The sequence below is a fragment of the Centropristis striata genome, chromosome 8 (genome assembly GCF_030273125.1).
Source record: "Centropristis striata isolate RG_2023a ecotype Rhode Island chromosome 8, C.striata_1.0, whole genome shotgun sequence".
NCBI lineage: Eukaryota > Metazoa > Chordata > Actinopteri > Perciformes > Serranidae > Centropristis > Centropristis striata.
The window spans coordinates 40,839,488-40,911,576 of record NC_081524.1 but is presented as its reverse complement, the minus strand read 5'-3'; the positions used below and the strand labels follow the sequence as shown (position 1 = coordinate 40,911,576).

General features: G+C 38.7%; 4 protein-coding genes across 7 annotated transcripts; 2 read left to right on the top strand and 2 right to left on the bottom strand.

Moving 5' to 3' along the window:
* The first annotated feature begins 8,926 nt into the window (after positions 1–8,926).
* On the top strand, positions 8,927–11,265 carry LOC131976324 (peptide YY-like). Its single transcript, XM_059339304.1, has 5 exons — positions 8,927–9,040; positions 10,344–10,424; positions 10,575–10,765; positions 10,868–10,957; positions 11,199–11,265. The coding sequence occupies exons 3-5, from the start codon at positions 10,602–10,604 to the stop codon at positions 11,221–11,223; spliced, it is 279 nt and encodes a 92-aa protein (XP_059195287.1). The 5' UTR covers positions 8,927–9,040; positions 10,344–10,424; positions 10,575–10,601; the 3' UTR covers positions 11,224–11,265.
* Positions 11,266–12,473: 1,208 nt separating this feature from the next.
* On the top strand, positions 12,474–25,128 carry pals2a (protein associated with LIN7 2, MAGUK p55 family member a). Of its 4 annotated transcripts, none has more exons than XM_059339303.1 (13): positions 12,474–12,495; positions 15,599–15,684; positions 17,126–17,244; positions 18,775–18,927; positions 19,580–19,729; positions 19,944–20,171; positions 22,287–22,418; positions 22,637–22,739; positions 22,859–22,924; positions 23,023–23,184; positions 23,268–23,470; positions 23,553–23,681; positions 24,097–25,128. In XM_059339303.1, exons 3-13 carry the CDS (start codon positions 17,128–17,130, stop codon positions 24,271–24,273), a joined length of 1,620 nt encoding a protein of 539 aa, XP_059195286.1. In that variant the 5' UTR covers positions 12,474–12,495; positions 15,599–15,684; positions 17,126–17,127; the 3' UTR covers positions 24,274–25,128. The 4 variants fall into 4 exon arrangements, with proteins under 4 accessions (XP_059195286.1, XP_059195283.1, XP_059195284.1 ...); XM_059339300.1 differs by lacking the exon at positions 12,474–12,495 and adding an exon at positions 12,814–12,927; XM_059339301.1 differs by lacking the exon at positions 12,474–12,495 and adding an exon at positions 12,947–13,512.
* A 993-nt stretch (positions 25,129–26,121) lies between these two features.
* On the bottom strand, positions 26,122–31,923 carry gsdmeb (gasdermin Eb). Its single transcript, XM_059339556.1, has 10 exons — positions 31,208–31,923; positions 30,630–30,852; positions 30,351–30,543; positions 29,469–29,643; positions 28,858–28,978; positions 28,662–28,766; positions 28,286–28,413; positions 28,023–28,188; positions 27,098–27,171; positions 26,122–27,007 (listed from the first exon to the last, which is right to left on the bottom strand). The coding sequence occupies exons 2-10, from the start codon at positions 30,832–30,834 to the stop codon at positions 26,786–26,788; spliced, it is 1,389 nt and encodes a 462-aa protein (XP_059195539.1). The 5' UTR covers positions 30,835–30,852; positions 31,208–31,923; the 3' UTR covers positions 26,122–26,785.
* A 1,264-nt stretch (positions 31,924–33,187) lies between these two features.
* On the bottom strand, positions 33,188–70,980 carry osbpl3b (oxysterol binding protein-like 3b). Its single transcript, XM_059339865.1, has 23 exons — positions 70,791–70,980; positions 54,158–54,289; positions 50,154–50,270; positions 49,553–49,606; positions 49,082–49,195; positions 47,449–47,610; positions 47,154–47,277; positions 46,198–46,301; positions 45,369–45,461; positions 45,139–45,298; positions 44,257–44,387; positions 41,921–42,019; positions 40,878–41,015; positions 40,127–40,220; positions 39,761–39,990; positions 38,280–38,417; positions 37,917–37,980; positions 37,726–37,804; positions 36,829–36,973; positions 35,766–35,910; positions 35,537–35,663; positions 34,365–34,487; positions 33,188–34,046 (listed from the first exon to the last, which is right to left on the bottom strand). The coding sequence occupies exons 2-23, from the start codon at positions 54,242–54,244 to the stop codon at positions 33,950–33,952; spliced, it is 2,625 nt and encodes an 874-aa protein (XP_059195848.1). The 5' UTR covers positions 54,245–54,289; positions 70,791–70,980; the 3' UTR covers positions 33,188–33,949.
* Between the last annotated feature and the right edge of the window lie 1,109 nt (positions 70,981–72,089).

Here is a 72,089-nt window from a genome sequence, read left to right as displayed (position 1 = left end):
CATGAATAAAATATATAAAAAAGGAAGTGCAATACAAACCTTCACCAACAGGGGGCAAAATTCACTCTGCAATGTCTCTGTGCAGCAATGATGTAGAAAACTCCACTCAAAGTCTTCCTGTGGAATAATGCAGGTGCAATGCAGAATTTGTCCAGCAGAGGGCAGAACTCACCTTAGAAAAATCCCTATTTAAGACATTAAAATCTCTAAACTCAATAAAACAAATAATGAAATATAAAGGAGATATAAAATCAAATACATTATCAAATACAGTGAATAATAATAAATGTAATTAATATAAATAAAAATAATATCAAATAAATATAATAAATTATTAAATGAAGGAAAATAAATAAATAAATCTAGTACAACAAAATACTAGGCTGGGCCTCCCTCAGGTGAGGGTGTCTAGTGATATATGGCCACATGACTGAGGATGTGTCTTACAATTTGGACTTAGTCTACATAGAAACTTTATGAAAAATGAGATGAGATTTCATCCCAATACAGGAAAAATAAAGGAAAATACAAAACAGAATATCTCTCAAACAGGTGAAATTCCAAAACAATATGACTACATCAATACAAGAAAATAACATCCAATATGAGGAAAATGATGGAAAACAGAAAGAAAAACAAAAGAAGAAACCAACCAAACTATCCCATAAACAGGTGAAATACTAAAACAATAATACTACATCTAATACAAAGAAATAACATCCAATATAAGTAAATGATGGAAAACAGAAAAAACAAAAGAAGAAACCAACCAAAATATCCCATAAACAGGGGAAATAATAAAACAAAATGACTACATCAAATGCAAGGAAATAACATCCAATATAAGGGAAAAGATGGAAAACAGAAAAATAAAAGAAGAAACCAACCAAAATATCCCATAAACGGGTGAAATAATAAAACAATATTACTACAGCCAATACAAGGAAATTAATGGAAAACAGGAAATTCTGATCAGAACACAACAATGATAAATCTTGTAAACAACCCGTGGTGTGTATTCAGAAGGAGAAGTACAGGTCAGGGAGTATCGAATAACGGGCGCTGGCCAGTGCCTTGCCTTTGACTCCTTATCAACCGCCCAGTCGTCGGCCGACGCAGGGGGAGTCACCGAGATAATGCTCACTGAACCTAACCCTATTTTCAACCCTTTTCAAATGCAACTGAATAGAAAATACTGTATATATAAATACTTTAATATGTGAGGAATGCAACCTGATTATTAATTCTCGGTTCTGGATTTTTCCAATGTAATTAATCAATACAATAGGATGTTATTACTATTCAAATTTATAAGAAATGTATTTTGAATGTTTCATTTACTAATAATTTACTCCCACCTCCTCCTGTCCCTCCTCGCTCTCGCCCTTCCCCTTCCTCTTCTTTCTCTCTTCTCTCTCCTGCCTCCTCTCTTCTCTCCCCTCTCCTGCCCCCCCCCCCCCCTCTTCCTCACCCCCTCCTCCTCTATTTTCTTCTCCTCCTCCCTCTTACCCTCCTCCACCTCTTCCCTCTTGCCTGTCCTCCTCACCCCCTCCTCTACCCCTCCAGATGACACTATTGGATCCAAGGCCTCAAAGGATCCCCAGAGCCAGCAGCATCAGACTGACACCTATAACCAGGAGAAAAACTGTTACTTTGGAAACACCAAACATCACTCCTCCTCGTCATCAAAACTCCTGTGTCTCACATGAGGCGCTGGACATCCAGGAGCTGTCCCAGGGCACAACACCAGAAGGAGACACTGTGTCCAGAGCTGCAGCCTCCATCCCCAGACTGACTCCTCTCCACCACCGTGCTCCCCTGACAGCTACCCCCATCTAGCCCCCATCTAGCCCCCATCTTCACCCCAGCAAAACCAGCTGCCCAGGGACAGCAACTTACCTCTCCACAGCCTGATCCAGGTGAGGAGGTGATTACCACACCTGCATCACCACTCACCTCACCCACCAATGCCTTAATTAGGAGACCAACCAGGCATATCAACAGTCTCAGGAAGCTGAGAGACTGGTCCCTGTGTATCAGAAAAAAGTTTGTTATTGTGGGTGACTCAAACCTAGCCAGACTGCCCCCCTTCAAAAATCAAGATCTACAAATAGATAGCTACCCTGGTGCTAAGATTCACCACATTGAAGCTATCCTGCATGGTATTACCAACACCACACAAGTCCAAACTTTGGTCCTGTCAGTGGGTTTAAATAACAGGGCTCAGAAGACCACCACGACCCCCATCAGGCAGCTACAGAGCCTCATTAAGGTGGCCAGCCACAAGTTTCCAGAAACCAAAAAAAAACCCTGAACGCTCTGAACACTTACGTCACATCAATGGACTGCTGCATCCCCCAGCTTCCCAGCAAGGACTTCAGCACAACTGCCATGCCTGACAGGATCCATTGGTCTCATCACACTGCATGTAAGATGTTAGAACACTAGTCCAAATTTTTTAACTAGGAGACCCCGAGAGCCATTTTGTACAGGAGGGGTTCAAGAACGTCATGATTTTGTCAGAAAAAAATAAATTGACCAAATCCCAATTAGAATTATTAAACAGAGGACTAAATTTCATCCCTACTAGAGGCAGTAACAAAAACATTAAACAACAATCTCGATTCGACTTACAAAAATATCACAGGCTATTAAAACTGTGGGCTTATTATGGTGACGATGACGTCACAGAAAAGCTTCCATTTACCCCGTCTTCTGATTGGACACCACCAGAAAACAATCTGCCCGCCCACATTCTTAAATGAATTAATTAAATCTGACCTAAATTATTTTAACAATCAATTTGAAACCTTAAAAATAAACCCCAATTTAACCACAGAAGAAAATTTGGCTCTAAAACTATAATTGAAAATAAAGAAATCATAATAAAGCCAGCAGAAAAGGGCAGTGTGGTGGTCATCCTGGACCTGGACCAATATAAATTAGAAGGATATAGACAATTAAATAACCCTATATACTATACCAAATTACCCAAACCAATTTACCCACAAACATTCATTCCAATTACCCAAATTTTTCTAAAAAATTATGAGAAAGAACTTATCAATGCAAAACAGAGAAACTATTTAATTGGCGATTCACAACCAAGACCCAGAAGATTCTATTTATTACCTAAAATACATAAAAATCCGGCTGATTGGAGCTTTCCCTTTAAGATTCCCCCAGGGCGTTCCATTGTGTCTGACTGCAGCAGTGAATCCTATAGATCAGCAGAATTTATTGATTATTACATAAACCCCCTAGCCAAAACACATAAAAGCTATATAAAGGACATTTATGATTTCATTGAGAAAATCAAGGATCTTAACATCCCCACAGCATCTCTGTTTTTCACTATTGATGTAGACAGCCTATACACTAATATTGACACCCAAGAAGGAATCCAGGCAATTAGAGAAGCCTTTTCTAAATTTAAAGACAAAATAGGACCAGACAAAGAATTGCTCCAATTATTAGAAATTAATTTGACCAAAAATGATTTTGAATTCGACAACAAATACTTTTTACAAATTAAAGGAACAGCTATGCGCAAAAAATTTGCACCTGCATATGCAGACATCTTCATGGCCTCCTGGGAAACTGCTGTTTTGGAAAAGTGCACACTAAAACCCCTCTATTATTTTAGATATTTAGATGACATTTGGGGCATTTGGACCCACACAGAGGAGGAATTTAATCAATTTTTCCACACACTAAATAAACACAACCCCTCAATTAAATTAAAACACATCATTGATAACAATTCAGTTAATTTTTTAGATACGACAACATATAAAGGTCCAAAATTTACACAACACAACCAATTAGACATCAACGTTTATTTCAAAGAAACAGACACACATGCACTTCTACACAAAAGCAGTTTCCACCCTAAACATACCTTTGCAGGCCTAATCAAGTCACAACTTCTCAGATTTCATAGAATCTGTACTCAGACAATAGACTTTGGAGCTGCCACAAAAACGCTGTTCTCCTCTTTGTCCAGCAGAGGGTACACTAGGATCTTTTTGAGGAGTTGCTTCAAAACTTTTCTGCAGGTCAAACCAGTCCAAGTGGCCACTGCACTGCCCTTTGTGACCACTTTCTCTCCCTCCTCTGTAAAATTAGTCAAAAACATCAAAACAAATTTAAATGAGATTATGAAATCAAACCATATTAATACAGACATCAAAATAATTGCGGCTTTCAGAAAAAATTATCTGGTCAGAGCAAAAATTCCAAAACAAATTGACAAGACAGACAAAATTAACCAGGAATATTTTAAACAGGTCCAATGGATTTATGACATAATAATGAAGTGTTCATCACAGCCAAGGGTAATATTAAATCTGCTAACTGTGTATATATTATTGTCTGCAAAGTTTGTGATTTAAAGTATGTTGGTGAAACCAGTCTGGCATTACAGATAGACACCTGGTGGCACACTTCATCCTTCATGGCTGGGACTCAGTACAAGCTTCGGTTTTACAATGTAACCCCCACTGGTCTACAGCACAGAGAAGAAGAGCAGAGAGAGACTGGATTATAACATTAAAAACCATGTTCCCACAAGGACTAAATGACATATTCTATTTTCGGACTTAAAACCAACTTTATGAACCCAAAATCCAAAATCATAACCAAATTCCAATCTTGCCCTAATACCACAATTCGAAACAGAAAAATCCAAATTATATCTTTAATCTAACCTCAACCCATATAATAACTTTACATCCTATTTTAATCCCCCAGCTAAATTTGAACCCTATTTACCATTCCAGTCTCAATTAATTTCCTCCCCCTTCTTCTCTCTCTCCCTCTCTCTTATATGTGTGTATATGTCTCTCTCTCTCTCTCTCTCTCTCTCTCTCTCTCTCTCTCTCTCTTTCTCCTTCTCTCTCTCTCTCTCTCTCTCTCTCTCTCTCTCTCTCTCTCTTTCTCCTTCTCTCTCTCTCTCTCTCTCTCTCCTCTCTCTCTCTCTCTCTCCCTCTCTCTCTCTTTCTCCCTCTCTCTCTCTCTCTCTCTTTCTCCCTCTCTCTCTCTCCCTCTCCCTCTCTCTCTCTCTCTCTCTCTTTCTCCCTCTCTCTCTCTCTCTCTATCTCTCCCTCTCTCTCTCTCTCTCTCTCTCTCTATCCCCACCCCAACCTCTTCCCTAAACGTAACTGTCTCTCGCTCTTTCTTACTTTCTCTCTCCTCTCCTTTATGTTTTTTCTCTGATTTCCCTCGCTCCTCCTGGAGGTTGTTGTGGTACCTAATAAACTTTTAAGTGGTTTCATTTATAAAAATGGGTAATAATTTTAAATGTATCATGTTTTTTTCATGAGTATTTTATATCTCCACATCGGTTGGTCGGATTAGCACAAAACTTGGTATACTTATTGTCAATACCCTCCTGAGGACAACCCTTGAAGGTTTTATTGATCGGCCCCTAGGTGGCGCTCTGGTGGCAGTCTAATTTCGTATTTGGCACCGTGGCCACACTATAACACTTAAGGTAATCAAATTCATAGGGGTGGTATAGACTGGCCCCTGTAACGCACACACCCTGACGGCAGCATGCCCCGACACGCATGTACTGCGAGGGCCCGTTCAGTACTGCTTGCAGTCCTAGTTATTATTATTCTTTTATTATTTTTATATATTTTTCTACTCCTGAACTTCCAAAATGGGAAAAAAGAAGAAAAGAAATTATGCCATATGCATTAACACGGCCAAAAATTATCCAATAATTAAAAAGCAAAAAATATCCCTTTGCACAAAGGTTAAATCCTTTCATCAAATTTTAACACTTTCCCCTGAATTAAACCCGTATAGTCCTTATATTCTATGTATAATATGAGGCTAAGTTTTAACTTCGTATGTACTTTTCCTGCAAAGACTGTGCTGTCCCTCTAGAAAAGAGTTCTCATATGACTGTCACAGGAAACAACAGTACCAATTTACTGTCAAATTTCACTTGAGTGCTCTTCAAAGAAAATAGTTTCCATCAAAGTAATCTTACCATTTAAGGGCTGAAAGCTTTTTGTGCCCTCTAACACCTGGAATTGAAAATGTATGGGTTTGAGCGATTTACTGCTCCTTCTGGTTTGATTTGGAGTAATTTGAAGCTGTGCTTCCTGGTTTGCCCAAAATGGTTTGTTATTGTCTTAATACAACTGTCAGTCAGTAGTCTTTAAAGAGGAGTTATAGTGCCACGGCTTTGGATTTATGTAGACGTGATGCTGTCTTAAGGGAGTGCAGAACCAAAGGATTTATATCTACATTAGATCCTTTGATTCATTTATAACAGTTTTACACCAAGATACTACAGAGAAAAGTCCCTTTTATAACTTTAATGTCTTAGTTTTCTTACAGAATAATATCTTTCAGATCTTTTATGCATAATTAAACTGATGAATGTTTTTGTTTCTTTATGCAGACCCACCTCTGCATTTCTCGATAAACTCAAACATCATCTCTCCAAACATATTTCATCTTAATGTGCAAACAACAGACCGTCATCAGCCCTTTGAAGTTACACATCACCAGTTTTATTGAGACTTATCATGCTGGCTGTGACTCTTAAGTGGACACTCTAAATTAATAGAGGTTATCTCTGCTTTTGCCACTAGGAATATACTTGGCCATTAAAGTTTCTTTTGAACAGAAGTGAAATTTCCTGTCATCAGAGGCACCTTTCTACCCTTCAAACATTTAAAGCCCGCCCTAGTGTATTTAATGTAGCAACAAGGATGATTGGGGCGTTCTCGGGGCCTCTATGGTACGCGCTCTACACCTGGTAGAGCGCGTACCATAGAGGCATTGTCCTCGTAAGCGGGCGGCCCGGGTTCGAATCCGACTCGGAGCCCTTCCCCACATGTCTCCCCCTTCACTCTGTCCTTTCAATAAAGCCCAAAAATGGCCAAAAAAATTTCTTTAAAAAAAAGAAAAAAAGAAACAAGGATGATTATGGATAAAATAATTACATTTCAAATGTATATATTATTTATCACAATGACAAATGCCACAGTCAGGTGCAAACATTTTTAAAAACTGCCCAAGAATCAATCAAACTTTAATAGCACCTTTAATACAGACTAGTGCAGTTCAAAGTGCTTAACTGATGACTATGAAACCAATAATAGGACAAAACAAGTGTAGACCGTAAAAACAAACAGACTAGACAAAAACAACGCATGCAAGATGATAAAAATGATGAAAATGTAATAAAATAGATTAAAACACTATAATAAAACAGTGGATAAAAACTAGATGAAAAAGGATCAGATTAAGAGACAATAGAAAGAAAAAAATATTCAAAATAAAAATAATCATAAAATATGTTTTAAAAAGGAATAATTTTCTGTAATAAAATTTGACAACATAAATTCAATAAAGTATGTATTAAATAATGGAAATGATTTCTATAAACAATTCTTAATCAAAAGCCTGGCTGAATAGGTAGATTTTGAGTGTCGTTTGAAAATTTCAACACTTCCAGGAGCTCTCAATCAAATCAAATCAAAATTACTTTATTCATCCCAGAGGGTAAATTCAGTTAGTCTGGTAGAATCTCTGTTAGAATGAGACAGCCTGATGGCTGTAGGAGAGAATAATAAAAATAATAATAATAATAATAATAATAGGAGAGAAGGATCTTTTGAATCTCTCCGTCCTGCAGCAGAGAGAGAGGAGCCGTCCACTGCTGTTGTTTTGCTCCATAAAGGTTTTATTAGCAGATGATCTGGTATTTAAAGATGGATCCAACATGTTGACAGGTCATCTCTCCACCACCTCCTCCAGTGGCTCCAACCTGGCTCCAACCACAGAACCAGCTCTGTAGACCAGAACCAGCTCTTTAGACCAGAACCAGCTCTATAGACCAGAACCAGCTCTATAGACCAGAACCAGCTCTGTAGACCAGAACCAGCTCTTTAGACCAGAACCAGCTCTTAAGACCAGAACCAGCTCTGTAGACCAGAACCAGCTCTATAGACCAGAACCAGCTCTTTAGACCAGAACCAGCTCTTAAGACCAGAACCAGCTCTGTAGACCAGAACCAGCTCTATAGACCAGAACCAGCTCTTTAGACCAGAACCAGCTCTTTAGACCAGAACCAGCTCTTAAGACCAGAACCAGCTCTGTAGACCAGAACCAGCTCTATAGACCAGAACCAGCTCTTTAGACCAGAACCAGCTCTTAAGACCAGAACCAGCTCTGTAGACCAGAACCAGCTCTATAGACCAGAACCAGCTCTTTAGACCAGAACCAGCTCTTTAGACCAGAACCAGCTCTGTAGACCAGAACCAGCTCTTTAGACCAGAACCAGCTCTGTAGACCAGAACCAGCTCTTTAGACCAGTCTGTGATGCTGCCTCCCCAGCAGACTGCAGCATAAAACAACACACTACCACCACAGACTGATAAGCTTGTTTTTGAGTATGTTGGGCTGGATGGTGTTGAATGCGCTTGAAAAATCAAAGAACATGATTCTCACATAAGCACTAGTTTCGTCCAGATGAGCATGTAGAGGACAGCATCGTTCACTCCAGTGTGTTGTTTGTATGCAAACTGCAAACTGCCTCCAGCAGCCAAGAACAGCTTAAAGCTGCCCCATCAAAGGTTTTAGTCATGCTCTTTGCAATAACTCAGACTCGTGTCAGAGGACCAGAGGGGCTGTACTGGTACACTGTAGAATTGCTTAAAAAAAGACAAAACTAAATAATGTTAAAATCAATACGAAAACTGACAAGCAATAATGCAGGGACTTTAAAACAGGCGTGATGTGTCCTCTCCCTCTGGACCTGCTCCACACTCGGGCTGCAGAGTTCTGAATCAGATGGAGCTGATTTATTATGGGTAGACCGGATAGCAGAGCATTCAGTTGTCCAGTCTGCTTGATAGAAAAGAGTGTGTGAGTCTCTGTGTCAGAGAGAAAAATGGTTGCACTTACAGCTTACACGGACTCTTGATGTGGTAAAAAGCTGACTTGGTGAGATATCCCACATGAGATCAGATCTGAGTTAGACCCTTCACCAAGGTTCCTTGCTTGTTGGCTTGAGGTGAGTGTAATGAATTTTAAACCCGAATTATTTGAATAATTTCCAATTAATTGTTAGAATCTGTCTGTAGTTACTGTAGCAAAATATCGCCATACTAGACTGTATCGATTTTTTTCCCTCCACCTCGAGATAAAAGCGCCTGCTAAATGAACCTGTAGCATTTTAAGTATCCTGCAAATTCACCTCATTTAGAAGCAGTAAGATGTTTGTTGTCGGCTGTAACAAGGTTAATGAGGTGAATGATCAATCCGTTACTCTGGGTTTGCTTATGTTAGAATTTACAAAGCCAGAAAATATATTTGCTAAGCAGTCCAAATTGCTTTATTATATATATTTCTGGGATAAAATTTTGTTACACACGTTAGTTTTGCACCACCTGTGCGATCCAACAGTCCCCCTTTAATTTTGTGGTTTCATAATTATTTCATGACTAATGCTTTTCTTAGTTGTTTTTCAATTTATAAACGGTGCAACTGCACTAAGTAGCCAATATATCATTAAATGCATTGAAGAGGGAGTAGATGTAATCTGTTTTCTGCTATTATGTGATAAGAAGTTTGAGGCCACTTGAGGAGTAAGAAAGTGTTCTGTAGAAGTTGGCAGAGTACAATAAAATAGATTTTAAAAACCTTAATATCCACAGATGTGACAGATCAGCAATAACTTTCTATGAACTGAAATTGTAAGTGGAAGATGGAGATGAGTCCTGCACACAAAGACACAAAGAGAGTCAAACATGACCAGGTCTGACATGGAACCCTCAGACGACGAGGAAAAGGAAAAGAGGCTGGCAATGGGATCTCTAGGCAGATATTAAGAAACTGGGGTACACCTGGTATTAGAAAAGAAAGATAATGAACAAGAACTCTAGAGGTTCCTTTTCAAAAGCCTATATTAATATATATATTAAGTAAGAATGTGAGTTTATGCATTATTAAACTCACTGTTTGCTGAAAAGGAGGTGATCATGTTATACAACAACAATTTTAATAATTAAATCCTCAAAGCACATATGTTGACTCCTGCAGTACATTTCTAATGCAGTTAATTCAATGTTTTAAAAGAATAACATGATATATGCACACCTTCTGGTCAAACAATTCACATTTTAATGAATCTAATGCCGTGCCCCCTTACATGTTTTGGTGTTTTCACACTAATGTAGCTAAGTATCTCCATTTGTTTCACTACTTTGACATTTTGGAATTACTAAACTAATGAGGCGGTGGATATTTCTCAGGAGTACCCTAAAAGTGAATGAAATGACCCTCCCTCCCCATCTCATGCACTGTATATAACACAGGCAATGTTGGGAATCTGACAGAGGAGCCTCGAACACAGAGAAGACCGACAACAAGATCATTTTCAAGGGTCGCATTATCATGTAAGCTATTTCTTTTTTTCAATTTCTCACTTTTTAATTGAATGTCTAAGTAATGTTGGACCTGGCAGCATATTGTGAAGTATCAATCCAATATGGAGCTTCTATGTCTGATTTTGGCATTGTGACATTATCAAACGTTTCATTTTGCAGTCTGACCGTCCTCCAGGACTCGCTGTGATGTCGCTGAGTATTCTGGCTCTTTGCCTGCTGGCTTGTATTCACTCTGGCATCAACGCGTATCCAGCCAAGCCTGCCAGTCCTCGGGAAGGAGCTCCACCTGAGGAGCTCGCCAGATATTATTCTGCACTAAGACACTACATCAATCTTATTACAAGACAGAGGTTAGTTTTTCAATTTCTATAACATACTGTGTAGGTTCAAATATTTTTGTAAGTACATGTAAAGAAGTATTGATGTATTGCTTGACCCTTTTTCATGCATAGGTATGGGAAAAGAGACACCCCAGATACTGTGTTTTCAGGTGTGTTTATGAGGGAGAGCACAGAAAGCATTCCAGGATTAAATTATGTCAGGTAAATCATTTCAAACACTGCTTTCTATATATTTTGTGGATTTAAAAAATATAATTTCTATATATAATGGATTGTATGATATGTAATTGAATACAACAGCTATGAAATACATGTATTCTTGTGAAGCCAATAACTCGGTTCACACTTTGTCAAAGAAGTGTTGACTTTTAGGGTCGCAGCTAATGTTGGAATTGGATTGGATTCAATTTTATTAAGAGATGTTTTCTTCCTTGTGCTGTAGGTATGATGGGCTGCCACTGTGGTGATGCTGCTGCAGAAAGACTTTACCATAAAGCTGCTACCGTAATCTTACTAACATTAAATTAACTTGTGCTGCATGCAATAAATAGTGTAATGCAAATTCTTTGGTCTGTGATATTTCAAGTGCTACACTAGAATACACCCAGTTGCACCACCTCATGTTCAGCATGTATTGTGTGTGTCATTGACTGGTGGAGTAACAGTGCTCTCTACTGGTGGTTTTTTTTTAAATTTATAACATTTTGAGAATCTTTCAAGTGGACTTCTAAAACATGTCTGCTGCTAATGTTCTATTTTGGGGAGCATGAACTAGAAATTAACTAAATTGAACTGATTATTTAACTTCTTATTTTAGGCCCACTGAGAACTCCACCGCTTCTGAAAACAGATTAATCGAATCAAGTGACCTGGATACATCAAAAGCAAATCATGTAACACAGACTTTGGTTAACTCAGTTTTGTCCAATTTGTCCAAGCTACTGGCTCTCTAAAGAAACATTATGCAGCTAAATTGCCAGGTTTTGGTGAACAGGATATTGCTTGCTGCTTCATGCTCATGGGTCTTACAAATGGCATAATTTGTAGCCAGATGTGGGAAACGTCTATCACAGGTGTTATTAATGAGATCAAGATCAGCTACAGTATATTCCTCATGGGGGAAGTGTTACTCAAAGCTGAAATGTTGGCTAATAGTTGACACTGGTATGATTACATGATGTTTTGCTAGAGCAAAAAAGAAATATGTTATCAATATCAATAATTCGATATTTATTATTATTCTGTACCCATCTTTGGCACTACAATCAAAATATTCAGCTCAATTAGACCATAGGCACTACTACTTTCTTCATTTATACCTTTTCAAAATATTCTGAATTTACAGGAATGTTTTTTACATTGGTATTATTCAACTTTTCAATGACATACTAACAAGACCCATTCCCACTTTTCCAACTATTCTTACTAATTCAACTTTTTCTGATGCATTAAAGCCAGCATTACAGTGTGGTGTCCGCTTTTCAAGAACAACTTAAAATCATTTATCTTTTTACATTATTGGTATTTTTCAACGTTTTAATGACAATTGTATTAATTCCACCAATTTCAACTTCTTCCAACATTCAAGCCAGCATTCAAACTCAAATTTCTTCTGAAATTGCAGTTACTGCTACACTACTCTACTGACAAACGATGGATTCAGCACAGCCACTTTTGTTTTGCACGTTTTTAAATTACAGCTTTTGAGACCTGGACGCTGGATAAAGTAACCGAATAAGGTCAACAGGTTATTGTATGTTTTAATATCTTGGCCAAATAATTGTTTTGAACTGTGAACTCACAAAATTAAAGTGTGTACAGGCTACTTTCAAACCCAGTCAGACAGTATTTTACATTTCTGATTAGGGGTTCCTTGCATTTGTCACATTACACGTTTTCTCAACTACCAGTATTGAATGTAGGGGAAAGTTTACAGTAAATCATATGGGTGGTTTCAACAGGCAGATATAACCTGGACGGCATTGGCTGTCATTAGCACATCAGTGTGTGTGTGTGTGTGGACAGGCAGCTGACGGGCTCAGACACACACACACACACACACACACTCTGCTAATCACTAACCAGTTACTGTTGTTCAGTTGGTCTGCGGATACCGAAACTGAGATGGAGGGAAGCATGAGAGCGTGACTGGGAGGTACTGGTTAAACTGGGTAATGTATCATTCATTCATTGTCCCAGTTACTTTAATAACGGCCTCAGCATGGGACACTCACGGTCAGCTAACGTTAGCGAGCTAGTTTAGCCACATGCTAATACGGTTAGCTAATAGCTAATCACTAGAGCTGCAGCTTAATGTATTAAACCAGTACAGTTAATGTATTAAACCAGAACAACTCCGCAGGGAACCGACCAGATACATTAGCTGGGTTCATTAGCTGAGTGTGTGTGGTAACATGAAGGAATCCTCCAGTCTGGAGAATATTTAACGTGTAAGGGCATGCTAATGTTTGCTAGCAACCATTAGCATCGCAACGCTGCCTACTGATTAGCTACAGCTAGCAATGCTAGCAATCATTAGCATCGCAACGCTGCCTGATTAGCTACAGCTAGCAATGCTAGCAATCATTAGCATCGCAACGCTGCCTGATTAGCTACAGCTAGCAATGCTAGCAATCATTAGCATCGCAACGCTGCCTGATTAGCTACAGCTAGCAATGCTAGCACCAGCTTGGGACGGGACTAGTGGAGAGAACACCATGAAGGACCTGACAGCAGCTTCAGGATAATATCTTCTAGTGAGATCTATAATATCTTATACTATAATATCTTCTAGTGAGATCTATAATATCTTCTAGTGAGATCTATAATATCTTATACTATAATATCTTCTAGTGAGATCTATAATATCTTCTAGTGAGATCTATAATATCTTATACTATAATATCTTCTAGTGAGATCTATAATATCTTCTAGTGAGATCTATAATATCTTATACTATAATATCTTCTAGTGAGATCTATAATATCTTATACTATAATATCTATCAATATAAGATCTATAATATCTTATACTATAATATCTTCTAGTGAGATCTATAATATCTTATACTATAATATCTTCTAGTGAGATCGTGTCGTGGTGCAGGGTTAGGGTTAGTATTAGGGGCAGTATTAATGTGTGCCGCAGCTAATTAGCTGCTAAAGGCTAGTTTAGCTCCGTTACATGGTCACACGTGCCAGTGCATGTGGAGCTGACAGCAGGTTAAAGGCTGCAGCTACACATTGTTTGGTTGTTAGACTGACTTACTGTTTATTATATTAACTCATCTACCACTGAACACACCGCGCTCAGTCCCAGCTGCTGTTCCTCGTGTTTCTGATGGATAACTAACATATAGGCGGTGTTGCGTTCAATGACTGGAGCAGCAGTGTGCTTTGATAAGGCTAACATAGAGGCGGTGTTGCGTTCAATGACTGGAGCAGCTTTCTGCCTTTCAGCCCGGATCACTAACATAGAGGCGGTGTTGCGTTCAATGACTGGAGCAGCTTTCTGCCTTTCAGCCCGGATCACTAACATAGAGGCGGTGTTGCGTTCAATGACTGGAGCAGCTTTCTGCCTTTCAGCCCAGTACTGAAGCTGGCTCCTAGCGTGTGAATGGACTCAAACTGGGTGACTGTTATGTAATATAGCATGCAATACTTTACGAATGTATCGGCTTCAATTCCTAGAAATGTGAACTCTCTGGTACCACAGTCCAAGCATTATGACTGCATTATAACGGCATTAAAAGGCTCCTTTCCTTTCAACTATATCATCACCCTGTTAAAATAATCGCCTAACTCATTTTTTCAAGTTTTGCAGGAAACACAAAAAACTCCACCAAAAGTGTAACATATGACATTTATTGATCATTTCACTCTAAAAGGATGTAACAAAGGATGGCTACTGGCATAGTAATAACACTGTGTGTAAATTATGTAACTTAAGAGAAATAAATGACTTAGGCAATTATTACTATATATTTGCATAAACTCCCAAACACTATCAGTACCTTAGATTTTTGAATGTTCACCAAGATAAACACACAGGTGGACAATTTATCGTTGAAAAATCCCCTTTTCAAATGTTAACTAGGGTTGTGTTATTGGTAAGATATCTGATTATTAATATGTTTTATGATACATGGGTTCAATTGATTGTGATATATTACAATTAAAAAAGATATCTTAGAGAAACTGTCCTAATATACACACCCATTGTGACACTAAAGTTAAATGATAATTTCTTACATCGCTAATATCGATATTACTGTCTAGCTACAATGTAAATCTAAACATTCCCTAAAATATATGTTCAGAATTTATTGAACATATGTCAGACATTTTTTATTGGGTTATTATTAGTGTCGGTAAATGGTGCTACTCAAAAGAATTACTTAGTAGCAGTAATACATGGATAAGTTAGTTTAACATCTATAAAGAGCTTATGAAAACAGCTTTAACAATCTTCATAGTAATCACATAAAATGAAAGTCTTCTTTTAGTTACTTTTGATCTTTTTAAACCCACAGAACACAATTAATACTTCCCAGACAGCCTCACTCTTTCTGTGCTGGGCTTTATCTTACTTGGTAGGAGTAATGAGGGTTTTTTTAAACAGACATTGGTCATGTGATTAACTTGGCCAATCACAATGGCTACATTAACAATACTATTAAATGAACTGGAGAAGTCTGAGCAATGAAGGAAACCCTTGGCTGGGAGAGGAACTAACTTACCAACATGAGCTGCTTTTATCGAAACCCAGGGAGTTATTGTGTCTAGGACAATTTTACTTAATAACAAGAATAATTAGATTTTTTTCCTACATTTACTCTTTCAGTTCAGAGAGTCCAGATGAGTGCTTTGTAGAAAAACGTGGGGCTGCGTGTCCGAGTGCTGCACTGATGCTTTGAGCACAATTTGTAGGTGAGTTTGTGCCTTTCTTGTTTCTTTTTTACCCTGGATGATAATCTGCCTTATTTGCTGTGTGGAGGGAGTACACTATTGAATTTATGATGTTTATACAGTTAAATATGGCCTATGCTCTGCTAGTCCATATTTATGTTTGTGCACATACCCCCTAAGTCATTGGCCGGGCTGTTTATGCCTCCCTCTGTTTGGAGATCATGTTTGTACTGAGCCCCTAAGGGCCTCCCTGTGTGTGACTGGCACAACTTTTAGCCAGAAGGACACGTCTTGTGTCATTCAATGGCCTCTTTGTCATGCCCTTAATTCATTAGAGCTCTCTGTGCTGACATGCACACAGAACACAAATGTTATTTTTGTGTCTCATGCATCCATACTGTTTCTGCATGTTGTAAACATAAGCTTGATTCATTTCATGACATGGCTTGTAGAGTATGGTGACCTTAGCCTACACAGCACTAAACTGACCTGAGTGGGTTTCCTGCCTTCCCCAGTCCTCCAGTTGCTCTGGTTTTTGTAAGCGGGCAGTTGGGCGGCTTTTGAGAGAATATCACTGTCCTGAGCTGAGGAATATTAAACATGACTGTGGCAAATGCAAAGTCTGGCAAAGGTAAGCTGTCAAAGACAAAGTCCTCATTAATCTTTTGCACAAGAACTGATGTAATGTTTTGTGCAAAATTTGACATTTCATTACCATTTGAATGGTTCTGTGCCCACTGCCCAGAGATACTTGTGTGGGTGTATTTGCTGCTGCTTCTGAGCTTTTTACATTTCTCCCTCTGTGGGACATACAATAGTCACTAATGGCAAGAAAACATTTTTTAAGATGTGATGCACTTGCAAAACAGCCAACTGTCTATTAGCTCTCATAGTGACAGCATTTATTTCTGTCTACTTTTATTTTCAAACTGAGAAAATGCAAATGACTGCTTATTCTGCTGAAAAAAGAAAACCCAAAATGTATTAAAAACCCTTTTTAACGAGAAGATAATTAATGGGTGTACAGAAATATATCTTTTATTCAGTTTATTGACATTATAATAATTGAATCTGAAATGACAAGCTGTATTTGTCAGGCTCCAGTTTCTTGCTTTGTGCTCTCAGCCTCTACAAGGCAGATCTGTTAGTAGAACAATTCTTTTGTGACTCTGCGTGCTTGTTGCTGCTGCAGTGGAAATATGGGATGTTCTCTGTGAATTGGCCCATTGATAGACTGTCCACGTATTGTTCTTGCCTTGTAAGCTCTTATTATAGTCACATTGTTTTGTTGTCTTTTTCATCTGTGTTTTCATTGGCTCAGAATTTTAATTTATTTTAATTATCACTGGCTATGAGATTTGTTTGTCACCAACATATCTGCTCTCAAGCTCAAAAGAAGTAAAGCGTGTCCTGGCATTCTGTTAAACCGATCTGTGACATTCTGTATTTTTTTCCCCCTCAGCCATGCAGCAGGTACTGGACAACCTGAAAGACCTGCCAACAGGCTCAGGAGCCAAAGATATTGACCTCATCTTCCTCAGAGGCATCATGGAGAGCCCCATCGTCCGCTCCCTTGCCAAGGTAAAAACAACCCACACTCAGATGTGATGTCATTAGCTGGTCACGAGGCTGTAGCTATAGTTTCGATGTAAATTGTGCATAAAAGGTTTTTATGGTCACTTCAGGTGGTTTTTGCCCTCGTCGAAAAAGAGTTGATGCATTAATTGGGATATGGAAACGCCTTTGCTGAACAAGTTCTGATGTTGCAAACATTTAACTTGCATGACTGATCTGCTGTAGGCATCTTCCCGGGTAATATATTAATTTGTCTTTGGACCGCATGAGACATGGCCATGGCCAAAACTTGCCCAACTGAACCAAATTCCTGTTCTTTTTTCTATTGTACTTGGGCAGGAGGCCATGGCAAATGGCTGTGCTTATGGTTTAGCAACCTCCACTTCTTCTGTTGTATTTACTGGTGCATTACAGCCACGGCTATAGCACCAACTTCTGGTGTTTCACTCCGAAACAGTTGATTGAAACATGCCAAATACATTTTTCTTTGCAACAAAAAGTTCCTTTAAATGCTTGACAATTAAATAGAAACGACTAATGTAAGCCTGAGGAAATGAATGTGTAATAAGTGTCTCATGTCGCCACACGTCCAGAATGGCGACAGCTTCCTCTGAAGCTCGGCAACACATCTTAACCAAAAGGGCAGTGGTTGTTTTTTAGGGCTGCAGGGTGAAATCGTTCAGGCCGATCTTTCTCCCTCTAAAACATTATATGATTATTTATGTATGTACTACCTCTTGTAATGTGGTACCCCATGAAGTTAACTAGTCTTGCAATGTGCCCACTGTTCCGGTGTTGAGGTTCAAATTACTGGCAGGAAATGTCTCCTGGCGAGGGTGAGGTATAACTCAGCTTCCTTAGAAGAAAGAAACAAGCATCAGATCTGTTATGTGCAGGGTGGAACAGCTCATCTCCTCCACTTCTATTCACTTGAAAGGAATGTAGAGCATCTGCTTAAGCTTGAGTACACAGAAAAGATTCCCTTTTAACACCAATTAAAATCCATTTTGTTTAACACAGCTAAAAGTAGTTGACAGCATGAAGAACAAATGGCTTACATAACAGAACTCCAATGCAGATTTAGGTCACAAGGTTCATCTACCATATCTATGAATAGAATGATTTCTATAGAAAACTTGTCACAAAGGCAAGCTCTTGTCCTCATTTCTAGCTGACAGAGCACTGGTTTTCTTGGTTATTCCATTTTTTTAGCTGCTACATCAGCTTGTATGTACGTTCCAGTGTGGTGTAATCTCCAAAAGCCCTACACAGTATATAAACTCATTTGTGTTTGTCTTCTGCCTCATCACAAGGATAGTATGAAAGCCATAATGTTTGGCATAAAAGTCACAAGAACATGGCTTTTTTTAAACATTCTTTATGTTTGGACAGCAGTTTGTAGGTTTATTTTGATTTTATTTAATGTGTGGCACTCTGAACTCTCAGCGAACCGCCTGATAAAGGTCATTTGTTGTTGTGTGTGTGTGTGTGTGTGTGTGTGTGTGTGTGTGTGTGTGTGTGTGTGTGTGTGTGTAGGCCCATGAGCGTCTTGAGGAAGTTAAGTTAAAAGCTGTGCGGGATGATAACGTTCAGCTGGTCACAGAGATTCTGGATTCCCTCAACAACCTGCCAGAAAAAGATGCTGCCACTGCTGAGCTTGTCAGGATCCTCCAGGAGCCGCACTTTAAGGTATCTTCTTCTTCTTGTACACAGTTTCTACTGGGTGAAATGGGGGTCAATGGACCAGAGATTTCAAGAGTGAATGGTGTACTTTGTGATCTACTTGTGTGGCAGTGGATGTCAGAGCTTGTTACACCATCCTTTGCTTAATATTCTCTGATGTGGTGGCAGCTCTGCTTCCTTGTATTCTCAACCACTTGCAAGCTGCAGCATGGGAGGGTGGGGGTGTATTTCCCTGGGCCAATAGCAGGCTGAGTTATGTGAGTAAAGTCAGGGGGAGAAGACCCTGTCACCTACTGTTTCAGTAAATCTACACATTTGCTGAAGCAGTTTGTAGTCTGACCAATGCTAACTCTGTGTTGTGGCCGCTTGGGTAAGAACAAGACTGACTTATCTTCTCTGTATTATTAGCTGTCCATGCAGTCTTAAAAGTGTCTGTTTATAAAATGATTTATGTCTTTAATATTTCATGGTAATATATTATATTAAAAGCATGTTGCTCTTTTGGGTTTTGGTAGAACTGCATAGTATCAACAATTGTTGTTTTTCTTAGTGAGAAAATGTGTTGGAAATTTACTTTAAGATCTTTAAGTACAGAAATAATGAACAAGAGTTTCTAATTTATGTCTGTACTCTCCTGTTCTTGTTTTTTCTGCCTCAGTCTTTGATAGAGGCTCATGACAAAGTGGCTACAAAGTGCTATGAAATGCCCCACACTGCGGTGAACAGCAATGCCTTGTTTACCAGTACGCTCATGCCAGCTGATGCTGTGAGGATGATCGGCATCCAGAAGAAAGCCGGGGAGCCGCTGGTAAATTAGCCAGACATTTATATCAACCACAGCTCTACAGAGGAAGCATCTGTTGTACTCCTGTCCAGTTTTATTGACTATTCGTTAGAGCAGGGTGACTCTGTTTTACAGAGTAACTCGACATGAGTTGCTCCTTGCTCAGCGACAGACCAGCCGTGCCTGCTGTGAGTTATGATGTGCCGAATGATACTAAATGACTCTTACTGTGTTTCAGGGGGTAACGTTCCGTGTGGAGCGCGGAGATATGGTGATCGCGCGGATCCTGCACGGCAGCTCGATTGACAGGCAGGGCATGCTGCACACAGGGGACATAATCCGCGAGGTGAACGGTCGGGAGGTCGGCAGGAACCCCCATGAACTCCAGGAGCTGCTGGGAGACTGCAGTGGGACCATCACACTGAAGGTCCTGCCCAGTTACAGAGACACACCGTCACCTCCACAGGTTGGTGACGCAATACCAGGCTGCATTTCATGTTTTCCTGTCCAGTGTTTCAACTGTCCTGTTACAATGGGAAATCTAAATTGAATACTAGATTTTTTTAATCAGCTCTATTAAACTTGATTGAAATCTTGAAATCAGTGTGTTAAGTACTCTGGATGTGTTGATGTGTAAGTCCTGGCGTACCAGGTGCTGTTAGGACTCGTACTGTATCTTTCAGGGATTGGGACTAGAGCTCATACTGTATCTTTCAGGGATTGGGACTAGAGCTCATACTGTATCTTTCAGGGATTGGGACTAGAGCTCATACTGTATCTTTCAGGGATTGGGACTAGAGCTCGTACTGTATCTTTCAGTTATTGGGACTAGAGCTCATACTGTATCTTTCAGTTATTGGGACTAGAGCTCATACTGTATCTTTCAGGGACTGGGACTAGAGCTCATACTGTATCTTTCAGGGATTGGGACTAGAGCTCGTACTGTATCTTTCAGGGATTGGGACTAGAGCTCATACTGTATCTTTCAGTTATTGGGACTAGAGCTCATACTGTATCTTTCAGTTATTGGGACTAGAGCTCATACTGTATCTTTCAGGGACTGGGACTAGAGCTCATACTGTATCTTTCAGGGATTGGGACTAGAGCTCGTACTGTATCTTTCAGTTATTGGGACTAGAGCTCATACTGTATCTTTCAGTTATTGGGACTAGAGCTCGTACTGTATCTTTCAGGGATTGGGACTAGAGCTCGTACTGTATCTTTCAGGGATTGGGACTAGAGCTCGTACTGTATCTTTCAGGGATTGGGACTAGAGCTCGTACTGTATCTTTCAGTTATTGGGACTAGAGCTCGTACTGTATCTTTCAGTTATTGGGACTAGAGCTCGTACTGTATCTTTCAGTTATTGGGACTAGAGCTCGTACTGTATCTTTCAGTTATTGGGACTAGAGCTCATACTGTATCTTTCAGTTATTGGGACTAGAGCTCGTACTGTATCTTTCAGTTATTGGGACTAGAGCTCGTACTGTATCTTTCAGGGATTGGGACTAGAGCTCATTCTGTATCTTTCAGGGATTGGGACTAGAGCTCATACTGTATCTTTCAGTTATTGGGACTAGAGCTCATACTGTATCTTTCAGTTATTGGGACTAGAGCTCATACTGTATCTATCAGTTATTGGGACTAGAGCTCATACTGTATCTTTCAGGGATTGGGACTAGAGCTGCCTGACCTGCGTGATCTCAGAATGCCAGGCTTCTGAAAGTGGAGCTGGCTGAGGGTCTATTAATAACACTCCTCACACTATCTGGGACACTCACTCTATTCACTGTAGCATCTCCTTCTTACAGTAACAGGCCCAGCAGCTGACACGGACCAGCACTACGTCAGGTTATGTCAGTGACCTTTGTGCCACGAAGGATTAAATGATCTCATTCTACTGTTCTGATGTGTGCTTGTTGGGTTTCAGTCAGAGTTTTACCTTGTGAATTAGAAGACTAATTGGATATGATAAGTGTACTCATTATAGTTGTGTAGGTATTTTGGTATTTTAAGAGCTGTCAGACACGTTGTTCATTTGTTCTACTGTAGGGCTGCACACTAATTGTTTTATTGTTATTGCCATGTCAACATGTAATGAAAGCCTGTGATATTGCACTCAGGGACTTTATGAGTCACTTGAAAACTGTTCTTTAAAATATATCATTCTTTTCTTCTTCATATTTCTTCTTTGCGTTTAGTTTAGTGAATATGTTCAGTAAAAGACTGTTGGAATAAGTTACTCTAATGTTTCTTAAACTAAACAAACTAAACATTTGTTTATAGAAAGCAGCAAAAAAAGTAGAGCTGAGTATACTTAATATCTCTTTATTTAGCACATTATTGGTTCTGAAATATTATTGTTATATTCAATGTTACCACATATTTTCCTAATCTTGCAGCCCTATTTTACAGCAATGGAAAAGTGATAAATGATAAAGGATAAATAAATAATCTTATTAATATTATTTAGCTAAATGTGACCATATTTTATTAGGGATTCTAGGTATTGTTTTCTATTATTATGTATATTTTCTCTATGGTTTAATCTTTGGTATCTTATTCGGACCCTAAATTGTAGGTTTTTCTGAAGCCCCACTTCAACTATAATCCGGCCACAGACAACTTGATCCCCTGTAAAGAGGCAGGCCTGGCCTTTTCCAAGGGAGACATTCTTCATGTAGTAAACAAGGAGGACCCCAACTGGTGGCAGGTGAGTTGACAAATCTTGCTCAGCAGTGGTGGTGAAGAGCTTATTATATATATAATATATAATATATAACAGCTTATTAGAACTTACTGTTGAAAGCTGTAAGAGGTGGCAAAAGATATGGAGGAATATGTTTGTGACAGATATCTAGGCACGATAATCCTTTTCCTATGTTAAATATTTAAGCCAATCATTCCTGAGCTACTTTGACTTCCATGTAGGCATGCAAAGTTGTTGGTGGAGCCACTGGTCTCATCCCCAGCCAGTTCTTGGAGGAGAAGAGGAAAGCTTTTGTGAGACGAGACTGGGATACTTCGGGTACAGGTCAGTTCAAATCATGTTCACACTCAACAACTCATTCACTCCCTGCAACTTATCATCATGTTAGAAAACTCTCTAGCACCACCATGTGGCGACCTGACACTTTTTTTTCTCTTTCTCAGGGATGCTCTGTGGAACTGCAAAGAAAAAGAAGAAAAAAATGATGTACCTCACTTCGAAGAATGCAGGTGTGCATCACCACTGGATCAAATTTTCCTACATAAGAAAGATTTTGTGAAATGTTTGCATCAAAGTACTAATCCGGCCCGTGAATTTCCTTGAACAGAATTTGACCGTTACGAGCTGCAGATTTACGAGGAAGTAGCCAAGATGCCGCCTTTTCAGAGGAAAACGCTCATTCTGATTGGAGCCCAGGGAGTTGGGAGGCGGAGCCTGAAGAATCGACTCATTGTTGTGAACCCTCTGCGATATGGAACCACCGTACCCTGTGAGTGCTTGAGACAGACAGCGGACGGGATTAGATTGTCTGCAACTAAACTCCATTTAACACCTCTGACCTTTGACCTTCAGTCACATCTCGCCGTGCGAGGGAGGAGGAGCGAGACGGCCAGAACTACTGCTTTGTGACGCGGGAACAGATGGAGAAGGACATCAAGGACAGCCGTTACCTGGAGCACGGAGAATACGACGCCAACCTCTACGGCACCAAGATCGACTCCATCCATGAAGTGGTGGACGCAGGCCGCACCTGCATCCTCGACGTCAACCCTCAGGTTAGTCACAACACTTCCAATGTTTAGATTTCAGTTTTTTTCCCCTTAAAGCTTTGTTTGTGACGTTATGTTTTCTGCCCAGGCCCTAAAAGTGTTGAAGACTGCTGAGTTTATGCCATTTGTGGTGTTTATTGCTGCTCCTGAACTGGACACACTAAGAGCTATGCACAAAGCTGTGGTAGATGCTGGACTTACTACCAAATTACTCACGGTACGTTTTGAGAAGATTTAAGGTTCCTAAACACTTAAAAATGATAACTGACCTTTCAGGGGCTACAGCTCATGAAATCAGGGCTGTACCAAGTAGTTTAAAGCTTCAAAGCTTCATCTATAACATACAAATTCATTGTGTTAAACCTTGTATTTCTGCACAGCTGCAGATAAAGATTAGGCTGCACTAATGTTATTAGTGTTGTACTATTTGAAGAATTAAAACCCAGCTAGCTGAATAGTGTAATTTGTTGGAAAACGTTGAATCATTTTCAAAATGTACATGTTTTTATGTAATGGAATACTCCGCTTCCATCCATATCTGTTGGCATTTAGCTTTTCAAAAACATTTTCGCTGCCAGATGTAAAATGGTTGTGTCCATCATCCTAATGGGCTCGATCTCTTTCTGTAACAGGAAAACGATTTGAAGAAGACTGTGGACGAGAGTGCCAGGATCCGCCGGGCATACAGCCACTACTTTGACCTGACTATTGTCAATGACAATCTGGACAAGGCCTTTGACAAACTGCAGGAGGAGGTAGAGAGATTATTCATCGAGCCGCAGTGGGTTCCAGTCAGCTGGGTCTACTGATGTCCTACTGTCCCAGCTGCTAGGCTTTGGGACGAAGGGACACCTGAAGGGACAGAGGACTCAACACTGTTCTGCTACATGGACAGAGTTGGACATCGACCTGTGTGAATATGGGTCTCGCACAAAGCTGCATCAGAGTCACTTTGATCTGAATTGCCAGACTCCTTTCAAGGACACTATGCAACTCACAACACACAGGAAGTGTACTTATTTATTGGCAAAATATTTTTTAAAGAATCATTATTATCCATGCGGATTGGAAAAAATACTGGCCCTTGTGTCAGGATGTTTTAAAAGCAATTGCAATTTTTGTCATGTCCTGTTTAAATTCTACATCTATATGTGAGATTAAGTGTATTTATTCTGCAGAAATGAGAAGAGCTTGCTTATTGGAGAGAACGATACCTCAGTGTTACAGTTTACAGTGCATATGCCTCCAGTACTTCATCTCGTCATTCATGTAGAATAGTGTCATATTTTTGAGACCTTTTCCTCTACAAGGCCACGTTGTTGCTCTGCTGTATTTGCATTTCAAACTGTTACAAAATGGAAAATGTCTTGCCAGTCACCGCTTGATGTTGTACAGAAGGAAAAGTAATATTGTAGTGTTTACCCCTTATTTCTTTTTCACTCAAGCACAACAGATTACATTAATTATGTTGATTGTTTGTCATAGATTTGGATCATGTAAGTAATTCTGACTGTTAGGCCCGTTGATATGGTGCTCTCTTTGTGTTTGAAAGAAAGACTTTCCACAGGACTCTAACAGGGTACTGCATCTCAGAGAACCATCCCTTTTGATGTGATATTACTAAAACTTAACTGTTTTAAATAAAGTTCATATTTACTTAATAAGATATATTTTACAAGAATTCAGAAAATATGTATTTTCAGATGTCAAATAAATAACTGGTGTTTTCTAATGATCCTCTTTGGTTTTGCTTCACTCCTTTGGCAGGAACTTGACAAACGGGTTGAGATATGCGTTCATGACTTGGAAGAGAAAAAAGTGTGTCAAGCCAAACTGGTTTAATGGGGGACGACGCCATTTTTACGATTCATAAATGATGTGGTCTGAAGTAAACGCGACCAACTCCCAAATCCATAAAGAATGCTAAAACTCTTATGTCACTAATCACTAATCCACTAGATTTTTACAGTTAATCGTTGTTTACTGCTATATTAATGTCTTGAATGTCTCCAGTCAATTCCTGGAGGAAAGCTTTCATGAGACGCGACTGGGATACTTACATATATACTGGGTATACTGGGTGCAGGTCAGTTCAAATCATGTTCACACTTGCCAACTCATTCGCTCCTTACAAGGCTTTATAGTTTTCTAGTGGAGATTTTGTGAAAAGTTGGCATTAAAGTACTCATCCAGCCTGTAAATTGCCTTGAACAGATTTTGACTGTTATGAGCTGCAGATCTATGAGGAAGTACCCACAATGCTTCAGAGGAAAACGCTCCTTCTGATTGGAGGAAGCGGAGAGAGATGGCTCTCTGACAGGAAGAGATGAGAATACGACCAACCTTAATGAAACCAACATCGACTATGCATGAAGTGGTGGATGCAGGCCGTCCCTCAGTCAAAAGCTCTGGTTATTAGAGCTTTTTATTATATATATATATATATATATATATATATATATATATATATATATATATATATATATATATATATATATATATATATATATATATATATATATATATATATATATATATATATATATATATATATTAATTAGGGTTATTATATTTTCTGCCCAGGCCCTTAAAATGTTGAAGACTGCTGAGTTTGTTTGTGGTGTTTACCAGGACTGTAACATGAGATCAAACCCTCAAATGATTCATACATGTTTATTTTAATAAGGTGAGAGGTTTTAGTTGGCAAATGAGACATTTGTATAAATATACAAAATGTAATTCGATGAGAACACTTAAAAAAGTTCAGGTGATCTTTCAGATACCAGGCACATTCATATTTAATGGCAATACTCCAAATAAGATACCGAGGTGTCACTGGACCCGTATACTTTCTGTTTCATTCACTAAAATGATTTTCAGGTTAGTCTGCATTTTGAAGCTAATGCCCCCAGCAAGTTAAAAACCAACCACTGAAAGAATGAATCTGATTTCAGTTGTGATCCCACATTAGTATATTTCAGCAATATAGCTTATGGTTATTCTTAATAAACCATGGTCACTGAATATCTTTATATTTGACTAAACCCCAACTGGTAGGGTACTACCATATTTTTCATAATTAGTAATCATCTCAAATTGGATAATTTTATGATTCTGAAATCAGTTTATTAAAAAATCCCAGAATATCCCTGAGGTTGTCTTCAAAATCTGAGGTCCACTTCAAAATCCATCACTAATGGACTAAACTGATTTACTTTTGACTTTTTTTTGACAATTTGTGGTTGACTGATAATCTCCATGATCCTCTTCAGCTCGTTCAGTGTAGTGTTTAAAGTCTGTTGGATATAAAGGTGTGTTGAGTCAGCCGGCCAATGAGGCGAGGCCTCTGACAGCGATGCAGAGGACCAGCGGCAGGTGTCCCGGCAGCTGTTTTATTTCTGTCTTCACTGTGTCTCCATCTCTCTTCAGGGACACATTGGAGGAGGCAAACAGACGTTGACTCTTCTCATAGACGTCGTCTGTCAGCGCGGCCCGGCCGGCGCCGCTCAGAGGCAGCTCGCCCTCCCCCGAAACACACTGCACCTGGACAGGTAGACAGGAAGACAGGTGGCATTTAAATCAATGTGATGCATCAAGAATCACATGTTGTGTTGTAAAACTGACTCCACTAACCAGCAGCTCCAGAGCCTCTAACACCGGCAGGCTGCAGCACGTTCCCAAGACAGCAAGACAATCACTTTTCATCTCTGAAGCACAAAGACACAGAAACAGATACATGAAAACACAGCTGGACGAAATTACCTTTTACCTTTTACAGATTGAGAACTAAAAGCAACATTTTGATAATAAAGGGGAACTTTGTTCAACCAGGAACATATTTCCCATGTTTCTGTGTGACTGGGACTGATGGGGAACAATATTTGACATTACTGAAGCATTCAGTGAGCGTGCTGTTGCCAGTTTACTGTGTAATGTAAAGAAACACTATGTCCACAAAAAGTGCTTGTTTTTATCACTGACAGACTCAGATTGTTAATATTTGACAACATAGTGAAAAGAATCCTCCAGAGAATTAAAACATCTTAGCAACAGGTTCAGTCTCTGGAGCTTCACCCTCCTCCGCCTGTTCTTCTCTCTCATTTTATACTTTATATATAGTATATACTATTTATATATAGTCTAGTTCTCTCTATAAGCTTTTCTTCTGCATTATCTGGCTCAAATAAATACAGGCAGCAATTGACTTCACAGACCTCCTCTACATTGCTGAATATATCGCTGATTTCAGCAATGACATTGAAAATCTTTTAGTTAACACTAAGCCGTGTTTTAACTCTTCCCAGCGCTCACATATTCCTCCGTTTTCCAGGCAACAAGTCGCCTCTCCAGAGAGGCAAAGTGACTTCTTCATCCTTCCATAATGTTGTCAGACACGTATGATAAGAACCTGAGCCAGCCAGTGGCAAGAACAAGCACTCTAAGTAGCTCAATACTGGATCCAATTTAAAAAAAAACATTCATCACTTAAACACAAAAACGTAGGAAAATAGGATCCAGGTTGAAACACAAATGTTCCGCTTTAGTAGAGCTTTCTCACCATCCATGGCGCTGATCACCAGGTGAAGAGCTGTGAGGACTGGTCTGGACCCCTCTTGATCAGATCCCTCCAGAAGGTCCAGAATTGCTTGGATGCTCTGTTTTTGGGACTCTGTTGCTGTGACATCACTCAGGGCAGGTCTCTTATCCAGGCACACCTGGTCCAGCTGACAGAAGACAAAGAGATTTAAAAGCCGATCATACAGAAGTTCATAACACTAACTCACAGTAGAACTCTTTGTTGACCTCTCTGTCCCAGCTTACCACACTCTGAAGTGGACTGACTGCCCCTCTGTCCTCCATAACTTTTGTGATTTGCTTAAGCAGAGCTGACTTTGTGTTGGCAGGAAGAGCTGAGAGCAGCTGGAAATGATTGCTCAGTCCCTCCAGCTCTGAATAAATACAAAATAGACAGTTTATCATCCACCTCCATAGACTAAATGTGTGCATGAAGCAGAACTCTTGAACTATGCACAGCACAAGTTCACACAAAGACTTTATGATATAGGTCAAAGCACACGTTAGCAAGCAGTTATCGTTCCATTATGATAAGACAGACGGCTTCCAATCTCTAGAGGCCCAACATGCATTTCTGAACATGTCATGTTTTATGGCTGCAGAGAAGAAAACAGTAATTTACCTTGTGTAAGGTGGCTATTTTCAGAAGCAGAGGCTCCAGAGAGTCCTTTCTTAGCAGGACCATCCACTTCAAAACCACCACGGGTGTCCGACATCAGACACAGCCCTGTGGAAAATACGACGAGTTACATTTCAAATGATCCAATGTGGAAGATGACTGTAAGAGTGTTCTGGGCTGTGTGTGAAGGATTCCTCACCAAAGCGTCCATCATGTTTGATCTCTAGCTCTATGAGGGCGTAGGCGATGGTGGTATGAATGGGAATTTCCATGGTCACATTACTGTCTTTACTCAAGTTCCCGTTCTCCTTCAGTGAAAACTGCAAATATGCAACAACATAGCAGACATGTGAGATCACACACACAATAACAGTTGCTGGTGTGTTTGCTTCCAATGGATGTGAACATGAGGATGTAGCTGCAATAAAACTTAGTATCAGAATCATTTTTTTAGTCTATCTGACATGAACAGTGAATGCTTTGATGTCAGTCTGTCTCAATAAAAGAGCAAAAGCTTCTTCTTCCTCTCTGTTATTAAAAATAACTCAGAGAGGAACCAACTATAAAACAGGAAGAGAAATCACATTTTTCACCAACTGCTGGCAAGGATTTCAGTATAAAAAAATCTCACTTCTTGTGGATCTCACAGTTACATTTCAATCTGGGGAGAGGATTCTATACTGAGCGGGAAATACCAAAACACATTGACAAAAGGGAAATGATTGCATTCACTCCTGGAATCATGTTGATGATATAAACAGTGAAATATTTTCTGTTAAGAGTGGTTAAAGAACAGGTTTCATACTGTACTTTTGGGGTCTTGGGTCCGCAGAGACTCAGACCTGCTCCACACTGTCCCCCCTGCTGCACCTCCTCTATGACTGAACAGGGCTGAGTCGTCACAATACGCTCCTTCACAATCCCAAACGACTGTTTGTGTTTCTCCTTCGTCTGCTGGACCAGACAGTGGGACATGTCCAGAAGCCTGAGACGTTGAATTAGGAATAACATTGTAATGTTTTACAAAGACACGGTATTTAAAGATTAAACATTTCTGAAAATGTTTAAATATTTAGGCTAATAGTTATGATCAGGACTCATGCTGGTTAAAAAGTGTAACCTGGTGAAATGAAAACATTTTTGCCCTCAAAGGAAACAAGAGTGGCTCAGTTGGTAGAGCAGTTGCACATTGATCGGAGGGTTGGTGGTTCGATCCCCGACCATGGCAGCTACATGTTGAAGTGTCCTTGAGGAAGATACTGAACTAAATTAAACTAAACTAAACTGAACTAAATGTCTCCTGATGCTGCGTTCATCAGTGTGAGGATGAACCTAGTGGCTCCAGCATGAATGTGTGTGTGACGGTGAATGAGTCTGTAGTGTAAAGTGTTTGGATAAAAGTGCTATAAGTGCAGTCCATTTACCATAACAAGAGGGATTCACATTCATGATGTGTAATGTAAAATAACTATTCTTCCTGAACTAAAACAAGCAGTTCTCTTGTGAGTGTTAATATTCAACCTAGCCTCCAGTTTTTTTAAGTGCGACTTTATGGTCGGACAAAGATCATTCTTCCTGTTTGCAGATCTTTACCACTCTGCACATCACATGATATGTATAGTGTTTTTATTCCATGTTGACCCTGTTTAACACTAAGAGAAAGGGAAGTGGGAACAGGTGAGGGGAACTCACCTTTCTTTGGAGTCTCGCAGCAGCTTCTGCACATCCACTTCGTCCTTCTTCAGACTGCCGAAGGACGACTGGAGCTTGGAGGAGTCTTTTCCCTCCAGACTCACACCAGAGAGGGGGAACTTTGCATCGACTGTCCCGCTAATGTTGTCACCAAATGTCCCATTGTATTTAATGAAGTCTAACTCTATGACACCTGTGGAGAGTGAAACATTGATGTTTTCTATTATCCTAAATGATAAATGAATATAACAGAGTAACTTAGAGGGGTTTGATGCTTACCTGGCTGTATAGGCGTGTCTCCTGTTAGTATATCATTGAGGGTAAAATCAGTAGGAATATACTTGGGCCTCTGCCAAAACCAGAAACGCTTTCGCTTCACCACCACGGTCAGAAGAGCGATAGTGTCATTCAGGCTGGACACTGGAATCAGCAAACCTCCATGATCCACCTCTTCCACAAAGTTTCTGGTGGCTGTGGCAAACATCTCCCAGCTGGATGAAATCTGAGGGAGTTAAGGAAGCAAGATATGAAAAGATAACAGAATGAGGACTTATATTATGCAATCAATGTCACAAAATGTAAGCTTTTCTTAAAGCTAACTCCAAGTTTGGCTGCTGACTCAGCAATCCTCCCAACAACCTTTTTTTGTTCTCATAACTACTTCAATTCATAACACTGGCTTAAATTTACAACATATAAAGACAAACAGAAAATGATAATATAAAGAATAGCCTTCTTCTTATTGAAAACGTAGCTGCATGCTAGTAGGATCAGCAAACTCATCAGCCTCCAGTTGTTGTTGAACAAAACAAAAACAACCATCCAAACAAATTAAATGCCCACGTGTTGACGCTTACCTGAAGTCTTTGATGTAATGCAGAAGCTCCGGGAGAGAAACTCTGCTGCGGCCAGACTTCAGCAGGAAATATGTTCTTTCACTGAGCAGAAGGACCGGAGAGAAACCAGACTTCAGCAGGAAATATGTTCTTTCACTGAGCAGAAGGACCGGAGAGAAACCAGACTTCAGCAGGAAATATGTTCTTTCACTGAGCAGAAGGACCGGGAGAGAACCAGACTTCAGCAGGAAATATGTTCTTTCACTGAGCAGAAGGACCGGGAGAGAACCAGACTTCAGCAGGAAATATGTTCTTTCACTGAGCAGAAGGACCGGGAGAGAACCAGACTTCAGCAGGAAATATGTTCTATCACTGAGCAGAAGGACCGGGAGAGAAACCAGACTTCAGCAGGAAATATGTTCTTTCACTGAGCAGAAGGACCGGGAGAGAACCAGACTTCAGCAGGAAATATGTTCTGTCACTGAGCAGAAGGACCGGGAGAGAACCAGACTTCAGCAGGAAATATGTTCTTTCACTGAGCAGAAGGACCGGCAGAGAAACCAGACTTCAGCAGGAAATATGTTCTGTCACTGAGCAGAAGGACCTCCCTCTTGTTTTGGACAAAGACGAGCAGAGCTCCGCCTCCAGGACGCTGCGGGTGTGTCTGACTACAGAACACAGCAAAACAAGGAAAACACCTAGGTAAAATAAAATAAAAAACAAAATAATAATAATAAATAATAACAATAATAATAACAATAATAATAAAATAATCATGATTTTAAAACAATGTTATTACATTAATAACATTTTAATTTCTATTCCCTTTGTCCCCTTGAACTGTACTCTCTGGACATCAAACAGCATTATTAGGCCTATATATACTATATTAGTATTAGTATACTATATATATTACTAACATTAGTATTTGTTTTCTTTATGTACACATTTAGTCACAATTTGCCTAAATAAATTCCTTGCTGAAATATATATTCTAATATAATTATGTGACATCACCTAGCTGCTTAGAATATTAATTGAAAGAAAACAGTTTTTTTTTTTTACTAACTACAAGACTTCAGAGTCAGAACTTCACGTTGCTGTGTCCAGATGATTTACCAGCACTGTAAATCCCATAGACTGTATAAAATACTGTATAAAATAGGTAAATCCACTGAGGTCTTTGTCTGTTTCTGCTCGACGGCAGTTTGTTGCCATCTAGTGGAAAGAAACTATTCACCAGCTTCACTTTACATCGTATTCACATATTCTCTGATTCAGATCAGATCTAGTCAGCAGTACTTCATTTTCAGTTAGTATTGTATTTAATTCCTTACTGATACTTTTAACTTCAATGATCTGTTGTGTTTTCTTTCCCTATATCTGGTATAAGCTCTCGAGATAAAAATTATCAGCATCTTTTCCTTCTGACCAACACTTTGTACTGTGTGATGTTTTTTTTGTTTTTTTTTATTTAACCTTTATTTAACCAGGGTTAGGGTTAGTGTAATGGAAGTTGAAGGCTCGAGGGTCCATAAACAACGTTTATTTGTTTTGTTGTTACAAAAGGTCAAATAGACTACAAACAGACTACAGTAAGGCCATTTTTAGGCATTTTTAAAAAAAACTCTTTTTTTTGTAATTTTTCGATATACTATAGTATGGCGTGTTCATTTATTTATTTTTTTTAGTTTTTGACCTTTTTTTAACATTCCATAATATGGACATATTATACTGTAACGTCTATCAACAGACTACAATTTTATTTAATTTTTTAGCATTTTGAGGCATTAAAAAAAACCTGACCTTTAAAAAAAATTCTACATACAATAGTATAGTACAGTATAGTATAGTATAGTATAGTATATATATATACATACATACTATACAATTATATCTATTGTTTGTGTGAACGCTGAGTTGCTGTCTGATGACAGCCTGGTTCATATTTTTTTGTGTTTCAAACAAACAGTCACAAACGACTCCACAAAAAGAAAAAAGAAAGCATCAGAGACTTTATTTGAGCTCATGGAGCAAAGTTTTGGACACTTTTGATCCGAAAGCCCAGGGTCCTGGTAGACAATGATGCAGTGGATTGAGTGAAAAATGGTTGCTACTGCTGCTCAGAGTTGCACAATCTTTCACAGTCATAGCAAAAAGCTGTAATTACTCTTATAAGACAGACAGAAAAGTTGAGTAAGGATCTAAAGATCATTGAACAATTGTTGTTTGGTCCTTACAAAACATAGATGTTTTATAACGATCTCAGAGATGCAACAAAAATAAATTAAACAATATGAGTACAACGAGTAAGGCATCAGGCAGGTGCAGAATAAATATTGGATGTGTACACTTCATCAATGGCATATCAAGGCTAGTTTATCTCAGAGGTAGAGAATGTCCATGATAAGACGACAGCTAAAGTGACCAGTTGTTCAAGACATTATAAGCTAGTGAAGACCAGTTATGAAAAGGATTCATCATCCTTTACACCAAGTAGTTTTCCTTTTCTCAGTTTCAGTGATACAGTGTTACATATCAGGTGAAAATATGGGCAAAATTTGCTTAAAAGTATCAACATTCTCATAATATGTTTGCATAAACATGTTAACACAACTTACATAAGCACTTGCTATTAAGGCAATAACTTTGATGAACTGTAACAAAGAAGAACAGTACTGAATGAAGTCGGTGAGACTGAACCCAGCCTGATCACAGTAGAGGCTGTGCAAGTTGAAATGTGTGTGATCTAAAGTTCAGGGGTCACCACAGCATCGGAAAATCGATTTGGGTGAAGCCAGGGTCCTTCCTCAGCTCCCAGTATGTGTTGTTGCTCACCCAGGTATCATCCTTTGACTTCCTGCAGAGGAAATGCAAGGCAGTGATGAATATCATCATGGATAGATTAGTGAAGAGACCAACCAGGGACGGCCTTCATGTCAGCCAGAAGACACTACACATGACCACAAAGAAACACAAAACAACTACACAAAAACACAAAAACAGCTGCAAAGAAACTCAGGGATACCCCAAAGAGATGCACGACTATAAAAAAGAGGCAAAACAATCTCAAAGAGATGCAAAATGACCACAAAGAGATACAAAAAAGCTACATGCTCACTTTTCCATGAATTACTTTATTGGTGAGAAAACGAATGAATGAGATTGGTCGGGCTACCTGAAGAACTTGGGTTGATGTGTGACGCTGTTCTCCTCCAGGACTCTCCGTCTCTCTCTCTGCAGCTGTTCAATCCGTTGCTTCTGCTCCTCTGCAGCCTCCAGCTTCCCCTCCTCCAGCAGCCTGAGGCACAGACACAGGGAAACATTCATCTTTAATATTCAAATTTAATCTATGCTCATTCTCCTTGGTTTTGCATCATTATAGTAAGATAACCTAATTATGGATAAACAGGAAAATACATAACTCAGGATATTGAAGGACCAGGAAAGTGTCATTTCCTGCTTTGATCGCAAAGTTCTTTTTCTGTCTCTGGCGCCTTGTGGCATCAGTTTAAACTCCACAGACTTTAAAACCTTAAAAACGTGAGCTAAAATTAGTTTGATGAATCTGAAAGCTTCTGCAGTTACTGACTATTCTTAACACGGAAAGCGATGTGTCTATTTTTGTGCTATTTTGATCAAAGGGGTAGGTGAGCATTTTCAAGGCACCATGTCAAGAGGATATGATTGATATCCATGATGTCAAATGATAAAAGGTGCTCAGATATTCACTGACATAGTGCTGCTATATATATATATATATATATATATATATATATATATATATATATGTTTTGGGTTTTTTTGAGTTGTGAAGATGTTCAGAGTTCAGTGAGTTCATGAGTTTTAAGTCATAGTTTGCTGCAATGTTTTGTTCTATTTTCAGAGTGCTTTAATGACACATTTTTAGCAGTAGCAAACCTTTTCCAGTATTTACATACCAATGAAAAGCAAGGAAAACTGAACAGGTGGGCCATTAAATAAAATCGTGAAGCTAATGTTTCTGATTATTCTGACACCACATGAATGCAGCACAAATGTCCAATCTCACAGTGTTAACAGAGTGGAAAGTAATTTGCATATCTGCCCTGCGAGTCTGATCCACTCCAAAATTTGAAGGGTTTTTCCCTGACCCATGCTGCACCCATACAATAAGTTTTATTAAAATCGGGCCAGTATTTTTTCTTTATTCCTGCTGACAAACAGGCAAACAAATGGACCAACCGCTCTGAGAACATAACCTCTTTGTTGCAGGTGATAAACTAAACCTAACATTCAAGAAATCTGGTTATTCAAAAGCCATCAATAACACATTTTTAAGCTCATTAAAATACTTTCTTCTTCTCATACCTTTGGTCCACACGTAGCCTGGTGTCTGTCGGTGGGAGCAGCAGTTTGTGGGATGGGTCCAACTCGTTGAGTTCAATAGCAAACTTGGTGAAACCATAGTACTGCTCCAGGTCTACTGGCATTGCATCTACATTGCACATAAACAACAGCCACTGCATTAGATTCTGGCAAAGGGAGATATGCTTTGTAAAAAGCTGTTCGGTGTTAATAAGGATGTATATAGTCATACGTGCTCTCCAGATGCATGTGGCTGAGGGCGGGTCTCCACAGAAAACGGCTTCCTGCCACTTTCCAAAGAGTCTGTGGATGACCTTCCCTTTACTGTCTGTGATCGCTCCCTCCACCTCATTCACGCTGGAATTCCAGTATTTGGCCTGTGAAACCAGTTGACAGAACAAAGTGTTTTATATATATATATATATATATATATATATATATATATATATAGACTTCAGGGATCAGCATCATGGCCTCTTGCAGGCAGCAGATGTTGCTGTTGCGTAAACCATCCGAGCCCCAGCGTGCACTGCTAGTTTAATGGGAGATGAGGCTGCATAATGACTTGTGACATGTCTGGACTTGCCACCCTGCACAGCTTCAGGAGGTCTTTCAAATGGGCACACACTAAAGCAATTAACCTTCTCCTCCCAGTAAACGCTTCCATACATCAAACACTGAAAACATTGCGGGATCTTGATGACATGCAGGTGAAGAAGGTTTCTGGTCTAATGAAGAGACCACAACATTTACTATGCCAGTGGGCAACTAATATAGAGAGAAAAATGCCTTTTTACTGCTTGGAGGTTATTTTGATGAACCCCCTGGGGTTCACAGTGGGATATCTACCAACACAAACATACGGTTAAGTGAGAGGGAAAGAGGAAAGGAAAACTATAAAGGACCTGGAATACACTTAAATACCATGGCTTATTTATCACTATGCTTCACAGTATTAAAAATACTTTATTGGAAGTGGTTTGTAGGTGCTACATCAATCCTTACTGCCTCTAACAGCCTTCGTGTTTAAAAGATCCTTCACAAATCAACATGTCTTGCCTAGCAGCATCTTGAAGAAAAGCATAATTCAGCCTTGAGAGTCACATTTACAACAGAAGTACTAAATTTGTCATGAGAAATGGAAATGAAAGTCTTGTGCAGCTGAGGCACACAGCACTCTTTGCTGGCAGAATGGTCACCTTTCATAATAAGGCCCTCAAAAAAAGTTGGTGGAGGTAATTTGGGTGCAGCTGTCCATACAGCTACTAAATATAACGTTTTCATGTTTGCCTCACCTTAATAAAAGTGATCTTGCACTGACAAATATCGCTGCTGGAGTTTCTGATGGAGATCTCCCCGTAGTGCTCGATCCAGCGCTGTCCACTGAGGATGTTGTGGATGCAGGACGTCACTTTGTTCCACTCATAGTGGTCTCCAAAGCTAGAAAAAAAGGATTTAAAACAATATGTCTGCGGTTATTGGATTGTAGTCTCCGTTTATGTGTCCAACCCAGAATTATTATTTTAACAATATTGTAACTAAAACTAAAACAATGAAACCTTTTTTTAAATGTAATCACAGTTTTTTGTTTGTCTTTTGTTTTTCTATAATATATCACTACAGGAAAAGTAAGACAGCATTTATTTCCATCAACTCTTGTGACACTGAACATAGAAAGTGAACAGACTTTTGACATTCCAGGAGATGGTGCTAACTGCTTTACAGTTAATCCCTATTGTTTTTTTCCCATGAAGTCTAGATTTGTAGAAGTAAATAACAATAACGTGACCTTAATATTGTAGTAGATCACATGCCATTTAACCAAGTAATTTAGCTCAGGTCTAATGTTAACCAGCTGGGATCTGACAGTGAGTGAGTGAGTGAGTGAGTGTGGTAGTGAAAGAGTAATCATGTTGGTTCACAGATCAAAAGATTAAATATTAAGGCTAGTCCTCCATAGTTCTCCAACTATTTTGAATGCATATGTGCAACATACTTGAAATACCTGAGAAATTAAAGCTAAGCCTCAATGAAAAATTGAAACTACTCTAAAACTAGAAAACACACTCTGAATACTAGTTTAAACTCCAAACTAAAATAAAACAAAATTGAAACTGATAATATATATATATATATATATATATATATATATATATATAATATAATAATATATATAATAATATCTGACTTACCCCGGCAGAGTTACATGAGTGGTGCCCACAGGAACGATCTCCATTGATTTCCCCCAGAACTTGTTCTTACACCTTACGTCTGCAAAATCCATCAGAAAGAAAGAAACTGTACACAAATGCATTCATCTTGGACAACCAGCCACTATTACAGACTCTGACAATGGGCCAGACTCATTTCTATATTCCATTACCTTGTGAGAAGATGAAGTTTTTAGACTCTGCGTGGCAAGCTGAGATCGGTGGGTGATGGCTGACCTGATGATGTAGAACAACTGGGTTAGTAAATTCATTGAACGAATGCTTTCAGTGAATTATTTGCGCCTCTATCACCGGAGGAGGTTTTGTTCAAGTTCAGTTTGTTTGAAAGCAGAATAATAGAATATATTGTTCTGGAGGAAGGTTGTAGGAAGAACATTTTGAAGCGAATCAGAATAACGTGACAGTAACATAAATTATTTCATTAACATCACAAGATAGAGGTCAGCAGTCTCTGTGCCCTTCGAGTTACAATAGAGGGAGTGTCAATAGAAACAGAAAGGAGGATTCATGCTTACCTGCTCTGCAACAAATCTGAAGCCTTTATCTGGCCGATCACATTCGTATGTCTCCCCCAGGACGGGGTTGAAAGGCTTTCCTCCTGTTCTGTAGTAGCTGGAAGCATAGCCTGATACCACAAACGTAGCTACGTATACCTGCACAGAGACACAACAATACACTGAGTAGTGCTTTCTCTATACATTTTATTACAGACTATTGAATCACCTCAGTTGAGTCGGACCAAAAAGTTAATTTTACCTGTGGAAAAAAAGGGATCACCAGAGTGTTGAACTAACTGAGCTATATCATCATTTTAAGTACTGCATATTATTGCTTCATTCATCTACATTTTTATTTTATGAGCAGTTTAACTGTCTGAATACTGAGCCAGGAGAGCACTGATAATTACATCTATAGAATAATGGGAGGCTACAGATTAGAGCTGCTTTTCATTTCACATTTACATACAGTACATGGCAAATTTATAACTAGCTGACTCCACTGGCTGTATCTCTTCACCTCCCACACAAAAGTGAACACAATTCAACCAATGAACTCCATCACTTTAAACTCAGTCAATGCAAATGTGAGCACAAGTGAAATACTGAAAGAGGCTGAGTCGTGCCATCTTCAAACTGGAAATCTGCAGGCAGAGATTAGGTTTCTCCCACATGAAGTGTAATAAGTAGGGCTGGCTCATGCTGCAGCACTGGAGAGCACATCTGCTTCAGAGGAACAACAAGTTATGGCTAATTCCTACAACTAAAACCTGCCCCGGCCTGCTGCAATTGTAGGTTATGTTTGTAGCACCATTTCTTTTGTATTGATACATTTTTCTAGTTTCTTTGCAGTCAAAAAAATAGTTTGACCGATTGATGAATTGGAGAAGAATGATGAAAAGGTCAATACTAGTCTCATGCATTTATGCTAAATATGAATCTAAAGCTAGCAGTTGATTAGCTTAGCTTAGCATGGCATAGGATTAAGACTGAAAACAGGAGGGAAAAAGTTCTATGAAGTGTTTAATTGTGTACAGTTTAAACAAAAAATAGATAAATAATTTTATCTAGCCGCTTCCATCCCGTTTCCGGTCTTTCTAAGTCGTGCTAAGCTATGCTAATTATCTCCTGGCTCCAGTTTTATATTAAACTCAAATACAGCATCAATTTATGTAGTCCCAAAATGCTCTTTCTTTATGGCAAGCCCTAAAACATAAATTTGTCATTTAACATAGACACTTCACATCCACAAGCAGAATCATCTCTCCAGTTCAAACTCGGCTCTTTTGGGGTGTGATGAAGCGTTTCCCCTCATTTCTAGCTGCAAAAAACTCCACTTAAAGTTTTCTTTTTTAAGAAATCTTAAAACTTTAGCAGAGATCACCAAATTAGCTTCGCCAAGGGCAACAGCTTCTGTTACAAAAGATGCAGTAAGTGCTGAAAGTGAAAGTGTGTTTTGAGGAAAAAGACTGCCCACACACTCAAAGAAGCCTTCTCACCATACGCTCAAACGGGTCCTGTGTGTTGGCAGCCTTATCCAGCAGCTCGCTGTACTCCAGCTCCTCACACAGCCTCTGCAGGGTGTTGAGCGGCTCATTAAGCTGCACAGGCATCGCCACTTTGGACAGATCTTTGCCGATGTTGTTCCTGAGGATGTTCCACAGGCTGACGGTGCTGTTGTTGGGGCTGGCCGAGGGCAGACAGGATCTGCGCTGGCAGAGGACCGAGCCTGGTGGTGGAAGAGGTCAATACAACTAGCAAATATGGAAATCAAGTAATTGTACAAAAACGGAATAAAAGAATCCTTGAAATTGCACTGAAGTCAGTATTGTATTAAGACTTACAGTAAATAAATCAAAGCGTACCTGAGTTTGGTCTCTCACTTTCCGTCTCATTGCTAAAGTTGTCCATAGAGATGTTGTCACTAATGTCGCTGATGTATGAGTCATCCTCTGACACCTGGAAACAACAAAACATTCAAACTTTAGCGAACAGACACATTTTTAATCCCAGCAGCAGCAGAAAGACTGAGCAGGTCTCTTTCAACATCCTGTCACATCAGCAGAAAAACCTCCTGCGTTAGAGATGAATGGTCCCTTAGGACCTGGTGACTAATTTGCACCTCGACTTGCTGTATTTTTAGATTAAAGTAATTAACTTCCATTTTCGAATTGCTTCCGCTCCAGCTGCTGTGTGATCTGGCTTACTGAATGAACACTGGGAGAAAATGGAAATGGAGGTAAGGGCAGACTTGTTTTATGACATGTCCAAAAATTGTTTTTGGTTTCAGGCAGTGTTAAGTAAAAAGGCTGTTTTTCTCTTTGTGATAGAAGAGCAATGAATTATCACAGTGTGTTTAAAGGTTTCACCCATTTTGCAGACGAAATGCATATTAAATGTCGAGTGGGAGGCAATAAATCAATTAAGAACCTTTTGTCTAGATTCATTTTTCACCCAAATATATGACGATCATCTAACAATAGTGGCAGCTTACAAGACAAATTAGAATTCATGATATTAACGGTTATTAAATTAATTAGTTCCATTATGCAGCCCTTAATGTTAATGTTATGCCACTGGTTGATTCTGAGTTCACCTGCTAACAGGGTTCCTTACCTCGTTCTCTGAAGAACTGGCAGACAGCAGAACTTCCTGAGCATCGAAGAACTCAGACAGAGACTCTGTGATTGAAGCTCTGCTCTCATTGGAGACTTGGTGCACGAGAGGACGGGACTCATCCACAGACTCCTGTTTCTAGGAGACACAGTGATCACAGCTATAATTAAGAAGAAGAGAAGGGCAGCATCATCACAGCAATCACCGGGTAGTTAGGAACACAATCACAATGTGTCACAACACAAATATCTGACATGCAATATATTGAAGACAGTCATCACAGACAGAAAGTAAAGATTCACTTCACAATATATTTTAGGAATATACTGTATCAAAATCAATACTATTTATAGAGACTGTATCACAATACATTACTGAATCAATTATTAAGAGCCAGTCAGAAGTATGTTTGCATGTTGACATAAAACAAGATGCACATTCAAAATGGACTCAGCATTCAAATCATTCTTCTAAAAACAAATTCAAAATTTGTTACCAATTTCAAACAAGAAGAACACAGAACCACACATTGTTATTGCTGAAGCTGATTAATTAGCCTGGAGATAGTCTCAGAGGAGGCACATTAGTTTTGCACTGTGTCTTCAAAAAAATGTCCAGGGACACGATTAAGCAGATCATCTCACACTCTCTGGTCAGCAAATGTGATTAAGAGAGCAAAGAGCTTCCTTTATATTATATTATATAATATATATATTATTAGGAGAATAATGTCTCCTGAGCCATGTGATGCTGAGACATCAACAGCAACTTTCTCATAGCAAATCAAGGGAATTACATTTGAATGGGCCGTGCTTTCTGAAAAGTTGTTTTGAAGAAAATGATTATTTATAGCCACTGTCTTTACAAAGGAAAGTGAGTGGACTGTGAGGAGGAGAGCAACATTTGTTGAATCTGGATGAAAAGGAAAGGACAGCTCATTCATTCTGTGGCAAAGTCAAGACTGCGTGGGATGAAAATAAAGATGGAGATAATAATAATCATGGTGATGGTGGGGGGAGTAGTCACTGCATTCCTGCACCCACCTGCACAGGAGCAGAGAGATTTATTAGTGAGTCTACGATGTGGGACTCCGCATGAATCTTGCACAGGCGCTCTCTCAGCTCAGAGTTCTGGGCTAAAGCCTGAAAACATAACCAGCGTAAACATTGTTTATAGCACACAGCTACTCATAATACCTTTAATACTGAAAGCTAAAGTCAAATCCTTATGTAAAGGATAGACAGGATTTATTAGAGTGAGGTTGTATGAGGTATTTATCCATAGTCGGTGTCTGACTGCAGTAGATGGCAGCCGGCTCATCCAGAGAGGAGTACCGACAGAAGATATGTCCTACTGACAACAAAACCTATTCTAGCTGCCTAAAACAAGCTGCACGTACTCTTAAACCAGTTTAAGAGTATGTGCAGCTTGTTTAAGTGTATGTGTGTGCAAAATTTAGAACATTTTCACTTCTTTACATCTATACTATAGCCACCAGACTCCACTGGCAGGAACTTTTACCTCACACAACAAAGGAGCTGCTGTTCTTCTACTGTCTCGATTAGTTAGTTTGTGTTTTTGTATGCCTCTGGTATTTAAAAGGGTTCGTTCGGAACCACCAAAGTCTGTGTTCTGTGAGGTAAAATGACTGTTTTTGTTAATGGAGCCTTGCGGGTTTGGCGAGAGCAAAGAGAACGGCTTCAGTCTCCCGAACACAAAGTTAAACAGGGCTAACAACAAGGTGAAGTGAGAAAACAAGCTTCTGTCCGGTTCTCCAAACTGTGAATGTGCTGACCTCAATCTACTGAGATAAAACACTATATAATAATAAAACACCAGTTCAAAACAATCTGAACTATCTCTAAGCTGCTCATCGCCACCAGTTGTTTAGTTACAAAATCAGGCTTTAAACATCTCATATCCCTTTATTATAGAGAAGTGTGTCATCAGTGCAGACATCAGACAGAGAGGAAACTCTATTACTCACCAATCTGACTCTCTGTGAGGCAGAGTAGGTAGAAGCTAACACCCAGCATGGTTTCAGAGTCAAACAAATGCGTTGGTGTAGAGAGCACAGAAGTTATAATGTGTCAAAAGAAGTCAGCATGACAATGAGTGTGTAACCATAAAACAGAAAATAGAAAAAGGTCTCTGGGTGGGAGGCAGCAGCCGCAGGAAACTGTTGAATATGGTCGTGTTCAGGTGGGCAGCAGCTAGTAATCCCTGTAAGAGCTCCACAGAAGAGGAAACTGTTGAATATGGTCATGTTGAGGTGGGCAGCAGCTAGTAATCCCTGTAAGAGCTCCACAGAAGAGGAAACTGTTGAATATGGTCATGTTGAGGTGGGCAGCAGCTAGTAATCCCTCTAAGAGCTCCACAGAAGAGGAGTGGGAGGAAAGGAGCGTAATAGTCTATAAGGAAGTGGAAAACCGAACTTATTCCTACTAACTGATAACGTTTCTGTGTGTTATTAACGTACCGTTGCCAGTTATTATTATTATTATTATTATTATTGTTTCTGTGTGTGTGTGTGTGTGTTATTAACGTACCGTTGCCAGTTATTATTATTATTATTATTATTATTATTATTATTATTATTATTATTGTTTCTGTGTGTGTGTGTTATTAACGTACCGTTGCCAGTTATTATTATTATTATTATTATTATTATTATTATTATTATTATTGTTTCTGTGTGTGTGTGTTATTAACGTACCGTTGCCAGTTATTATTATTATTATTATTATTATTATTATTATTATTGTTTCTGTGTGTGTGTGTTATTAACGTACCGTTGCCAGTTATTATTATTATTATTATTATTATTGTTTCTGTGTGTGTGTGTGTGTGTTATTAACGTACCGTTGCCAGTTATTATTATTATTATTATTATTATTATTATTATTGTTTCTGTGTGTGTGTGTTATTAACGTACCGTTGCCAGTTATTATTATTATTATTATTATTATTATTATTATTATTATTGTTTCTGTGTGTGTGTGTTATAAACGTACCGTTGCCAGTTATTATTATTATTATTATTATTATTATTATTATTATTATTGTTTCTGTGTGTGTGTGTTATTAACGTACCGTTGCCAGTTATTATTATTATTATTATTATTATTATTATTGTTTCTGTGTGTGTGTGTTATTAACGTACCGTTGCCAGTTATTATTATTATTATTATTATTATTATTATTATTATTATTATTGTTTCTGTGTGTGTGTGTTATTAACGTACCGTTGCCAGTTATTATTATTATTATTATTATTATTATTGTTTCTGTGTGTGTGTGTTATTAGCGTACCGTTGCCAGTTATTATTATTATTATTATTATTATTATTGTTTCTGTGTGTGTGTGTTATTAACGTACCGTTGCCAGGGCGTTTTTCAACCCGACAACCTGCGGAGAGGTCGGGGGAAGCGTCTCGTGGTCCACCACCTGTTTTAATCTCTCTCTCTCAGACGTTAGTGAGCTCAGGGCCGTCTTCATGGTGGCATGCACTGCAGCAACAGGAGGAAAAGCTTTAACTGAAAACCAATTTGCAGTCATTTCAGAGCCAAACAGACACAGTCACAGTAGATTGAGTCACAGCACAATTTTAATATAATGGAACAAGTGTGAAATTTTGATTGTCTCTTATCGCTCAGTAAGCCGCAATCTTTGTTCTCTGGCGTCCATTTGACCATGCTCTTCACAATAGGTGCTTGGGAAACTATATTACTGAAGCACTGGCCATATTAATGCATCACTTTATTAAATTAGGCCCATCATACTTGCTTAGCTTCATAATTTCAAATGTGCATAAATGTGGCAACTGAGATGCCAGCAGAGTGGAAAGCTGGTCCCTGGGGCGACTTTAAACTCATTTAATAGGAAAAGCGGGAATTGTGATGTCATTATGTAAAACATAAATCATTCTCATTATGCCATGTAACATCAGGTATCTGAATATACATTTTAATGAGGAGTGGCAGGAAACTAATTAGGACCCCTATTTGCCAACGAGAAAATGCTAACTTCTCACTAAGCATCAGCTAGAGGACAGAGAATCAGAATCCTAATGAATATAAACTGAGGAAAACAGTTTATCAGTAATTAACAGCTGCCATAGCTGCACTATTGTCACATTCAATTTGTTGTAGAAAACAACACCATACTGATCCTATCGTACATGCAAATAAGACAGCAGGCACACATTTATTGTGTGCACTTGTGGAGTTTTGCACAGTTTTTGGGTAATATTTTACTCACAGTTGGTGGCGACGCGGCAGAAGTCCTCCTGCAGCTTGGCCACATCAAAAGCTGAATCCAGTGACTCAGTGTCAGCTTTGTCATTAGCGAGAGCAGCAGAGGAGAGGTTGGGGTTGGAGGCGTGGAGGCGGATGGAGCCAGCATAGATGCAGCTGGGGACCTAGCAGAGCAGGAGGACAGCTGAAAGGCATTTCTACAAAAACACATAGATCACACTTCACTGTCACTACCTGCAGAGTTGTTTTGACATCTTTGTTGTAGTTTTTACTGCGCCATTTCTTTGGTAGTCTCTTTTCCTTCTTGGGACTGTCATATGTAGACGCCTGCTGAACAAAAAGATGAGAAACTGATGATCGAGACGGAGAGTAGTTTTTCTTTTAAGAGGCTTTTCATAGGAAATTATTCGATTTCTGGCAGTGAGGCTGCAATGTTTTCTATATTTAGTAGCAGATGACTTGAGGGCAACAACAAAAAATATTGGTTGAGAGAAAAGATGAAACAAGCAAGCAACAAGGATGTGATTAGGTCAATTTACTTCACCGTTTTATTTTAAGAATTTCAATTATGATGGAAAAAACCTGCTCTGCATGTAAAGTGAAAGGAAGACAAGTTCCAATATCATTCTTCCCTCCCAATGCCGAATTTAAAACCTGAACTTACTTGTAGAAAGTTGATACCAAGTACCAAGTGTGTAAAACAATATATATATATATATATATATATATATATATATATATATATATATATATAATAATTATTATTATTATTATTTGACAGCTACATACTAACCCTGTATGGATGTGATATTAATGCTATCAGTGATTCATGACCTGGCTCAGGTTAATCCTATAACATACACATAGTGAATGCCATAGAACTTATTTATTTATTATTTTATTTATTATCTAGATTGACAGTCAGACATATGGGATTGGTGCATAGACTTGTGTACTCTGTGATATCCGTATCATTTTAATCTATATTTAAGGCATGTCAGATACTTGTTGTGGAATAACTATGATGAAACAAACAAACAAACAGAACTAATAAGGTGGTGACCTGCAGTGCTTGGATGGATGGAGCAGAATATGTCCGGTGCAGGACTTCCATGCTCTGCAGCAGCTGGTTGAGCTCCAGCAGGTTGGCCTCGCACACCGACAAATCTGATGGGAACAGGAAAAAGATCCACGTTTAGGTAAGAAGGTCGGGAGCTGGAAAATGGTAAAAGAAAAAAAAATACCCAGGAAAAAACAGCTGATTAAGCAGGGAAGCTTCCTTGAGTTGCTTAAATTGAAGCCACTTTCCCTTGCTAAGTAGTTCACTATTTCTCATAAAGTTGGAATTAAATATTTTGTACCTCTTTTCATGAAACGATTGTGATAATGTGATTAATTCTTGTATATCTTTTATTCTGTATATCTATTTATTCGTGTATATATTCTGAAAACTTTATAAATTAATCTCTTCCAAACATATCACAATGACAATGAAACCCAATTAACAGAAAACTAAATGAATCCAACTTTATGGGCAACAGTGTATATGAATAATACATTTTAATGAGTGGTAAACAGCACCAACTGCTGTATGTGGACTGATGATTTCTAGTTTTGAAAGTCATAACTTCTCACTAAGTAGCAGGGGGAAATCTTGACGGGGCGCATCAAGAGAATCTTAATGACTGAAATCCGAGACAATCAACAGCTTCCTTCTTTATAAACAGCACCATGCCGCTCCATCTGACTTGCTAATAAGATAGCAGGACCTATTTATTGGTACTAACTGAAGCATTTTAAACAATGAAAAGCTGAACTCACCAAGGTTACACCAACCGCCTCTCTCACGGTCACTGGAAACTGAACCGTAACTCAATAATAATTCCCCCAATGTGATGTGTTTATGTTTATTGATTATTGTTTATTGATTTCTCAGACTTTAACTTTCTAATAAAACAGTAATTATTCAAATTGGTCGTGTTGAGAAACACGACCAATCAGGAGCCTGGACCGTCTCACCTTTGGAGCACCTGTCCATGTCGTCAGAAGACTGGAGCCAGGCAGCGACCTTGGCCTGACTGTTGCAGCTTAGAGGAAACGCTGCTGCAGAATGCACGGTGGACTGTCTGCGTATAGACATGCACTGCAACACAAACACACCTGAAGGTCAGTCCAAGAACAGTTGTTTCCTCCGTAACGTTTCTCAATAGGAAGACTTTGACTTCAGTAAATATCGATGATATAATAATGATATTCATGAGCAGAAGCGGAGCAGAGAGAATCCACCGTACAGTTTCCTGTAACAGTGTGGTACCTTTCTGATGGAGCTCTCGGCCATGCTGGGGGAGTTGGGGGAGGGGTAGTGGGGGTAGTAGAAGGACTTCTCCGGCGGGTACATGGCGATCTCATTCTGCCGATAGAGACGATGGTGACGCAGCTTGGAAACCCATTCATCAAACAGCTCCTGTGACTTAATCTGCAGATACCACAATCAGAAATCAACACAAGGACAAGTAAGGTGGAGGAGGCGTGGCAGCGGAAAAACACACACAGGTACTGTGATCCCCCCTCACCCATACACTCTATATATATATATATATATATATATATATATATATATATATATATATATATTTATATATATATATATATATATATATATATATATATATATATATATATAAACACACACAGGTACTGTGACCCCCTCACCATACACTCTATATATATATATATATATATATATATATATATATATATATATATATATAAACACACACAGGTACTGTGACCCCCTCACCATACACTATATATATATATATATATATATATATATATATATAAACACACACAGGTACTGTGATCCCCCCTCACCCATACACTCTGTATATATATATATATATATATATATATATAAACACACACAGGTACTGTGACCCCCTCACCATACACTATATATATATATATATATATATATATATATATATAAACACACACAGGTACTGTGATCCCCCCTCACCCATACACTCTGTATATATATATATATATATATATATATATATATATATAAATAAACACACACAGGTACTGTGACCCCCCTCACCCATACACTCTATATATATATATATATATATATATATATATATAAACACACACAGGTACTGTGACCCCCCCTCACCCATACACTCTGTATATATATTTATATATATATATATATATATATATATAAATAAACACACACAGGTACTGTGACCCCCTCACCATACACTCTATATATATATATATATATATATATATATTTATATATATATGTGGAAAAATACACACAGGTACTGTGATCCCCCTCACCCATACACTCTACACATATATATATATATATATATATATATATATATATATTTATACACAACGCAGAAGGTCATTACAGTGTTTTTACTGTGATCCCCCCTCACCCATACACTCTGTATATATATATATGTGGAAAAACACACACAGGTACTGTGACCCCCCCTCACCATACACTCTATATATATATATATATATATATATATATATATATATATATATATATATTTATACACAACGCAGAAGGTCATTACAGTGTTTTTACTGTGATCCCCCCTCACCCATACACTCTGTATATATATATATGTGGAAAAACACACACAGGTACTGTGACCCCCCCTCACCATACACTCTATATATATATATATATATATATATATATATATATATATATATATAAACACACACAGGTACTGTGACCCCCCCTCACCATACACTCTATATATATATATATATATATATACACAACGCAGAAGGTCATTACAGTGTTTTTACTGTGAGCATCCAGGAATCAAAAGGCAATAATCTGAATTATCCATGTTTTAGATCACTTCCTGTTAATCTGGAGGGAACGCTTTGCATTCATTGGTCTTGCTGTTTACCTTCAGGTGATAGATGTTTTCCTCAGCATCAAGATCGATGCACTTGGCTTTCTTCTTAATAGCCATGACAGAGAGACCCACATCAATGCAGCCATGCAGTTTCCCTTTCTCAATCTGCAAAGCAAGCACAATGTTGTGAATATTTTGGACCAGAGTTAATACAAATGTAAAGGGATGCTGTTCAGATTTAAAATGCACTATTATCCTTATAATTCTTTTATTGGCCCTGGCAGAGCATCTGCATGGTTTAATTATGTGAGATTGGCAGGTAAAATGTACTGTGTGATTCCTATCAATGACATGAGATTGTGAGGAAATGAGGGGTCTTTTATCTCCGGACACAGATTATTATATATATATATTAGATATTCTGTGAAAGACAGCCAGCAGTACAACAATACACACAGTGTCCTCTGTCGTCTTGTGTCACTGACAGCCTCATCCATGCAGCCAGCAGGCCTTTGTACTCACATCAGCGCTGCACTTGCCATACTTCAGAATGCCCTTGTCCAGGAAGAAGTATCTCTGAAGGGAGAAGGGAGGACAATGAGCAAATGAGATGCAGCCGGGTGATGAGCAACATCCCTGACAGTCTGAAGTCACAGTTACGACTCTTGTTAATGTCTCTGCAGTGAAATGTTTGTCGTCTTGTCTGCCTTTATTACGCTCGCCCTCACTCTGGTGCAATCTTTCTCCTCCACTCGGTTGGTAAATGTGACTCTTGGTGCTCCGCTGAAAGCACAAAGACCTGAAAATCTCTGACTGTAAGTCAATACTAAATGTATACAGCTCTATTAAGCAGCAGGCCATCAGCTAATGCAGCCAGGTAGAATCATCTCAGAGAAAGCTTTTAGACCCAGCTACTGACCCAGGGCACATGAGACTCCTCTGTGGCTGAAATCATCACAGTATAAGCTCATTCAATTAGCTTAAAACACAAATGAGTCATGTCAGCAGATATTTTGGAAAAGGGACCTGGGAAAGAGTACGGTAAGACTGTAAAATACGTCATGAAATACGTCATGATGTGGATCTCTGAGAGATGAGTCAGGCGGTCATGGTGATTGATTACCTTATGCCAGCCCTTCAAGGGCCACTTCCTCCTCTTTAGCATGAAGCCCTCCTGTTTCTGGGGCTCCAGGACGCTGCTGAAGCCTCCCCGCAGACCCTCCACTATCTCCCAGCTGTCCTGTGGGTACAGATGGTTTATGAGAATCTGAGACGATTAGACGTTAGAAGACAATAACATAACAACATAATGACACGAACATAAAATAAATGACTCTCCCACACAACAGAGTTGAGGTCTGAGTCAAAAGCAGTTTGTGGCTGTTTCAGTCAGTCAGTCAGTCAGTCAGTCAGTCAGTCAGTCAGGCAGTCAGTCAGTCAGGCAGTCAGTCAGTCAGTCAGTCAGTCAGCCAGTCAGTCAGTCAGCCAGTCAGTCAGGCAGTCAGTCAGTCAGTCAGTCAGTCAGCCAGTCAGTCAGGCAGCCAGCCAGTCAGTCAGTCAGCCAGTCAGTCAGTCAGCCAGTCAGTCAGGCAGCCAGTCAGTCAGTCAGCCAGTCAGTCAGTCAGTCAGTCAGTCAGTCAGTCAGTCAGTCAGTCAGTCAGTCAGTCAGTCAGGCAGCCAGAGAGGAACTGAGAGTTTCACTTGAGAAGGAAAACGTCTGTGAAGTTCTGTTTCTATACACTACTTTCACCTCATGGTCCCATTTACAAAATTAGCTTACCTGTCTAATCTCAACTTTTCACAATAATCATTTCCTGACTGAGATTAGAGCGCTCAAATCCAAATCCCCCTGCAAATACAGAGATTAAGGTGATATTTCATCAGGGACTAATCCAGATAATGCTGTCATGTACTTCAGTGGTGAGAATTCTAGGAAGCCGACGGACATTATAAACAGACGGTTTAATGACATCTTTGTGAACACTGAATATTGCATCATTTGCAGTTTAAAATGCTTTTAGTTTATATTAGAGTGGTACTACTTAGGTAAGAGCTGTATAATGTCTTTTTAACCCCTAAGGATGTCATCAGCGCTATCTTGGCTTGGACTTGCTGATTATAAATATTAAACAGAAACTTGTCGCATCTTGATATACGTGATATTTACCAGGAGGGAGGAGCTCCAGAAGGAGACCTGGGCTGTGGGCAGTTCTGCCATACACACTGTATTTCAGCATCATGTGTAAGGTAAAAAAAAAAAACTTTTCACAATCATTAGAAAAGTGCAGCAGGCAAAAGGAATCAATCAGCTCATTCAAAGGAAGCTTTGCTCTAAATGCTTCTTTTCATGTATGTTACCAATAAGAAACATTCAGGAACTAGAACTGCCAACCTGTAAAGTTGCAGTTTACATTCACATGTCTGTCCACTCAGCAGCAAAGAGGCATATAAATGTGGTGCCGTCAAATGAAATCTAGGGTGCAGTGTTTTTGGAGCTTGGCCCATATTGGGGAATTAAAATGAGAACATCCTGTGCAGCTTCAATTTTGTCATTTCTTTCTTTACGGACAGTTTGACATTGACAGAAAAAATGTGAGATCGAGCAACAAAGGCTGGATCAAACCAGGAGCATTGTGGTTATATATTATATATTACTGAATATAAATTATATGGTTACTGAAGTCAACAGGATGTACTCGTGACTTTTATTCAATAACAAAATCTGTCTCTTGTGAGTCTCTGATGCTGACTGGCTTTACTCATTTATGGATTCCCTTGTTCCAGCTATCCAAGCACAATGATTTGCTGCTTTTCCCTGTTTTATATATCTTTGCCAAAGAGGTTATGTTTTTAGTTTGGTTTTTGTTTGTCAGCAGGATTGCAGAAAACTACTGGCCCAATGTTGACGACACTGAGAGAAAGGTTGCAGCTATCGTAATTACGGTACTTTTCACTTTTGTTAACATTGCAAGAAAGGTCATTTGGCCTCAGCTCTAGTTCTGAGCTCTCTGGTCGCCTTCTAGTTCATGTAAGATATTTCGGTGCTGTTGCAGGAACAAAAAGATTTATAGTAAAAATGCAATATTTTTGGATCATATCTTAAACTTCATGAATGTATCAAAGTAGGTCAAAAACTCTGTTAGGAAAGATGTTCATCATACATCACAGCTGTCCAGAGGGACGTGTGGTTTAAGGTGACTCTGTGTTTGTTATCTCGGCGTGTCCCTGAATGCACCACTGTAGAACAGTCCTGGCTAAACAAACTGTATCAGTCAGAGAAGCTGACTGCTGGAGGTGAGGCCGTCTAAAATAAACCCACTGAGGGGATGGATGGGGCGGGGCTTCTGGGTTTTCTTTCACAGCTCCCACAGTGAGTCATCGTCACACAGCGCCGCGTTTCTCTTCAAGGTCGAGACACATTCAGAAACAAACTGCCAAGAAGCCATGTCTCGTTTCAGGGATAGCTCTCGGCATTAAAAGATTATAAATCAAGAATGTCTCCACAGTTGTCCATCATTGTGTTCTAGGCCTGCTGTTTGTGGAGCATGAGCCGTATGAAATCAAGTTACCTCCAAGATCTTACCTGCTCAAAATACGACCTTAAATCTAGGATAGGCCTAAAGGTGCCACCCGAGCAGACTGAGACTGGTACATTCAGACTAGACTACCTAATCTCTCCAACCAGTTTTAAACAAAGCCCTCAGAAGTTAATACCACAAACTGTTTTTGCTAAAGTCAATAACAGTATTGTCCTATTTTGAAACCTTTTGGTCTGTAAATGTTATACATATACAGGCGTCTGTTTACTTCTGTTGATGCATGGGCATTAGTTTTTATTCTGTATCATAATGTATTGCTTTGTATTTACTGTATGTATGTTATCGGCATGTGCAACTTTACCCCCTTTTTGACCAGGTCACCACTGAACAAGAGTTTTGATCGAGTGTGTTTTTACCCCAAATTCACCTAAAATATAAATATAAATAAATAACTAGCATCATCTACATTTTTGTCTTATAGGTGAGAAGATTGATCTGATATCTGCGTTAATATAAATCTAAGGCCTGAACAAAGACTATGATATGTTATATGCTATATGTTAGCTCACTTATAAACATGTTATATCCTGTTTGTTTCATTTTTGCAACAGAGTGAATAAATGTCATGATGTGGTTTCAATGGGTTATGGGTTCCAGGAATTTACTGCAAAAAAATAGTCCAACCAGATCTTGACTTCCTGGCTCCAGCTTCATATTTACTATGCAGATATGAGAGAGATATTGATCTGTTCACCAAGGGAATAAGCATATTTCCCAAAATGCTGAACAATTCCTATAATGCACTGACCACTTGTTACATAAAAAGTGGCTCAGCAGACAGTTGCTTGAGAAGATCCAAGCACGCCTCAGGCTTATGAGCTTTGAAACAGCCATTATGAGTAAATATTTCTTTCTTTGTTTGTCCAGAGGTGCATTGCAAATAAAAACAGATTTCTGTCTCTGTATTTGTTGTTGCTCCGATGGACGGATCACTAGAGTCTGGTGTGTCTGGTGGGCAAGACTGAAGTGAAACTTTACTCTCATTTCCACACCGATAAGCTGTTGCGGGTATTGAAAAATTAATGAGTCTGCTGCCCTGCAGATAAACACTTAAGGCAAATATATAAATATATAACAACAGTTTGTTCATGGTGCTAATATCTTCACTAATTTGTGTGCAACAGAACTTCACCTCAGAGGAATTTGGTTCAAATTAGCATTTTAGTAATTTAGAGGGCTCTAAATTTCCTCACATTTGGAGGAAATGCTGAGACTGAGGCAGGGAAAAAAAGTCTTTTTTCCCAAGTTTCCAGCATTTAGTCCTTGTTGTTGAAGATATAAATTGCAAAGAGATGAGGCCATCTCCTCCGGTTTGCATATATAAACAGCCAAATAAAACCTCAGAACATCTGAGGAAACCACAGGGCCTGTTACTGATGGTTAAAGTGCTTTCTGTCGGGTCATTCTCCCATGACACAACAACTCCCTGAGGACCGGCACTATACAAACTGTACCATCAGAAAACAATCATGTGCAGAAGCTAATAGTTCAAACTTTTCATGTCAACAGTGTCGTCGCTGTGCGTTACCTGTCTGCTGTCCAGTTTGGACGAGGAGCTGCTGTTGCTGCGGGACATGGAGGAGATCTTGGCTGAACTTCGCTCCTCGGAGCCCATCGCTGCAGACGGCCAGCCGGCTAACGCTGCAGGAACATTCCTCTACTGGGAGCAGGAGGAGGAGAAGGGGTCAGGAAGAGAGAGAGGAGGAGGAGAAGGGGTCAGGAAGAGAGAGAGGAGGGGAGACGGCTTTAAGAGGCAAGGCCTTTTAAAGCCTTTTAGCTCTGTCTCACTGAAAAATGCATTAGGTTCTTTAGAGCGATTAGTTTTTCCATCTTCGTGTGGCAGAATATGGGGTGTAATGAGAAAAGCTGCATAGAAGAGTTCTCAATGTAAGACAACAAAATTGATTGACAAGACTGGAGGACATAAATTGGTCTGCAAAGAGATGAGACCGCAGGTTTGAATAATTCATATCTTTCTCTGTAAGAGAATGATAGATTGTCAGCATTTACGGTTCATATGAATCTAAAGCACCCAGTAGACGTGTTACAAGACACAGACACAAATTAAAAGTCGCAATATCACAATGTAAAAGTACTGCAATATGAGCAAAATCCCTTCAGAAGGAAGGAATTCCTACACACACACACACACACACACACACACACACTTTTATGTGAATGCATATGACTGTGTGTATCTGAGATAATTATTATTTTTCCCCTTTCCACCATTTCATATGCTGCTTAGTTCTTAAAATGCAAATAAGGAATAAGAAGTGGTACCTCATTTTACCACAATTTTTTTCCTCCATTTTTACAGACTAAACAATTCATTATCATTGCAGCTGCACTTTTTTCCATATACTGTATAATATTATAACTGATGCAATCATTTGTAAGCATCTGATTCTAACTAAACACATCACTAAGATCATCTAATATTAGCAGAAAGCATTAGAGAAGTATAAGTGTGATACAGAATAAAGCATAAGCTCCTCAAAGTGCTTAAATAAAAGTGTTTTGGTGGGTTTCAGTATCTTAGCAGCTGATGGACATGCCAGGATGCAGTGAGACGTAAAATCATCACTTCAGCAGAGTGTGAACATAACTGGGCCTCTTTCAGTCAACTGCCACACTTCACACAGAATAATTACCATGATCTACCACGTCAGCACAGAGACACATTTAGTTAATGCACTGAGCGGCAGCTTGTCACTGAAGCTGATAAACAGACGTGATGTGTAAATCATGTTGGTCCACGTGGGAACAAGCAGCCGCTCGTTAGCTCGTTAGCTCGTTAGCTTAGCTTTAAACTAGCTTTGCTTTGGACCATTAGCACTGAGATCATCACTGTATTAAAAGAGAAAACACCAGGATTATATTCTAGTTTGAATTATTTTCTTTTTATCGCAGTAGTGTCTATATGTTTCAACCAGTGTGATAGTATATATTCTCATTAGCCAATATGTACAAATTAAACATTACAGTATCATCCATATATCATGAGATGGCAAATGTAGACATATACAATAATCAAACAGATGGTTAGTGTAGGGCTGCAACAATATTTTTTGTAAATCTATGAAATGATAAAAACATAATGAAAAGTTTCCATCACAAGGAGAAATCAAATGTGATTTAATTTTAATTGCTTGTTTTGTCAAAACAACAGCCCAAAGGATTTCACTTACGATGATAAAAACCAGTAACCACTCACAGTTTGGCATGTTTGCTTATGTTATTAAACTATAAATCAATTTAATTGTTTATTAATTGCCTTGTCATTTTTCTGACTCATTAATCAACTCATTGTTTTGCACTAGTAAACTGTGTCCACTCTAATATAATATCAAAACATTTTTCTTTGTTTTTGTTTCTAATTACAGTTTCTCTGGAATTAATCATTAATTTGGACAATAGAACTTTTTTAAAACAATCACTCACTATGATTATATTATCATCATCCCTCACATGTTCATAATTCAAATGAAAGTTCAAAAACTTTAAACAAATTATTGTCCAGCCCAAGAAACCACATGGCATATTCTACACTGTCGCCCATAAAGTTTGAATATTTTTGTTTTTAGACACAATCCTCTGTTAATTGTGGTTTCATTTTCATTGTGATATGTTTGGAAGAGATTGATTAATGAAGTTTTGAGAAGATATACACTTTATCAATCAAGGTGAGATTTTCATTGTCACAATAATTTCATGAAAAGAGGTAAAAAAAATATTTTATTCCAACTTTAAGAGCAACTGTGTAATTAAAAAAAATACGATACAGAGTTAAAACACAATTTTATATGAAAGCTGATCAATCTTCGTTTTCTCTGGAAGAAACCTGGAATGGACCTTATGTTAAGATCTCAACCATTCTCTGTCTGCCACTGAAAACTATGAGCTGATCATCCAAACAGTGTCTCCTGCCGGCTCGCACTGAATCACACGAGCCACGTGTTGACAACCACTTGGAGGCAGCAGCAAGGTGAATCACATTACCTGCAAGCTTCCTGCAGCACAATGTGACCAACAGCCTCTCAGGTTGTTTCAGACAAAACCGTCGTCATGTGAAACCTTCGGCCAACACCACCGACCTGTCTGTGGTCCACAATAACCACAATAACCACCTATATATAATATAATAATATAATAACCACAACATAGTCCACTCTAACCACAATAACCACCTATATATAATATAATAATATAATAACCACAACATAGTCCACTCTAACCAAAATAACCCAAAATAACCCAAAATAATAATAATAAAGGCACAACAATGGATCAAAGAGGCAGGACACACAAAGAGACGTCCCCTCTGTCCAGGACAGAAAATATCCAGGCTACCAACAACATCTATCTATCTATCCATCCATCCATCCATCCATCCATCCATCCATCCATCTATCTATCTATCTATCTAGCTATCCGTCCGTCCGTCCGTCCGTCCGTCCGTCCGTCCATCCATCCATCCATCCATCCATCCATCCATCCATCCATCCATCTCTCTATCTATCTATCTATCTATCTATCTATCTATCCATCCATCCATCCATCCATCCATCCATCCATCTATCTATCTATCTATCTATCTATCTATCTATCTATCTATCTATTTATCTATCTATCTATCTATCTATCTATCTATCTATCCATCTATCCATCTATCTATCCATCCATCCATCCATCCATCCATCCATCCATCCATCCATCCATCCATCTATCTATCTATCTATCTATCTATCTATCTATCCATCCATCCATCCATCCATCCATCCATCCATCCATCCATCCATCCATCCATCCATCTATCTATCTATCCATCTATCTCTCTAGCAGGTCTGTCCCAGTGTGACCCTTCACCCTTTCATCTGATCCAACACCACCTTCTCTCTTCTTTCATCAGCCGATGGCTCTATTAGCCGTCACCGCTCCAGTAATTAGCCTTAGCCTTACTGAAGAGCTCCACGCTCCTTGATGGCAATGAAGACGTGCAGTAAGTGATAGCAATAAAGTATTATATTAGAGAGGAGCGGGGTTACTGTTACTATTGATTTTTACTTCACTCAGCTGTCTTTGCTGTCGTTTACAGACTGAGAAACACAAGAAAACAGATATGAGAACATGAGAAGAAGCAGTGTAGTCCAACATGTAGACAGCGTAACTATTACATAACGTTGTGGCTCGTGCTAATGAGCAGAAGAGTCCACCGCTCGGTGAAAAGAGTGTTTGTCCACTGGTCAAAGAAACAGAGAGGATGACATGAACCCTGGCAGCTACAACAGATAAAACCAGCCTCTAACTCTCTTCACATGGATACATGAACACAGAAACACACAGTCAGCAGTATTATACATTATACATTATGCGTTTTGGGGGATAGAAGGCGGGCTCTCTTGTCAAAACCCTGGTGATGATAAAATAACAAAAGCAACAAAAAATATCAAGCTGTCTCATGCTGCGCACCAACTGCTGAATGCTGCCTTTGAATAAAGGAGTGTGGTGAAATAGACCTTTACAAAGCTGAGATTAGTTCAACTTTACTGATCCCACACTGGGGAAATTCACTTGTTACAGAAGAGTCAGGAAAAGCAGATGAAAAATGTGATTTAGTGACAAAAACACAAATGAAAATAAAATAGCTATACCTTTCACATGTCTGCAATGAATACATTCGTAATGGCAATTACACCTTTAATTGTAATACACACGTGATGTATAGCATTATACAAAAAATGTGATTATAATTGCAGAGGGTGATTGCACATGATAGCTGCCCCAGAATACACAGATTGTTGTATGATGATTGTGATTCATGTATTCCATTAAATCTACACGGTCGACCATAAAGTTGGAATAAAATATTTCTTACCTCTTTCCATGAAATGATAAAGAAACAGATAAAGTGTATGTGTAATGTGTTAACTTTATGGGCGACGTGTATATCTACAGACATCACGGAAATATTAAATTATTTTCATTCCCCAATTGGTATACTGCTGTATTGGTGTTTTAGTAGACAACAAGGTAATACTATTAAATAATACAGAGTATACTCTCTTGTTTTCACACTATGAATTAATTAACATATAATACAAGGACACAATTTTAGTAAGATGTATCTTCTCATTAACAATTCAGTCATTTCACTGGGTTAAATCCCCTTCTGGGATTTTTGTTGTAATACAAATATAATATGGCCAGATGATCAATGATAATGACCTATTTTCTGGGCTTGATAAAGTCAAAAATACAGAGAAATATTAGAGGATGTGGCGCCATTAAACATCATTTAGACTCTGTGTGTATTAGACTGAAGCTGTAATTTATCTGACTGACAAGCTAACTGCCGTTCAGTCTATTAGTGTAATATAATGTAAATCATTACTGGCACGCTGACAGGTTTAAACCTGCTTCACCCTGTTCTCTATTGTCAAAGACAAAGATCCAGATGTTCTTATCAAAGTGTCTCTTTGCTGAGGATGTTGTGTGGAGAGCTGGCAGACGTCTCCTGAATATTCTGAAGATTATAAATTGTGGGTGTCTGAAACTGTGACTGTTCTTTAATGAAAAACCAGCGTGACACCTGGAGGAGACAGATGTGGAACTAGCAGGACTTCCTGCTCGTCTCCCTAAAGTTATCGTCCTCTGATGGGAGAACCTCCATGTGACCCCAGCAGGAAAAAAAGACTGCAGCCAAAACTTTTCTGGGTGAAAGTGTCAGAGTAAAGGGCTCCGTCTCTGGCTCCATCGGTCCAGATTTAAATATTTTTGGATGGATGACCATGAAATTTCATACAGACATTCATGGTGGACAGAGGATGAATCGCAATGACTTATAATCCCTATAGCGCCATCATGAGGTGAAATCTGAAGAGTAATGTCCTGACAATAATTGTATAGATACAGAAATTCATGATGAACTCTAATCGCTGCAGTGATCCCCTGGTTTTATATCTAGCACCACCAGCAGGTCTTTTTTAATTAGCCAATACTTTCACCAAATACCTTCAAAACCGATCACATTGCCTTCAAACTGTATTTTGTGTTGATTAGCAAACTAACTGAGGATACTGATCACGGTAAACCTTTTACCTGCTAAACATGAGCATGTTAGCACTGTCAATATGTTACCACAATAATGTTAGCATTAGCACCACCGTGCCTGATTAGCTCGACAGTAGACTAGTTGTGTTTAATATGTATTGCCTTTTATTGGATAGCACATAGTAAAGAACTGACAGGAAATAAGGGATGACATGCAACCATCTTGCATAATTAGATGTAAGAATATTAACAAAAACACCTGTTGAAATATACTGAATAGGTGATGTCTTGAAAAAGTGCCTGTGTGTCTAGCAAGACAGGTAAAAGCAGTGAATACTCACAACAAAGAAACTGAAACCAATTAATATTTGGTATTTTTGCTGGAAAAATAATTTTCCACTCACCTGTTGAGAACTGCTTTTAATGTGTGACCATTGTTGTTTTTTATTTGTTTGTTTTACCTTTAACTGCGTTTTAACTGTTTTAACTGCAAAGCGTCTTTGTGTACCCTGAAAAGCGCTCTATAAATAAAATGTATTATTATTATTATTATTTTCTTACGACAATAAATCATGTTATTCCAGTATACAATGAGTAAAACTCATAATGTCCCAATATGCCCAGTTATGTTACTGTAAGGATTCTAGACAACTGTCAACAAATCCTTGGTCAGCTGTAGATCTCATTTCAAGTTATAGATGCTTAATGTCATTTTAAGCTGCACTAACTACATTGTGCTGTTCATGTTGCAGATGTCTCCAGAGTCTGCCAAAGGGCTGAAAGCTAACAGGCTCTCAGGCTTCATTAGGACGTGACTCACCAGAATGAACAGGGTCACGGATGCACCACAGTAATTCAAAGAAGATGGGTTAGTATACACTCTGAAACACTCCCACGGCTCAGAAACATGAAGTGAAAGTAGTGAAACTAATTTCAGCAAAAACACAATACTGCCAGTGTTCAGTAGTGCCAAGCGAGAGATGGAGTGTATGCGGTGTAATATAGATAGAATTTGACTTTTATCAAGCCATTAAAATGATATTTAGATAACCTTTAAAGGTTAAAGGTTTACATTATCTTTTAAATAATATTTCATATTGGGTGGTCCGTAGCGTAGTGGGTTACACAGGCGCCCCATAGAGAGGCTATAGAGGCTATAGAGGTTATAGAGGCTACAGTCCTCGCTGCGGCGGAGCCGGGTTCGAATCCGGCCTGAGCTCCCTTTGCCGCATGTCCTCCCCTCTGTCACCCCCTTTCTATCTGTCTCTCACTTTCAATAAAAGCATGTAAAATGCCAAAAAAATAATCTTAAAAAAAAAAATAATAAAATATTTCATATGCAAAACTCAGCTGCGATAGTTGATTTATATTCCAGTGCCAAGCCACGAAGAGCCGTTGCGCCACATCTTTATGAGGCCTGTGTTTATAAAATAGCCAAACAAAGCAGCGGGAAGGACTTTAAATGAAAATAAAAAAAGCTTTATTATTTCATTAGATAAAAAGAATAGCTTTTCAGCTTGAACTAAATCTAATTTGATTTCCTCTGATGTGTGGCGGCTGCTTTGATGAAACAGAATTATCTAAATAGAAGAAAATCAATGTTGATTTAAAAATGTTCCAAAAGGCCAAAACCGCTGCAAGCTTTTCTCTGCTCGTTTGAGCTCCGGAACAATCAGCACGAACAAAAACAAATGGTGTCTGCATCCACCAAACAGCAGCATGGTGCTGTGGTAACCACCTTATCATTCATTGACAGATCGCTCCTCTCAACACAAAGCAAACTGTGCTGATTCCACTCGTTTACCTTTCCACTAATGCTGCCTTCCATCCATCGGGATGAACCAAAATCAGAACCCCTTGCCTAATTTTGATTAGTTTTAATCTTCCTCTGCAGGATAAACTCATCAGTGGCTGGTTTGTCATGAGCACACAGATTATTCTCCCTGTTTGCATTGGAAACAGCAGCATGATTAGGAACAGACTCTCAGCTGCTCCCCACCAAAGGAGACACCATGTTCTCTCGTTTGCTGCGTCTAAAAGTTACCACTTTAATATCAGTAATTGTATTACATCGGTGCATTACCCTGCTGGGATGATGCCACTTAGTCTTTGTTATTTCATTATGTGAAATGCACAACAACTCTTTCTTGGAAGGGGAAGAGAATCCCTGACATAAGATGAGTAAAAGGAAAGGGTGTGACCAGAAATTAGCAGAAAACAATATGCTCTGGCCATGACTTTGGCCACCGTGAAATAATTTGTGACTCAGAGAGTGCTATGATTAAATATGGCAATATATCTGCCTTTTATTATTCAAGATTTATTTACTTCGATCACGGCGACAAGCTGATGTAAAGTCTGGAAGAAGGGAGAAAAGAATCAACTGAATAAAGTGCTAAAGATTTATTGTAATATATCAAGAAACAGTTTAATATTTTGGGAAATACACTTATTTGTTCTCTTCTGAGAGTAAGAGGAGATACGACACTCATATCTGTCCATAAATATCTGTCCTACAGCCAACAGTTAGCTTAGCTTGTCACACAGAAACAGGGAATAACACTTTGGTTTTTGTTTATATTAAACAAAAGAGATATGATGTGCTAATTACTGAACATTATAGGGGATAGGCAGATTGTGTTATCTTTGCCCAGAGCCACTTGAGCTGTTTCCCTCTGTTTATGCTAAGCTAAGCTAACAGGCAGCTGAATGTAGCTTCATATTAAACAGGCAGATATGAGAGTGGTATATCAATTTTGTCATCTAACTTGGCGAGAAAGCTATTATGTGTGTTTCCCAAAATGTTGAACTATAGCAATAAAATATACAACCGTGTCTTCTAAAGTTGATCCAAGATTACAGTCTCAGTTTTTTAACATGTGGTTACCGCTGTCAGTTTGGTTAGGTTTAGGCACCAGAAATACTTGGTTAGGTTTAGTAAAAGATCTTAGTAAAAGGAGTATGTGTGTTACCTAAATAAGTAAACACTGATATTTCACATAGAAAGCAAACAGTGATCTGCAGGGTGAAAGTCCAATGTTTGCTTTGCTTCGACCTTCTTCATGTGCAGACATCTGTGGACTTTGATAGTAATGTTTTTGTGGTACGTCAAGAACAAACACAGTTTGTGAGAAAATACTCAAAACAACATTTACTATGTAGTTTAGTCGCATTGAACATCAGATTTAGGAGACCAGCTGAAATGTATTGCATTTCAAACTTACTCTTATCTAACTGCAAGTATTTATTTTTTAGAAGTTCACTCAGAGCACTTGAAAATGAATTATGCATTTCTTATTCACTGAATGCACATGCAAATGTCAATCACATTTCTTCAGATACAGATGATTGAGCACTTTCATCAAAGATGTCTCATGCTTTTCAGTATGAAACCTTGATTGGGGCCCACATAAGCGAGGAGGAAATGCAATTCAAATGAATGCATTGTTGTGTCATAACTGATGTGATTCAGATAAGGCCCTTCAACAGGCTCCAATCACTCCACAAGCAAAAGTAAAAGCTTCTTATACAAGCGTGAAGAGTTATCATGGTGAGTACAACATGAAACAGTCCTGAAAGTCTCTTGTTTCTCCTGGGAAAGACTGTCACTTTTGTCTGGTGCAGTAATCAGTTGCCATCTCCAGATATTACATCTGCCCTGGATCCTCCTCAACAGTGTAACTGGGACTAGGGTAGAGAAAGCCTCATCTGAACTCCTTTTGCAGAATCAGAGCAGCACAGAGCATTTCTTTCTTGACTAATATTAATCAAGCTATATCACAGGTCAGCATGGCAGCACCCAGCCAGCCATTAGCCTGGAGAACAGAGACACCACTGGCTTCATCCCAACATGAGATCTATTATTCATTAGTACATCTCTCCAAGCAGGGCAACGATTGCCAGCCCACGTCTGCGTGCAGACCACACCTTCTCTGGTCACACAGATGGCAGCGCATGGCCCAGATCTGCTTAAGGCGCCGTGGTGAAAGGTTGCCAAGGCCAGAAGGAGCCACTCCAACAAATAGGCTCACACTGCCGAGGTTAAAGCCTGCATGCGTCTTTGCTGTCTGCAATCTTACATTTTTAGCGGGATCAAATGGAGTTTCAACTCCTTTTCTCTCCTCATCATATTCACCCCAAGAGAAAATTCTTGCAGATTTATGGCTGTAATAAAAAGAGAGAGACAAACTTCTTGCAGCATTAGATGTCCTTTCATTCATGTCTACTACTCTCTGACATATGACAGGCGTTCTGTCACACATCCTGTTAATCAACCACATCCTCAACTTCCCCCGTCCTTTCCCTGCTCTCTCTGCATTTTCTCTCTCTAGTCTGCAGCGAGTGGGGCGGAGGTCCTCTCCTTTGTTACGTTCCCAGTGTGGGGGAGTCCGACAGCCTCATAACTCAACACCAGCTCATTAGGACTCGGAGCATTGTCACAACTTAGCTCAACACTCCAACAGAGTCGGGAGAAAAAACATAAAGGTGCTCCACTTGATTTTGTCACATCACATGCAGTCACTTGTATGACAGCACAAGTGCTTACCACTCCACCACTGCTATGATTAGACACCTCTATTCTCTATTAATTCAGAGGGGATGCACCGGACTAGAGGATTATACTACTAGAGGCACTGAGGTGGTCTGGGCTGAACCTTTCTCATAACAATGAAGAAAAAAATAGGACTCAAAAGAAGATATCACAAAAACTGGAAAGAACATCTGCACTGCCACAAGCAATCTCTAAGTCCTTCTAGGACAGATATATTTAGACATGGCATCATCTTCCATTACCTTCCATTTATGGAAAGACAGAGATAAACTGTCTGACTGAGTGACCACATCTTGAGAGATTTACTTCATGCCTCGACTCTGGGCTGGAGTATGGATGAGCCTCTCTGTTATCATAGAGGATAGACTAGAGATAGACTACTATAGACTACTATAGATCATAGAGGATAGACTACTATAGACTACTATAGATCATAGAGGATAGACTACTATAGACTACTATAGATCATAGAGGATAGACTAGAGATAGACTACTATAGACTACTATAGATCATAGAGGATAGACTACTATAGACTACTATAGATCATAGAGGATAGACTAGAGATAGACTACTATAGACTACTATAGATCATAGAGGAAAGACTAGAGATAGACTACTATAGACTACTATAGATCATAAAGGATAGACTAGAGATAGACTACTATAGATCATAGAGGATAGACTAGAGATAGACTACTATAGACTACTATAGATCATAGAGGATAGACTACTATAGACTACTATAGACTACTATAGATCATAGAGGATAGACTACTATAGACTACTATAGATCATAGAGGATAGACTACTATAGACTACTATAGATCATAGAGGATAGACTAGAGATAGACTACTATAGATCATAGAGGATAGACTACTATAGACTACTATAGACTACTATAGATCATAGAGGATAGACTAGAGATAGACTACTATAGACTACTATAGATCATAGAGGATAGACTAGAGATAGACTACTGTAGACTACTATAGATCATAGAGGATAGACTAGAGATAGACTACTATAGATCATAGAGGATAGACTAGAGATAGACTACTATAGATCATAGAGGATAGACTAGAGATAGACTACTATAGACTACTATAGATCATAGAGGATAGACTACTATAGACTACTATAGATCATAGAGGATAGACTAGAGATAGACTACTATAGACTACTATAGATCATAGAGGATAGACTACTATAGACTACTATAGACTACTATAGATCATAGAGGATAGACTAGAGATAGACTACTATAGACTATTATAGATCATAGAGGATAGACTAGAGATAGATTACTATAGACTACTATAGATCATAGAGGATAGACTAGAGATAGACTACTATAGACTACTATAGATCATAGAGGATAGACTAGAGATAGACTACTATAGACTACTATAGATCATAGAGGATAGACTAGAGCTAGACTACTATAGACTACTATAGATCATAGAGGATAGACTAGAGATAGACTACTATAGACTACTATAGATCATAGAGGATAAACTAGAGATAGACTACTATAGACTACTATAGATCATAGAGGATAGACTAGAGATAGACTACTATAGACTACTATAGATCATAGAGGATAGACTAGAGATAGACTACTATAGACTACTATAGATCATAGAGGATAAACTAGAGATAGACTACTATAGACTACTATAGATCATAGAGGATAGACTAGAGCTAGACTACTATAGACTACTATAGATCATAGAGGATAGACTAGAGATAGACTACTATAGACTACTATAGATCATAGAGGATAGACTAGAGATAGACTACTATAGATCATAGAGGATAGACTAGAGATAGACTACTATAGACTACTATAGACTACTATAGATCATAGAGGATAGACTAGAGATAGACTACTACAGACTACTATAGATCATAGAGGATAGACTAGAGATAGACTACTATAGACTACTATAGATCATAGAGGATAGACTAGAGATAGACTACTACAGACTACTATAGATCATAAAGGATAGACTGTCACAGCAGCAGGAACTGACTCAAACTGTAGCTGGCAGGATTGTGTTTTTGGTGGTTTGACTGCAGTTGTATTTTTGAGGACAGTATTTGTGTGTTCAGCCACAGAGGAAAGAGAAATATACAAACCTACAGTGATATCTTCACTATGTGATCCGAACATGAGAAACAGCAACCGTTTGATTTTACTGACTGAATCATCTTTAAACTAGAATTACCGCCTCGCTGCATGTTTGACTCAACCAACCGGTCAAGTCACAGTTTACATCGATGTCTGTCCCCTGCTCAGATAATAAATGTAGCAAAGACTTTAGGAAGGAATTTAATAAAAGTTGATAAATCAATTTCATCGTTAGACTATTTATAGAGGAGGGCAAAGGACAATAGAGTTTTACCACATGGTGCAACAACAACTGCCTGGAGCTCAATATCAGCAGAACCAATGAACTGGTGGTGAACTATGAGAGAACAGGAGGCAAACTGTCCTCGCTGTCCTCCATGGGGAGGAAGGGAATAGTGTGGAGTTATACCAGGACCTTGGGGAACGAATCAATAACAAACTGGACTGGACAACACTGAAGCCCTTCTCAGGTAGGGACAGAGCAAACTGTTATTCTGAAGGACTCAGAGCCTCCAGTGAGCTTCTACCAGTTCCTCCCAGTGCTGTTCCTCCCAGTGCTGTTCCTCCCAGTGCTGTTCCTCCCAGTGCTGTTCCTCCCAGTGGACAGCATATAAAGGCCAGGTGATTCAGGGAGGAAGTGGTCGTGTGGAGGCAGTGGTAGAGAGGATGAATCAGGAAGAAATCATGAGGCATCCAGTAAAACCCTTCACACCCTCACAATGAGCTGTGGCAGCTTGTTACAGAGAGAAGAATGAAGATTCATTCATTCTTCATCCTGAGTTAAAGGGTCTGAGGAAAATTCTACAAAATTCTACAAATTCTAAAATGTGGATGCTTTAAACACATCTTCAACCCAGCAGCACAGTCATAGGAAGAAAAAATATACCACCTTTGTTTTCTTCATTTTCTTGTTAATTTAATGCCTGGTACAACTAAAGGTACATCTGTTTGGATAAATATAATGATAGCAACAAAAATAGCTAATAAGAGTTTAATTTAAGAGTTGATATCTAGCCAATTCCCATTTGTTTTCTTGATAATTACCAAAATCATTATCAAGAAAACCATGGAAAACGGCTAGATATCAACTCAGTTAAACTCTTATTAGCTATTTTTGTTGTTATCGTTATATTTGTCCAAACAAATGTACCTTTAGTTGTACCAGGCATTAAAATGAACAAGGAATTGAAGAAAACAAGTGTGGTCTAATAATTTTTTCCATGACTGTATATACAATCACTACAGTTTCAAGGTGGGAACCCTAAATTAGTGTCACCAAATCAGTATCTGACCAAATGTGAAATATAACAATCTCCCCTTCTGTTCCAGAGTTATGCTGTTCAATAAAGGCCAGAAAGTGTTTGAACAGAACATTATCACTTCACAGTGAAGCACATTTTCACCTGCATCATTTTATCCTATTAGACATTTGTGAAAAATGTTGTCATCATTAGTGTATGAATACTTGAGTTATAAAAATATGATATCAGGTCATATGTAATGAAATGACCTCTGGGTGTTTGGAGGCATCAGCTTGATGAGCATGGGACGTAGGTGATGTCACAGTGAACTTGACCTCTGACCCCTAACATCCTATCCTCTCATCCTTTGGTCCAAGTGGAAGTCTGGGCCAAATCTGAAGAAATTCCTTCAACACACGTATGTGCGAATGACCCAAAAACATCATATTATGGATGTAACCACTGATGTGTATCAGGTTGTATATTCTAGGTTCATCATCTGAGTTCAGCCTAGTAGCACGCTAACATTAGCACGCTAACATTAGCACGCTAACATTAGCACGCTAACATTTACTGATTAGCAACTAAACAAAGTACAAGTGAGGTTGATTTCATTTCAATCCACTGAAAAGCTCTTGTGATATCAGGATTAATGTGGTCGACCTGCTCACTGACTGTAACATGGCTAAAAATACAGAAAACCATCAATCACACTGGAGGACACAGTCTGTCCAGTCTCTGACCCTGAACGTGTGCTGCTGATGGTTCAAAAGGACTCAAATGTTCCTGAACTGACGTACACAACGTTATAACAGCTAAATGTTTGAAACTCTGGATTTCAGTCAGCTAACTGTCTGTCTCCCTCAATGAAATATGACACTGCTACTGTTGTGAAAACAAGCTGAGCTGATCCTGTGCAGACGGAAACTAAATTGATGTTGTTGGCAGAATTTGAATAGAGGAACTGCTGGTTTAAGTCTGACAATGACAGCTGATAGGTGATCAGGAGTATGTCATATAATAGTTTTTAACAAGAAATCCTCACAATAATTAATAATTATTAAAAGCTACCTTTATTACTACATCAGTTATTATTTTAGAAGATTTAAGTAACAATTAAGAAGACATTTACAAGCCAAGACTGACTTACCAAGTACCATTTGTCTAACTGTAAAAATGAGTAAAGACTCTGAGCTGCCATCCTGGAAGAACATTTTGAATAATTCAGCTACGCTGTAAGGACGGCTTCAGACGTTTCAGGCTTTTGTTTTAAAGTAAAAAGTATCTAGTGCTGTCGTTAAAGTTTCATGCTGATATGTAACGGCAGTTATGAAACCTTCAGGCTCCCTTCAGACCTGGCATTAAAAAAACATCTCACTAATGAGAAGTCACTTTGACTGAAATACAGTCAGACGGACCAAATTTATGCAACAACAAAAAATAAAATGATGTGAAACTTGTTTTTAACCTATATGGTACAACCAGCTTTTGTTATTAACAAACAAATAAAATCTTCAAATTATTTATTAAATATAAGAAAAAGCAGACATGGTTCATAACTTTAGCCTCTCATACTTTTGGCCCACCAGATCTACCTATTTACATGTGAAACCACATGAATTATTTATAGTGGCCTACTGCCTACGCAAAGAGAGCCGACACCTGCACAAGACGCTCAGCAGCTGTTCTGCTGCTTTAGTCTTCCACTTCTGCAATATTCACGTGTTGTTCAGTGGATATTCAAAAAAGTATCCTTTCTTCTTGTTCAGAGCCGACCCTGAGCACCTACACAGGTTACTGTATAACTTGAATAAATTGTAGGATGCAGACATTTATTCAGATTCAGCTTGACGCCGGGGTAAAGCTGCAATTACAGTGGAGGTGACCTCATGCAATGCACCTACTGCTGTTTAAATATACGTCTTGCACTGACAAAGAGTTTGCTCTTTCCTGCTGCTGCATTCCACCGAGTGTATTGATTCCTCTCCCTCCCCATATTTGCCTGCAATCACCGAGTTGGGTGTGTTAGGAATGAAAAACCTCAGGAGTTGCATGAATAACACTTTGGCCAACAAACACTCCTCTCAGCCAAATGAACACAGCTACACAGTGGAGAAGGAGAAGTGTTTATTGGAAAGCATTTTAAAGCAGTGTCCTGTCTCCAAGACTTGTTCCACTGTGATTCTGTTATTCACCTGTAAACCAACCTGAGGCACCATGTGCATACCATCCACCTTCTTCACTCCTTTACATGCCACACATTTTTTCCAAAAACTCTCAATGAGCTCTTTTGAGCCTCACACATGTTCCAACACACACGCAGTCCCAGCAGCCAATGAAAAGCCGCCTCTGTTTCTCTGTTGTTACACCCAGAGCCGAGATAACTCAGTGTAAGTCTGAAATTATAGCCACAGCCCCAAACAAAACAGCTTTGACTCAATCAATTTAACTGGAAAGTTTTGGCACAAACCCCACATTTAGCACAAGAACCACTATTATTATGGCAGATTTACACAGAATTGTTATTATCTGGGAGTGTGTTGATAACAGGCGTATTTATTCTTCTGTCTGCTATCTGCATAGTAACAGAAATATTGTAAAATCATCCATGTTCCTGTTTTTACTCCAAACACAGGAATTCTGAGCTCAAGCCCTGATTAAATCTGCAAATGGATCCTATCTGCACCGAGCATCACTCAGCAGGAGAAACAGCCTCTCATCATACAGGATTATATTATTATTATTATTATTAATTATTATTATTCACACGGTTGGCTTCTGGCTGGCTTTAACTGATAGCTTGCTGTTGTTATATACTATATTAATCTTATAGAAACAGCAGATTTATTCTCTACAACTAGTCTAGGAAAAGAGGAAGGGGGCACAGAGTTACCATGGAGACTAAAAAGGATGTAGTGGTGTTTACTGAATGAATCACATGTTATGATCATAATAGGAATATTGCGAAAGATCAACTGTGTGTGAAGCACAACAGGAGAGTTAACTAAGAATTTAGTCATGTGCTACTGAATCTAGTTAACTGTTGGTTCGATTCACTGTAAAGTCACATTATATAACTTTAAACAGCTATTAAATGTTCCAACTGCAATTAACTTTTAAATGCACTCGACTGACCAAGAACCAAATGAATTCTACTACAAAGAGGAAAAAACCGCACTCACCTTGACAGAGTTACAGGAGGAGGAATTCCAGGTGCTGAGGACAGAGTTGTTGGTAAAAAAAAACAACAACAAAACAACAAGCAGCCGCTTTATTTACCCCGGAATGAGAGAAGAGATGAACTGCGGCTGCAGCAGAATGAGAGGAAGAGATGAACTGCGGCTGAACAGAAACAGCCTCTTTCCTGCAGACATGAACTCACATGCAGCGCGAGCCGCTCTGACAGCATCCCGCCGCTGCACGAGGAGGGCCCCGCCGTGACGGACAGGCACCAGATCCAATCAGAATGCAGGAGAGCTCAGCGGCGCCTTACGGGGGCGGGGCTTATGGCATTGACAGCATCTTTTTCCGTGACGTATTGAGGAGGACCCCCAAAGCAAGGACACACAGATAGACACGAAACAAGAGGCCTAAAGAGTAAAAGGGCAATTAAACTGTTTTTATTATCATTATTATTATCATCATCATTATTATCATTATTATTATTATTATTATTATCATTATTATTATTATTATTATTATCATTATTATTATCATTATTATTATTATCATTATTATTATCATCATTATTATCATTATTATTATTATCATTATTATTATTGTTATTATTATTATTACTATTATTATTATTATTGTTATTATTATTATCATAATCATCACCGTCGTCATTTTTATTATTATTATTATTATTATTATTATTATCATTATTATTATTATTATTATTGTTATTGTTATTATTATTATTATCATTATTATTATCATCATTATTATCATTATTATTATTGTTATTATTATTATTATTATCATTATTATTATCATCATTATTATCATTATTATTATTATTATCATTATTATTATTATTATTATCATTATTATTATTACTATTATTATTATTGTTATTATTATTATTATTATCATAATCGTCATCATCGTCATTTTTATTATTATTATTATTATTATTATTATCATTATTATTGTTATTGTTATTGTTGTTATTGTTATTATTATTAGGACGGTTGATAATTTTTTTTAATAATTAATATATATTTTTAATTTGTTCTTAATAAAAAAATATTTTATCTATCATTATTATTTATTTATTTTATTATGTAGTTATTTTTATATATATATATATATATATATATATATATATATATATGTCTTTTTTTTTTTATTAAAGGACACAGTCAAAGTCATCGTTTTGTAAGTCATTCAGTTGTGGTATTTAAATTATGGTTTAATTGTAGATGCTATTTTAAAAAATCATACATCCCTGCATGTGCCCACTTGTAGATAAGTAG

Coding starts and splice junctions, on each gene's coding strand:
- LOC131976324 (XM_059339304.1), top strand. CDS start 10,602: ATGTCGCTGAGTATTCTGGCTCTTTGCCTGCTGGCTTGTATTCACTCT. Junction 10,766..10,867: donor AATCTTATTACAAGACAGAG/GTTAGTTTTTCA, acceptor TTTCATGCATAG/GTATGGGAAAAGAGACACCC. Junction 10,958..11,198: donor CCAGGATTAAATTATGTCAG/GTAAATCATTTC, acceptor CTTGTGCTGTAG/GTATGATGGGCTGCCACTGT.
- pals2a (XM_059339299.1), top strand. CDS start 16,264: ATGACTGTGGCAAATGCAAAGTCTGGCAAAG. Junction 22,925..23,022: donor CCTCACTTCGAAGAATGCAG/GTGTGCATCACC, acceptor TTCCTTGAACAG/AATTTGACCGTTACGAGCTG. Junction 23,185..23,267: donor ATATGGAACCACCGTACCCT/GTGAGTGCTTGA, acceptor TTTGACCTTCAG/TCACATCTCGCCGTGCGAGG.
- gsdmeb (XM_059339556.1), bottom strand. CDS start 30,834: ATGTTTGCCACAGCCACCAGAAACTTTGTGGAAGAGGTGGATCATGGA. Junction 28,767..28,857: donor CAAACATGATGGACGCTTTG/GTGAGGAATCCT, acceptor TATTTTCCACAG/GGCTGTGTCTGATGTCGGAC. Junction 28,414..28,661: donor AAATAGCCACCTTACACAAG/GTAAATTACTGT, acceptor GTATTTATTCAG/AGCTGGAGGGACTGAGCAAT.
- osbpl3b (XM_059339865.1), bottom strand. CDS start 54,244: ATGGGCTCCGAGGAGCGAAGTTCAGCCAAGATCTCCTCCATGTCCCGC. Junction 38,418..39,760: donor AGGACCCGTTTGAGCGTATG/GTGAGAAGGCTT, acceptor GTCTCTGTGCAG/GTATACGTAGCTACGTTTGT. Junction 36,974..37,725: donor ACTCATGTAACTCTGCCGGG/GTAAGTCAGATA, acceptor CTTTTTTTCTAG/CTTTGGAGACCACTATGAGT.